We start from the raw sequence: 72,089 nt of genomic DNA on the forward strand, positions 1-72,089 counted from the left end.
TATCTTTATACCTGAACACTATACATATATTAAATAACACATTACCAAAGTCTTTATTTTGATATGGAAGAATATCTTATGGATATTATATATACTGTTAACTTAATCTACACTGCATAGATTACAAAACAATACAATACAATACAATTCCATTTTTCTAAATGAATCAGTACCTATCTATCATCTATCTTTATCTATCTTTATACTTGCCTACTTATCTAGAAAGCATACACACCCAGAGACGTTAACAGTGACTATAGCTAAATGTGTGAACTTAAATGGATGTTTTTTCTTGTCTCAGTTTTTCTTGCAATATTTCCTAGACATTTTTGTAATGAGTACATGTGGCTCTTTTATTGGTGAAAATATAATAAAAGGGAAACTTCAAATTTAATATGCCATAAAAAACTCTTTGCCAGTAAGACTTGAGGAGTGTTCACCCTCACCACACCCCTTTATATAGCAGAGGGCCATGCTCAAGAAATACTGAATAGTCGCTGTCCTCACGTGGCACGTGGTCTGGCAGGTGAGCAGCAGGGGCCAGAGAGGAGGAGTCCATGGTGGACGGTATTATGCAGAACCACATGGGAGCACACAGAGCCCTGGGAGATCTGCTCACTAATAGGAGTGACTTAAGTTGGATTTCTTCTCTTAAAATTTCTATTTTGATGTAATTTCATATACATAGAAATGTTGCAAGGGAAGTATAATTTCCCAGTGCCCTCCGCCCAGATTCCCATTTGTTAACATTCTACAACTTTTTCTTCCCACTGTGTTTCAAGAAGATTCAGACACACAGAAAGAGTGAGTCTGTTGAGGTATTTTGTTTTCCAAATTCTCCTAACGATGTTCCCCTGTATTACAACCCCTCTGGCATGAACCTTCCTGAACAGAGGCTATCGATGCCCTCCCCTTCCTGGCCCCACCCCCTCCCTTTGCCAAGAGCGCTGAACAGGAACAAGTGTTTGGGATACTGCCGACACAGAGGGACTGTGAGGAAGGAAGCTGGGGGCCTGAGCAGGACGGTAATCTCAGGAGAAGGGCCCACCCACCACACCAAGCAAGAGGCCCAGGAAGACCCCACTCAAACCACGCCAGCCTTACGGGGAGAACAGGTGAGTCTGTCTGTCTGTCCCCTCTGCACAGATTGTTGGCCTTTTCCCAGTGCCAAGAGCTTCAGGGACACCTGTCCTGTCTGGCAGAGTCCTGACAGTCTTTAAAGACTGCGACTTCTGACAGATGAAGTCAGGGTGGCCAAGAGTACCAATGAAGGTCCTAGGGAGCAAGGGTCATTTCAAGGCTGAGGTCTCTCAAAGTTCAGGAGAGGATGTATTTCATGAGCTCAGCAGACCATAAATGGAGACAGGGCTGGGGCCTAGAGCTAGGGGTGGGTGAGGGAGAGGCAGCAGGCTAAGTTCAAAGGCTCCTGATCAGCACAAGATCCTATCCATCTGCTGTGCATGTGTTGGGTCTCTTCCTGATATCTGTCAATGGCAGGCCTGCCTTCTGAGCCCACCAGGGGTGCTCTGAGAAAGAGGCACGTGTATGTCCTGCTGCACAGACTGGTCCCCAGATTCTAACAGTGGTACTGTGCTCTAATCCCCACAGGCCTCATCTTCATCATGAACTGGCACATGCTAATCTCTGGGCTTTTCATAGTGGTGCTTAAAATTGTTGGGATGACCTTATTTCTGCTTTATTGTGAGTATTTGAGCAACCTCTTACCCCAATGCTGTATTGCCTTGTTCTCTGTCTTCTCTCAGAATGCAAGGTTCAATGCAAAGGTTAAATGTCCCAGTCTTTCCACCTGATGGCACCTGACCCAGTCTGAGGGCAATTGACAATGCCCTTCTCCTTCCCCTGCACACTGCGGGCCAGGTTCCTCAGTCTGCCCTGGAGCTGCAGCATCAGCCTCTGTCTGATGGTGAACAGCCCACACGGAGCTTTTGCCATGGGACAGTTAGTTGGGTAATCTGAGCTGAAATCCTGGGCAGCGCTTGTTACTCTAGCTAAAATGTGAAATACAGCTCCGGTTCGATGCAATGATAAGGCTGAGGTAGGAGCTTCTTTACAGGGTAATGGGATTTTACTGAGGAAGAAATTTCCCTATACGTACACAGAAACTTTTTCATCCAAATGCTTAGAAAAAGAGGACTTATGTCAAAGGGTTTTATTGCACTAAGAAAAACCCTCTCCAGCTCCAGAAGCCAGTAGGGAAAAGAAATAAGGAAGGAAATGTGATCAGGGGGCAGCATTTGGGTAAGAGGTGTCTTCCTCACGACCCGATCTAAAGGCACAGTTCCTATCATGTAAGAGCAGGAAGGAAAGATGAATATGAATAGATGAACATATTCACAAAAACATATACACATCTTCACTGGCCCGAGTAAGAGAGTTCAACGTTTCAGAGTCATGGTCACGGGGCTCAGCAGCCCCTGCAGTGATTTTTGTGGTGTTCATCCTGCAGCCACTTTTGGGGCTGCATCAATAGCCAGATTTTTATTTGTTTCTTTCTTTGTTTTTTTTTTAATTTGTTTTTGCAGTCCCACAGATTTTGGGTGAAAATAAAGCCAGCTTCACTTCCACAGAGAGGTATGGAACAGGTAATGTGCACAAAAATAATTTCCTCTCCATTCTCCAATTCTTATGTCCTAAATTCTTAACAACCTTTCTCAAGGACTCCTTTCCCAATAAACTCTTTTGCAGGAAGGATAAGAAAAGACCTGCTGATTGTTATAAGATGAATACGTTTTGGGGATCTAACGTATAGCATGTGATTATAATTAATTGTACTGTATTATATACTTGAAAGTTGCTAAGAGTAAATCTTAAATGTTCTTGCTACAAAAAAATTGTACTTACATGAGGTGGTAGAGGCATTAACTAATCTTGTGTGGTAATAATTTTGCAATATACAGATGTATCAAATCATCACAATCAGTCTTACACCTTACATATTGTATAAACTTACACAATGTTCCATGTCCATTGCATCTCAATAAAGCTAGAAAAATAAATGCAGCACACCCAGAAAAAAAAAGTGTTCTAATTAATTCTCCTTTTATAGAAGGGAAACCATATAGAAGACTAATGAAATTTCTGACCCTCAGTTTTCCTCCGAGGTTGATTTATATGTAATCACTGTAATGTAATGTGAAAGGACTTTATACACTCTGACATGTACAGCTAAAGGAAATATTACAAAGAAACCCACGTCCCACAAAAAAATCAAAGTTTGTATTCAGCGCCTTTCTGTGTGCCAAGCACTATGCTAGATCAACCACAAAAGACAAATAAAAACAGGAGGTATCAGTCATCTATCATCCCTAAAGCACTAGGCCCAATGCTAGAAGCTCCGGGGCATGAGGCGGTGACTGGGGCCTGGCTCTTCCAGATAAACACACCTTCACTTTGAACCTTTCCCCAGGACCTCCTCTTAAGGACCTCTTAAGACACCTATTACCATATACATCTTTAGGAGGAAGATAAAGTCTTGTTTATCTTTGTGTCTGAGGCACCCAGTACAGTAAGCTAGATGGTGGAAATGCTCATGAAGTTCTGTTCAGTTATAATCCCAACGTAAATCAGGTTATTATATATTACAAAGAGCCTTTGAATTGGGGACTGAAATAAAAAGTGAATGCTAACTTGTTATGCTTCACTAATATAATTATAAATGGTTACTTGGTCGTCTGGGTCAACTGAAGCGATCTTCAGCCACAACAGAGGAAAAACTGGGCCACTGGGGAGAGGTTTGACCAGCTTCTGAAGCCACTGCTCAGCCAGCCAGTGTTCCCAGGAAAAATGAGTCCTCATGGAGACCTACTAATCCCCTTGTTTGTACTTAAAGAAATAAATGGACTCTTCATTGCCCTTAGGAAATCTCTAGAATGTTCACCTGCTGCATGTCTGTCAATATCTCTACTGATCTTAAAACCAGTTTGTTAGTCACAATCCTTAGAGCTGCCAAGTGCTAGTAAGAGTCAAGAGCTTCCTGTCAGGATTATGCATTTTCATGTAGAGTTTGGGTACCTGAAATGGGGAGAAAGCAGAGATGCTGGGTGGAGCCTGGAAGGGCACCTCCCACAGCTCTGTGGGGTTAATACTGCCAATGGAAGAGATGAGCAAGGAGAGAGGTTTCCCTTCTGGCACTAAACTCACCAGTTTCTCTTCCTATCTCCCTGCTTTTTCTTGGTCTTTCAGACCTACTGCCACACCAAAAAAAAGACATGAAACAGGACTTGGGGTATTGGGCATGACAAATAATGGTAGTAGTTAGTTAGATGGAAGATTCAAAGAAAGAAAATACCTGAAAAATTCCAGCACAGAGTGGCCAAGAATCCCCTGTCATCTGCACTGTCCGGAGGAAATAGTCACAGAGCCTGAACAGCTTCTCTGATGTTTGTGTGTTATGTTTACCATGAAGCTACTTTTAGATTTTCCTTTCATTTCAGCTCCACAGATTTTCGGGAGCAGCTCTGCTCCCACAGAAAGCTACGGAGCAGGTAAAGTGCATGGAAATAATCCCTTCTCCAGCCCCTGGTCCTTAAGTACTGAATTCTTAGAGATTTTTCCCATTGTCTCCTTTCTTATGGATTTTTTTCCTCAAAGGGGCCAAAAAGACCTTCTAATTCAATCCCTTCATGTTACAGACAGGAAAACTGAGACTAGACTAGTCAAATTTCTTCCTGGATTGAGGATGATTTGTATCAACATAATTGTTATAAAGAGACCCATGTCCCACTATCTCATGACTCGGTTCCAGGATTGACACTCAAAACCACTAATCTCGTACTCTCTTTTCTTGATTTCTTTAGTCTGCCCCAGAGGGTGGGATCTTCATGAAGGAAGATGTTTTTTCCTGTCCACCTCTGAATTGTCTTGGAACAAAAGCAGGGACTTCTGTGAAGCGGAAGGATCCAGTTTGGCTCTTGTCAACACGCCAGCGAAACTGGTGAGGGCACTGAAATGGTGCAGGGAAGCGGGCGGCCTGCTGCAGCCGCCGTGGGCGGAGATGGGGCAATCTGAGCGGCAGGGCAGGGTGGGGCAGGCCTGAGAGATGCGGAGGCGGCTGGCAGGGGGGCTCAAGCTCCTTGCTGTGAATCTGGAGGGGGAGACTCTTCTCAGCAGTGGTGGGGAGTGTTCCTCGGGTCCATCTAAGCTAGAGAAAGCCATGCTCCATAGTCTCCCCGTGGGACACAGCAGTGGACTAGTGACCCGGGGGTGAGCCAGGGCATTTGAAGTGCAGGGAACGGCCAAAGGAGCTGATGTGCACAAAGGTTGTTTAAAAACAGAGCACTTCATGGATGTCAGCTGTTCATATATCATCCTAATCAGCCTCATGAATAAGGAAAATACAAATTAACAAAATAAGCAATATGAACAACAAAGAATCAGATCATAGAAGTGGGACTGCAGTGTACAATTAGGATAATAAACATAGGTAGTGCTATGTAAAAACCTTTTATTATCTCCTTTTATCCTCCTAACAAGTCTGATGAGGTAGTGTTATCCATGCTTCATATATAAGAAGACAAGGGCACACACACAAAAAAAATTTGGCCAAGGTCATACACCTAAAGAATTGAGCTGAAATCCTAACTCCAAAACCCACACTTCAATCAATTTTTAAATCATAGTTATTTTTGGTTGCCTCTCCTTGAAATCCTAAGCATTTGCGGGGTGCTAGGCGTTGCGCTACAACAGTATTCCGCTTCCCTCCGCTCGACCCATTTACTCCTCCTCTAAAACATCCTCCTATAAAGGAGAAGAATTTGTAAGAGAGTCTTCCCTGAATATTGGCAATAGGTGCCCAACAAAGAGCTGCGGTCAGAACACCTCAGTCCTCTAGGTCTAAGTACCCAGGCGGGAAGGAAAAATGTCTTAAGGTAGAAAACCAGGAGCAAGACAGCAGGAAGAAAAGAGACAAGAAAAGAAGGGGAGAGGGGCTCGGGAAGTGGAACCAGAAGCTGACAGCCTCTTGTCCACCACTCAGCCCTTAAGTCTCAGTGCGTCTCCATTGCCGTCCGTGGCATTTTCTACCACGCATGCTTCACGCTCTCCCAGAAAAAGCTCTCCACACCGGTGGTTTGCTGATGACTCTCAAATCTGCGTCTCCAGCTCGGCCCTCTCCAGCTGGCCTTCTCTAGACCAGACAGTATATCAAATTCCACTTCAACATTTCCAGAGCACCATAAATCATGTTTAAAACTGAATCAATTATATTTTACCTCAGCTGCTCCCCCTCTTGTGTTCCAAGTACTAGTGACTAGTCATGTCACCCAAGACCGCATGCTGACAGCTTTCTGGGACTTTTCTCTCTACTCCCAAAGCAAACCATTCAGCTCTCAGCTGGATTTCTTCAGAATTCCTCTTTCTCCTCTCCCTTCTTCTGCCCCTTCTTACCTATCCTCCACAGACCGAACATAAGAACATCTCTAAGGCTTTAAACTCTCTGTGCCACTTTCCAAACTAAAATGGGTTAAAGTCTAGTTTCCTAAGCATGGCATGTAAGGCCTCATGTAGTCCAGCCCCTGCCTTCTCTCCAGTTTTGTCCTTCAACCTACCCTCCTTCTATCTCTGAACCAAGCACACTGAACATGTAGCTCCTCAAATGCCCCAGGGTGCCCTGCAGTCAGCCTGTGATCTGATCCTCCCTCTTCCAGGAAGTCTTATACTGACACCCACCAACCACAAGCACTTGACTGACAAACAGCTATCTTCCCAAATCCATGTAGAACGGATCACTCCTTTCTGCCTCTGCCACACCTAGTACAGATTTTCTAGCACTGCACTGGGGGCACCTCACTATGCTGGGTAACACATCTATCTTCTCTTATTAGGCCTGTGGATCTTCAGCATGTTGGGATCACTGACATTGAGAAGTGGTGGTGAAATCTATGCACCTCTTCCCAGAAACATGACATAAGCACAATAGTTTGAATAAAACTCCAAGAGCTTCACAGATCCCCTTGGAAACCAACCATGACTTCCAGCAAGAAAGAACAGGGTTAAGAACCCTTGTTTTAGACCATGGGTCAGCCAACATTTCCTTAAAGGGCCAGATAGTATGTAGTTTGCACTTTTCAGGTCATAAGGTCTCTGTCAAAACTACTTACCACCACCACTGCAGCTCAAAAGCAGCCAGACACAATATGTAAACATGGGAATGGGTGTGTCCCATTAAAACCTTATTTACAAAAACAGGCTACAATCTTGACTTGACCCACTGGCTATAATTTGCCAACCTTCTTTTAGATCATAAAGGAGAAACCAATTTGTTTCCACATCCCCAGCACTAAACAATGGCTGGCACACAAAGGACACGCCAAAACTGTTAAATGAGTAAATACGGTAACTAATTTTAAAAAATAATGAAGTGAGATATTTCAAGGTATTTCACTAGGAAAGGAGGAATAAAGGCCATGGCCATGGGGATGGAGAGAACATCCAAATGGACTTGGATATCCACTAATTGTTGGAGGTGTGTGAAGAGTACAGGGAAGAGTCCAGGGACTCCCAGATTTCTGGCTGGAGTGATTTGTGATTCATTCATTTAATAAAGAAACAAAGATGTCATGGGTTACTGTCAATTTAGCAAGTACTCAACGCACACTGATGATTTCTCATGGAATTACCTGCTTTATCCACACACTTTTAAATCTCCTTGCTAAGTATTCAAGGAATTCACTTGATGCAAGCTCATTTCGAGTGTAAAATTTCTGGCAATGAAACAATCCTACATGAAGAGGCATGTGAAATAAAGCAGCATTTGAACTATTTTCGGTGGTACAGTGCCCCCCTCCCTTCATCTTCCAGTCTGGCCCCCAGAGAGCAGCATCAGCATTGCTGGAATTTCTTAGGAATGTAAATTCTTGGTCCCCTGCACCAGACCTACTGAACCAGAAGCCCAGCAATTTGTGTTTCAACAAGCCCTCCAGGGGATCCTGAAGCTCTGTGCAGATGGGGAACTAGTTCTCTCGGGTTAACGCTGGGTACCAGTGGCGGCTGGCCTCAGAGTCCCCTGTCAGCCCTCCGTGTTCCCAGAATCAGCTACAGTCATGGGCCCACTGGCATAAGGGAGGCAGAAGGAAAGAACTTTTTGTTGAGCTGTTTATTTTTTTCTTTAATTTCTAGGAGTTTCTCCAGGACAGAACTGGAGCTGAGAAATATTTTATTGGCTTATTATACCAGCATGCAGAGGAAGGGTGGTATTGGATTGACAACTCCATGTTCAATGGCAAGTACGTGAATATTCCACATTTTTCTAAGGATCTTGGTTTGCCTCGAGAGACCAGCCCTGAGATTCAGTGGGTTTTTCTTGGAAAGAACAAAGACTGAAACTTGGCTCTTTGTTCTGTTCCTCTCCTTTCCTCCATTTATTCCCAGAGACACAATTTTTGTAAACTTTTATTTTGGAAAATACCCAACATTTCTAAGCAGAGAGAGGAGTGTTCATACAACAAATTATTCTCTTCAAATCAAGATCCAAACAAATCCACATAAATGCCATTTGTTTGATATACCTTGTAAGTCTCTTTTAACCCATAGGTCACATGGAATTACTGTATTCTTAGAAGTTCTCTAGATGTGGCTTCTTTAGGTCACTATGAGCAACTGTCTATGCTTTAAAACTATGAACTTTAATACGCAAGAGCTATCTGCTATGTATCATTCCGTGGACTCAAGTGTTGACAGAGAACAGGACATTCCCAGTGTACATTAAGAGGTTTGAGTCAGACATGGAAGCAAGTCAGTTCCCCAGCCTGAAACCGGTCTTCCCACAGCAGAGAGGAAGTTAATATTCACTCAGTGTCTACTAAATGCCAGGCACGGAGCACTTCCCATGTCCTTTCCTGCAGTATTCACAACAATGCCACAGTACAAGCTTTTATTAACCCCCATTTAATAGACAGTTGAATCAAGGATGAGAGATTTAGAAATGTGTCGACTATCACCAAGCTGCGAAGTGGTAGGACCACAGTTTGTTCCCACATCTACTTGACTCCAAAACTTGTGACCTTTCCATGAAACCAGACTCTTTCCAGATAGACTGAAAGGAACTTAAGGACAGAAAAAAAAAAAGTGGGAGGAGGCCAGTGAATTCACTGCTCTCCAGCTGGTGCCTAGCAAAGGAAGAGAACTTTCTTTCCTCCACCTCTCAGTCCTTCAGCTGTGAACATGCTACATACAATACTAAACCAGCACTTCTGGGAGAAAGAGGCACAGGTGACCCAGGAGATGTTTCTGACCAAGCACAGTGACTTAAGTTCATCCAAGACTGTAGGTCCATAACAGGAGAATTGACAGGAAAGGGTGAGTTCAGAGCTGGATTTGGGGATAGAAGAGGGGCTGGGATGAGTAAAAGCTAGGGCTGAGACCAGGGGTCCTCACCATACTTTCTGTTCCTGCTTAGCATTGTCAATCAGCGTCTGCATTTCAACTGTGTGACCATAGGCCTGACAAAGACATACGATGCTGCCTCATGTGATGTCAACTACCGCTGGATCTGCGAGAAGAGGGCCACATGACTGTAGTTCTTGGTGGCCTCTGATGATTACAACAGATATGCTTATGGAGAAAGCAAAGAGAATATTTATAACTGCAACTGGTCCAGAAAAGACGGAACATCAAATTACTGTGTAAATCCCCCATAGGTGACTAACACAGCTCCCCAGTGAATCCTCAGGGCTCACGTACCAGCCTCCACACAAACAGGCTTGCAGACACACAACTGAGACGAACTCCCCATGCGGAGGCAGCTATTCCCCCAGGGCCCCATCTCCTGTGAGAGTCACATGTGTGGCCCTTTTTGTATATGCACAGGGTGTCTAACCAATGATAGCTTCATCCACCTGTCTACTAGGAGAGGTCCTTGCCCATAGCTTTGGGGGACTGGAAGCTAGCCACCTCCAGGAAACAGGGCTGGTTTTATGGAGGCCTTTCAGCTGTATAGTGGTGAGGTCTGTTTCTACAGAACTGAGCATTTAGGACTGCTCAGTAGGGTTTGGCTTGTTGCCAGGGTCTGCTTTATCCTCAGAGCACATGCCATACCACCAGGGGAAAATCTTTGGGCCAAACAAGGGTGGATATTATTTAGGGAGCAGCAAGGATAGAAGATGGATGAACTCAGCTTCTGTGGCCTCACATCTGTTCCCAAAAGAGCCCTGTTCACATGCTCCTCACACCCACCCTGGTAGGACAGCAGAGGGGCCCTACTCAGTCTTAAGTGAGGCCAGGCCTGGGGCAGGGCTCCTGCAGCCAGCCTTGGAAGAGAGACAGCAGTATTCCTGGGAATGCAGAAGGGTCTGGCCAGGGCAGGAATCTGCTAAGAACCCCGTTGGACACAAGCAGACAGCCACAATGGCCAAGCCAACTGAGTGTCTGTTCTTCAACAAAGCCCTGAAGAGACAGACACTCAGGCTTCTTGGTCTGGGTTTAAATCTCCATTTTTGTGGATTTCAATGACCTGGTCATATTTTTTTAGTATATTTTACAATTTGGAATAGTCTCTTGGGCTCCAGCAGTCACAGCACACTCCTGCCTTCAGCTCCAGAGAGACCCTGCTACCAGGCACAGCCTACTGGCCCACAGCCTTGCACGGGGCGGCATCACACTGCCCAGGACTGGTCCAGCTGCCCCAGGAGTAGAAAAAAAGGAGGACCACTCAAGGAAATATTGGGCATGGACAAGGAGTGGGCATACAGCAGAAAGGGAACACCAAGGACAAGCGGAAATCATATGTGGGAAGAAATGGAGCCATACCGGCCGTAATGGCAGAAGGGCAAGAAGGTAGACAGACCTGGGGCAATGCTGGCTACCCTGGCTGTTCCCTGCACTTGCCAGAAAACATGAGCTACATGCCCTCCCTCAGTCCATAAAAGAGAAAAGAGATGCCTGTGTGTTTTGAATAACAAGAATTAAACTGTAAGGAAATATAATATAAAACAAATAGAAATCACAGTCACCTAAGTAAACTGCTCACCATTTATGTATAAAAATGTACCTCAGTGACTGTGTATATCATTAGATGTATGTCAAAGTAAATTATTGCTTTATTTTTATTACAATACAGAGCTCTGTTCCTAGATCCCTAGCCTTCATAATTTTTGGTTAATTAGCTGGGCCACTTACTGTTGCACAGAAGCTGAATTTAAAACCTGAGATAATATATATTAAGTGTTAGAACTTGCTTGAAGGAGGTTACCAGAAGTAACCTGTGTCTGGGGAGGACTGGATGTTGGAATTATATCAGTACTCTGTGGGGATGTAAGTTCTTTGATGGTGTTAGCCAAGAATAAAGGCTGCAGTTGAGGAGTGGGGAGAGGCTGAGTGTGTGGAACATAAAGGAATAAACAGAATTCCACACCAAAGGCAAGCCCCAGAATTTAGGCAACAGAAAGGAAACCACAATCCTTCTGTTTTGAGAAAGGAGAACTGTGGTTGCAACACTTCCTCTTTGACAACAGAATAGATTGCAGACCTTCACAGTCAGGAAATGCAGACATCTAGTAGACATCCCAAATTTTCCCCAAGATGATGGGACACTTCTGTAAAAGTTCTGAAAGAGGCCCCACGGGCTGGGGTGGGGGTGGAAGCAGGTAGAGAACAGGTGCACTGTGGTTTAAGTTCATTATAGGGGGGAGTCCAGGTTGCTGGATCCTTGGAAGGGCAGAGAAACATGGCCCTATGGGGCAGCTGCGGTTTGTTTTTTTTTAAAGCAATGGAAATTTAGTAAACCACTGGATTAGTTTTGACTTTACTTCCAATACGCTTTGCAAATCTGTACAGATTTCTTACTCTTTCTGTACCTTAATTTCTTTGCCTATAGAATGGGGCAGTACTATCCCTCTCACAAAATTCTTGTACATAATAAATAAGGTCCCCACTATGTATTTCAGTGGCAATAAACGATAGGGGAAGCATTCTGTGGACAATTTGAAGTTGAGACTTTCATCCAAAAAATGGCTTTTCAATTGGCTGAATGAAACTGAATGTAGGCAAGCCATTTAATTTCTCAGAACCTGTTTATTGATTTATAATGTGTGAATGAATATAGGCTCAAGCTGGGGAGAGATGCCTCAAATTTTCTGTGGCCAAGGCATATGACATCAAAACTGCACTTTCCTTGGCTCTGGCTTACTTACAAATCCCCATCCTCTCTCTGTGAGGGAAGTGGTCCCATGGCCAAAGTCACTGACCCCTGGCCCCTCAGATGTCCACAGATCAGCACCGATGCTTGACTGAAAATACCAGGCATAGGGAGCCTTTCCCCAGTTCCCTGCGGTTACCACCCTCTGCCCTGAGAAGCTGTGTCCTTTGGTGGCCTTGGCCTCTGGCTAGTCCTACTTCACTTGGAGTCACCCCCAACAAAGGCTGAGTAAGAATGGAGTGAGCACCTCACCCTTCACTTTTACTCTAGGTGCTCAAGGAGACTATCACTTATGATTCAGCAGCCCAAGTATCCTGCAGAGGGTCCCCGTGATTCCCTCAGACATCTTCACCACCAGCCAGTGAGTCTGAGAGAGCAGATATTTGATTATCTATCAAGCCACAGTCCATGTTCAATTTCCTATTTCAGGGACAAATAACCGAATGAATCAAAATCTTTCATTCATAAGACACTCTCGTAACTGGTACATAAATGGTCCTCTTTTATGTATTTGCTTTATTATTTATTTATTTATATATAAAAATGTAATAACACCCAGGAAATTAACCAACATGAAAACCTTTGTAATAGCTTGTATTTACCTATGCAGTCTTCTATTCTGTCCTTCTGTCTCCCCAACATAGGAAATCACCACGCTGATTCCTGTGTTCATCAATCCAATGGGGTTTTTCAAACACATTTCCATCTCGTTTTTATGTGCATATTATTATTAGCTTTACAAAAAGTCATTATGATGTAAGGAATCGTTTAGACTTCTTTTTTGTTTCATATTTTATGACTCAACAATATTGTTGAGGTTCATTAATTTTAACCACTGTATGATATTTCATTATGTGCTGTATACAACATGACTGTTCCTGCAGTTGTGCAATTGGATTGTTGACAGGTTTTTGCTAATGGGAACATTGTGAACCTTGCTATCATGAACATTCTTCTGGTGTTCACATGCAAGAATTTCTCTTGAGTATATCCTGAGAGAAACTGCTGTGTTACAGGGTATGTAAATTTTCCACTTTATCAGATAATGCAGAATAGTGTTCAGAGATACTATGCCAATTTTCAGTGTCATCATAAACATAAAACAAAATATATGAGATTATATTGATTCACATGTGATCTTAATCTTCTTTTCCCTAATTATTAATGTATTATTTAGAGTAGTGCTAGCTTTTATAAGAAACTCCGAATGTTCAATGGTTTACCAAAATAACTTTATTTTTGACTAATGTACATTCCCATATTACCCATGATAGGTGGCAAAGAATCTGCTGCACAGGGTCATAAAGGGACCCACACCGATGGGAGGTTTTCTATCTCCCACATGTGGCCTCAAGAACACAAGTGTAAGAGAGGATTATGTATGAAGGAGTTCTTGGAACCAGGTTTGGAAGTTGTGTACACCCTCATTCCTTTGGCTAGAACTCACTCATATGTTCACTCCTATCTACAGGAAATACTGGAAATTTTATTTTAGCAATGTGTACAGAAAGAAGCGGAAATGTGTTTGGTGATCACCCAGTGGTCTCTGGCCCCACTAATGTATTTGAATACCTCTTTTCAATGTTTATTGTCATATACAGACATTCCCCTTCCATTTGTAATATTTGCCCATTTTTCTGAGTTGTTTTTACTTTTCTTAATGATTTGTATTAGTTCTTTATATAATATTTTGCCTGCTGTATTCATTGAAAATCTCTTCTCCAAGTTCGTAACTTGTTATTTCACTTTCTTTGGGGTGTCTTTTGATGACCGCAAGTTCCCAATTTTAATAAAGTCAGGTGTACCTCTTTTCTATTAGGTCTTTTTGAATATTGTTTAAGGGCCCCTTCTCTATGCCAAAATATGAAAAATATTCACAAAATTTTCTTCTAAGAGGTTTATAGTTTAAATACTGACATTTGATTTCGATTCATTCTGAACTGATTTTTGCATATGGCATGACATAGGAATCCAATTTTATTTTTTACCACATGGACAACTTTTGCCCAGCTCCATGTATTGTTCTTCTTTTCCTCATGTTTGTTATACCAGTGATGCACATAATGTGTGGGTCTCTTTGGGGGCGCTCTATTCCATTCCATTGATTGATATATTTTGAGTTTCATACTGTCTTAATTACTACAGCTTCAAAATATATCTTGCTTTATTTTGGGTAAATCCCACCCCGTACTTTTCTTTAGAAAATAATGAAAATTTTGAATATTCTTGGCCATTCACACTTCCCAACAAAGTATAAAATCAGGTTACCAATTTCCATGAAAGCCCTGTTGGAATTTTCATTGTTATAGTATTGAATCAGATTAATTTGGAGACAATTTACATCCTTATGGTATTAAACTTCTCTATCCTTGGATTTCACATGTAACTTAATTTATTTAGGTCTTCTTTAATGTTTTTTACAAAGTTTCATAAATATAACTACAAAGACATTGAATCCTTTTTTCATAGATATTAATAGATATTTTGTGTGCTGATACTATTATAATTCCATCTAATTACATTTTGTAGCTGTTTGTTGCTAGTGTATAGAAATGCAGCTACCTTGACCAACTTTTCTATTGTTTCAAATTCACCATCTGTAAATAATTATTTATGACGCCATTATGTTTCCTTCCTGAGCTGTGCTGATTAATATGTCAGGTAAAATGTTGAATTAAAGTTGCAATGTAAGGTATCATTGTCTTGTCCATGGTTTTAAAGAAGATGCTTTTTATTTCTCCATATTTATGATGTTTAGTATAGGTATTTTATATCAGGGCTTTCATAGATTCAAAGTTCCTTTCAATTAATAAGTATCGAATTTTTTGAATCAAGAATTTATGATGAATTGGATACTTTTTCTACACCAATTAAATAATTATTTTTTCTCTTTGAATCTTTTAATGTGGTAAATTGCACATATATGTTTTCTGATATGAAATCTCATGGCCTGCCAGTCATAAACTCAAATTATTCATAGTTTATTATCTGTTTTTATTTGTTTAATTTGTTTTGCTAGTATTTTTTGTTTTATTCCAACTTAGGAGCAAAATAGTCCTGTTGTTTTTTTTCTCCTAATATCTTTGTCTGGTTTCAGTGTTCTACAAATGTTCAACTATTTCCAGCAAACTATTCCTTATGACAAAAGGAAGTGAATACCTAAGTCAGATCTCCAGGTCACAAAACTAAAGGGCATCATCGTCAAAAAGGAAAACTGCTCTGAAGACCTCTAGTTATCTTTATAAAAATCAAGATTTTTTACGTTATATTCAAAAGTATCCATGTTTGTTTTCATGTGCACAATGTTTAACTACTTACCATCACTAAAATTAACACCCCTGGGTAACGTGCCATAATTTATCTTATGGTTTTAGGTACTCCAAGCAGGCCATCAGTTGCGTCTCCTAATGTGTCACTCACTTGCTCTAGAATAATTCACTCTTACCCTTATCTCTTTTAGCCACTTCTTGCCTGGAACTTTGCTCCTTTGTCCCAACGCCCTAAAGCTATAGATGGATGATGTTCAACACCTTCCTCTCACTCTGGCAAGCTGGACTCTGATTAATACTGCATCATTTACCTACTAACTGGTCTTGCATCACCATGATACAGCCAAAACAATGTAGAGTGTACTAGTTAAAGAGATACATTTTTAATTGAACATTTGTAGATAGAATCTTTATTCTGTTAATTTACTTTTGGAAGACTTTAGAGAAGTTACTTAATCTCTCAAAAACTTTATGCCAAGCACTGTTTTAGGTACTGTGAATACAGGAGGAAAGAAGACGCAGTGTCTGCCCTCGGGAAGCTTAGATTCTAATGGGATGATACCAACAACGAACAAATAAATAATTTTATACACATTAGATGGTAATAAGTACTATGAAGAATGTTCATTGAAGACAAGGACTGTCAGAGTCAAGGTGGAGACTTCTTATTTGTCATTAGGTATTCAGAGGAAGCTTTCTTGAGGTGACTTTGAAGAAGTAATTTCTGAGAAGTGAGTAAGTGTAATATGTTCATGCAAGTATCTTGGGTAACTCCAACGAGTGGAAAGAGCATGTAAGGTCCTGAGACTAGACTATACTTGGTGTGTTCAAGAAATATCAAGGATACTAGTATGTTCCTAACAGACTGAACAAGAGAGAGAGCGACAGGTCTTAGGCTACAATGGCCTGAGGGTTCATAGCAGGAAAAATGGTTGGTAGAGCAACAGCTTCAAAGATGGGCTAAATTTAAGGAAGGAAGATGCACAATGGTTACAAATAGGTAACAATGAACAAGAAAGATACCTAACCCATATTCAGTCTCACAGGAGTGGGAAAAAATATTAAGGATATGAGAGGAGCTGTAGGTGTACAGGGACCTTAGAGGAAATATGCTTCAAGGAGAGCATGAATAGCAGTGAAGCACTCCGAGCAGAAGCTGAGGATATAGATTTTGAAGATGCTTCCTGAGTTCTAGAATGATCAAGAAAGTATTTCAAAAGAACTCCTTTGAGGTCATCAGAGAGTCATCAATAACCTCCAAATAGCTAAATCCAATGGTTAATTCTCCATCTTCACCTTACTTGACCTCTCAGGACCATGTGACACAGACTATCAACATCTTGAAAAACTTCCTCCCCTGGTCTTCCAGGACATGACTGTTTAGTTTACCTCCAGTTGGGCTGGCCACTACCTCCCAGTCTCCTTTGTCAATTCCCGTTTATTCACTGATCTCTAAATAATGAAAAATTAGGGTCTAGTCATTCGCATTATCTTTTTCTTTCTTATCTGTACTCTTTCCTTGGTCATCCAACTATTCTCACAGCTTTAAATACCACCTACCCTCACTTGACTCTCACATGTATATGTCTAGCCTGAACTGCCTTGAACTCCAGGATTTTATATCTAACTGCCTCCTCAACAGATTCTCTTAGATATTTAATATTAATCACTCAAACTTAATTTGTTCATAACTGGGCTCCACATTCTCCCAAAACTGGCTCATTTCATGGTGCTGCCTCAGTTAATAGAATTTTATCCTTCCACTTAAAAGTATTTACAAAAAATATATTCATTAATTCATTTTTTTCCCTTATCAGACAAATCCTGTTGTTTCTAGAGAGATAAAGATGATGATGATAGATAAACAGTCAGAAGGAAAATACACTTAGAAACAGACCACTCTTCACCTTCATCACCCTGATGCACATCTTTATCACCTTTAGCCTAGATTATTGTAACAGCCTCTGTAGTGAATGAAACTATAGTTCAAAATATTCACTCTCTTCACCTCTGTCAAGGCAAAGTTAAACAGGCAAGGGGGACACTATTCAAGGTTATTGCCATAGGAGAGGGAGGCCAGAACTCAGCATGAACTCAACTCCACTGAAACAAAAGTTGGGAGATTTTTAAGCATTGAGACAAGAAGCTACAGGGATAAGTATTCAAGTTGCTTAGTGGGATAGGCCGACCACTAGGAGGGGCGTTTGAGCCTGTAACAAAGTCTCTTTCTTTCCCTTACTAGGCCACCTGTGTGCTAACGGGTGCTCCTCAAAGCTAGGCTCCTATCCCCCAGAGACACTGGGGATAAGGTCACAATTTTCTTTGATGATTACATTTCAAAAGGACAGCCCCCAGGTCCTGGAGAAAGACCTCCCTGGGTTGAAACTAGCAAGAGCTTTTTATTTATTTATTTTTTATTTATTTATTTTTTTTTTATTAAGGTATGATTGATATACACTCTTTAGATGGTTTCACATGAAAAAACAATGTGGTTGCTACATTTACCCATATTACAAGCTTTCTTGAGGTGACTTTGAAGAAGTAATTTCTGGGAAGTGAAAAAGTGTGGTATGTTCACGCAAGTATCTTGGGTAACTCCAACGAGTGGAAAGAGCATGTAAGGTCCTGAGACTAGACTATACTTGGTGTGTTCAAGAAATATCAAGGATACTAGTATGTTCCTAACAGACTGAACAAGAGAGAGAGTGACAGGTCTCTCTCAGCCATACCCCGATGCAGTCACTGTCCATCAGTGTAGCAAGTTGCCACAGATCCATTATGTCCCTCCTCTGTGCTACACTGTTCTCCCCGTGATCCCCCACACCATGTACACTAAACATAATACCCCTCAGTCCCCTTCTCCCTCTCTCCCCACCTGTCGTCCCACACCCCTCCGCTTTGGTAACCACTAGTCCCTTCTTGGAGTCTCTGAGTCTGCTGCCATTTTGTTCCTTCAGTTTTAGCAAGAGCTTTTTTAAAGATTTACCTCTCAAAGGGGCATGAAAAAGAATTTACAAGTGTTTTAAAGCAAATGATTTAAGAAAAGGATGTCATAGGCCTGAAGTCAGGGAGAAACCTGCCTAAAATTTCATCAAGCAAGGAAAATATTACGGCTGTCTTGGTAAACCTCTTCCTGCCCTGATTTTCTCCAGTGGCACACTTCTCCATATGCTGATTCTGGACTGCTCACTGCAACTGGCACTGGACAATAGAATGAGACTGAAGTCTCAGTGCAGTCCTTTCTGAGCCTAGGCCTTAGGAGGACATTTTTTCTTGTATTCTTCCACTATCATCAGAAGCACTACCCAGGCAAGCCTGCTGTCTCAGGAAGAAGAGGAGAGATACCCCAATTAAGACACCAATGTGGGTGCAGCCTAGGTCAGCCAACTGCCCTCTGATCCTTAAACTCATAAACAAACCCACCTGAGGTCAACAGAACCACCAGCTGAGCCTAGCATAGATAAGTGTAAACCCTAAAGCATAAAATAAAAATGTATTTTTCTTTGCCACTGGAGTTTTGTGGTTGTCTCTTACATAGCAAAAGCTGACTAATGGGTCTCCCTCCTCCTCTCCTACTGTCCTTTAATCAGTTATTTGTCTGAAAGTCAGAATAATCTTGTTAAAACATCAGACAGATTCTGATTCTAGAAAAAAGTTGGTGGAGTAAGAAAGCAAGGCAGAGACCTCCTCCCAAAATCACATAGGACACGAAAATACAGCAAATACAACTAAACGTGAAAATGACCTGAAGACAGCAGAACTGACTCCCTACATCTGGGGAAGAAGAGAAGACCTCACAGAAAAGGGTAAAGTGGCACAGCTGAGATCTGGAGGGAACCAAGCTCTTTCCCACTCCCAGCCCCAGGTGGGAGGAAGAAGAACAGAGCGGGAGGTAGTAGGAGCCTAGGACCACTGAACATCTGGCCTGGAGATCTGCTCCAGGAACACAAACCCATGTTACATGGTGCTCTGGTGATTAGTGGGGCTGGACAACAAAGATGGGCAGAACACCTGAGGAGGCTGAGATTCCAGCCACTTGTAGAGAACAAGCATACTCTACTGGCCCCACTGAGACAAAAGCAAAATGGGCAGTTTGAAAGACTTCCCAGAAGTGAGAGAGAAGCAAGGATTACACAGAGCTCTCTGCTCAGGAGAAAGGCCAGATGGACAATACATCCCCAGCCACCCTCAGCCCAACAGGACAGGAGCTCTCAGGAGCTCCAAATGCTCCATCCCCCTCACTGGCAATGCATCTCCAAGGCTCCTCCCTGTAGCACATGGCCTGCTGCCACCAGTGGAGTCAGACTTTCCTCCTGGGTAAGCAGAGGGAGACCCAGCTTTCCTGTCTTGGCCCAGCCAGGGAAGTACTGCAGGAGCCAGCCCCAGGAGCTCCTTCCTCCCAGCAGGCACTGATCCAGCTTGCCTACAGCCACCGCCATTGCTGGAGGTTGGATTGAGAGTGGCTCTGCCCATAGCAACCCCAGTGGCACAGCCCCAAATTTTCTCCCAGCACATGCAATCAGCTGATGGCCCACACAGCCCACCTGAAATAAGATTACTACAAGCAAGACAGAAAGGCACCCCACCCACTGCATGCCAACAGCTGGGGCTCTTGCACTGGAAAGTGAAATGTATTGAGCTCTGGGCACTAGATGGCACTTCATCCATAAAGCTTTATTCCACAGGAAACACTAAAAATATGAAGAGGCAGACAAATTTGATCCAAACAAAACTACAAGACAAAACACCAGAAACAGGGCTGAGTGAGACTAAAATCACCAATCTTCTTGAAAAAGACTTCAAAGTAAAAGTCATAAACAAAGTGAAAGCATCAAAGTAAAAGTCATAAACAAAGTAAAAGCATAAAAGTATGCTCATGGATGTAAAGAAAAATATTCAAGATCTCAGGGAGGACCCCCCAAAAAAGACAGATGACCTGCAAAAGAGTCACTCAGCTGAAGAACACAGTATCTGAAATGAAAAATACAAGGGAGGGAATTAATAGTAGGCTTACACAGGTTGAAGAAGTTGTAAGTGATCTGGAAATTAGGGAGCAAGAAAACAATGAAGCCAAAAACAGAGTAAAAAGAATCTTAAGGAATGATAGAATAATAAGAGAGCTCTGTAATCAATCCAAACAGAACAATATTCACATAATAGGGGTACCAGGAGAAGAAGGAGAAAAAGGGACAGAAACTCTCTTTGAGGATATAATTGTTGAAAACTTCCCCAAACTGGGAAAGGAAATAGACACTCAGATCATGGAAGTGCAGAGATCTCCCAACACGAGGAACCCTAGGAAGATAATACCAAGACATATAATAATCAAAATGTCAAAGATCAAGGACAAAGAGAATATTGAAAGCATCCAGAGAGAGAAAAAAGATTACTTATAAAGGAAATCCTATCAGGCTTTCAGCAAACTTCTCAGAAGAAAGTTTACAGGCCAGAAGGGACTGACATGATATATTTAATATACTGAAAATGAAGGACCTCAAACTAAGAATACTCCACCCAGCATAAATACTGCTTAAATTAGAAGCAGGGATTAAACAATTTTCAGATAAATAAAAGTGGAAGGAATTCACCACCACTAAGCTTGCCTTATAGGATATGTTAAAAGGACTGCTCTAGATGGAAATGTTCCTAAAGCTAAATAGCTGTCACCAGCAAAAATAAACCCACAGTAAAAGTAGTAGACCAATTAATTAACAAGCAAGTATGAAAGAAATCAACCACTCACAAAATCAGTAAAGGGATCCACAAAAAGTGCAGAATATATGTGTGGAGGAGGAAGAAGAAGAAGGAGAAGGGGAAAAAGTATATCTAGACTGTGTTGAAATAGAGTAATCAGCAACTTAAGAGAGACTGTTAAATAGTAAGGAAGATGTCCTTGAACCTTTGGTAACCACGAATCTAAAGCCTGCAATGGCAATAAGTACATATCTATCAATAATCACTTCAAATGTAAATGAAATGAATGTAGCAATCAAAAGACATAGAGTTACAAAATGGATTTAAAAAATCCATCTATATACAGCCTACATGAGACTCACTTCAAATCCAAAGACATACACAGACTAAAAGTGAAGGGATGAAAAAAGATATTTCATGCAAATAATAGGGAGAAAAAGCAGAAGTAGCCATACTTGTATCAGAAAAAATAGACTTCAAAACAAAGAAAGTAACAAGAAACAAAAAAGGACATAACATAATGATAAAAGGATCAGTCCAGCAAGTATAATTTATAATTATAACCATTATAAATACCTATGCACCCAACACAGGAGCACCTAAATATGTGAAACAAATACTAACAGAAATAAAGGGGGAATGCAATGCATTCATTTTAGGAGACTTCAACACTCCACTCACTTAAATAGACAGATAAACCATTCAGAAAATAAATAAGGAGACAGAGGCACTGAACAACACATTAGAACAGATGGACCTAACAAACATCTACAGAACACTCCACCCAAAAGCATTAGGATACACATTCTTCTCAAGTGTACATGGAATGCTTTCCAGAATAGATCATGTACTAGTGTACTAGGCCACAAAAAGAGCCTCAGCAAATTTTAAAAGATTGAAATTGTACCAACCAGCTTCTCAGGTCACAAAGGTATGAAACTAGAAATAAATTATGCAAAGAAAACAAAAAAGCCCACAAACACATGGAGGCTTAACAACATGCTCCTAAATAGTCAATGGCTCAATGACCAAAAAAAAACAGAGATCAAGCAATATATGGAGACAAATGAAAACAACAACTCAACACCCCAAAACCTGTGGGATGCAGCAAAGGTAGTTTTAAGAGTAAAGGGACTGCAATACAAGCTTACCTCAAGAAAGAAGAACAATCCCAAATGAATGGTCTAAACTCACAATTAACAAAACCAGAAAAAAAAATGAGGCCCAAAGTCAGGAAAAGGAGGAACATAGTAAAGATCAGAGCAAAAATAAATAAAATTGAAAAGAATAAAACAGTAAAAGAAACAATGAAACCAGAAGCTGGTTCTTCAAGAAAATAAACAAAATAAATAACCCCCTAGTCAGACTTATCAAGAAAAAAAGAGAGTATACATGCATGAACAGAAACAGAAATGAGAAAGGAAGTCACAACAGACACCATGGAAATACAAAGAATTATTAGAAAATACTATGAAAAATTACATGCTAACAAACTGGGTAACCTAGAAGAAATGGAAAACTTTCTAGAAAAATACAACCCTTCAAGGGTGACACAGGAAGAAAGAGAAAATCTGAACAGACCAATTACCAGCAATGAAATTGGATTGGTGATCAAAAAACTACCTCAGAACAAAACTCCTGTACCAGATGGCTTCATCACTAAATTTTATCAAACATTTAGAGAAGACCTAATACCCATCATCCTTAAAGTTTTCCAAAAAGCAGAAGAGGAGGGAATACTTCTAAACTCATTCTTTAAGGCCAGCATCACTTTAATAACAAAACCAGGCAAAGACACGACAAAAAAAGAAAATTACAGACCAATAACCCTGATGAACATAGATGCAAAAGTCCTCAACAAAATATTAGCAAACCTAATTCAAAAACATATCAAAAAGAGTGGCCATCATGATCAAGTAGTGGAATTTATTCCAGGCATGCAAGGATGGTACAATATTTGAAAATCCATCAACATCATACACCACATCAACAAAAAGAAGGACAAAAATCACATGATTGTGTCAATAGATGCTGAAAAAGCATTTGACAAAATTCAACATCCATTCATGATAAAACCCTCAACAAAATGGGTATAGAGGGCAAGTACCTCAACATAATAAAGGCCATATACAACAAACCCACAGCCAAGATCAGACTTAACAGCAAAAAGGTGAAAACTTTTCCTCTAAGTTCAGGAACAAGACAAGGATGCCCACTCTCCACACTTTCATTCAACATAGTACTGGAGGTCCTACCCATGGCAATCAGACAACACAAAGAAATAAAAGGCATCCAGAATGGTAAGGTAGAAGTTAAACTCACAATTTTCAGATGACATGATATTGTACATAAAAACCCTAAAAATCCACCAAAAAACTACTAGAACTAATAACTGAATTTAGCAACATTGTAGGATACAAAATTAATACACAGAAATCTGTTGCATTCCTATACACTAATGAAGAACTACCAGAAAGAGAAATCAGGAAAACAATTCCATTCGCAATTGCATCAAAAAGAATAAAATACCTAGGAATAAACCTAACCAGGGAAGTGAAATACTTATACCATGAAAACTACAAGACACTCATAAGAGAAATTAAAGACACCAATAAATGGAAATACATCCTGTGCTCATGGGTAGGAAGAATTAATATTGTCAAAATGGCCATCCTGCCTAAAGCAATCTACAGATTCAATGCAATCCTTGTCAAAATACCAACAGCTTTCTTCAACAAACTAGAACAAATAGTTCTGAAATTAATATGGAGCCACAAAAGACCCTAAATAGCCAAAGCAATCCTGAGAAGGAAGAACAAAGCTGGGCAAATTACGCTCCCTAACTTCAAGCTCTACTACAAAGCCACAGTAACCAAAACAATTTGGTACTGGCACAGGAACAAACCCATAGATCAATGGAACAGAACAGAGAGCCCAGATATAAACCCACACATATAAGGCCAATTAATATACAGTAAAGGAGCCATGGATATACAATGGGGAAATGACAGCCTCTTCAACAAATGGTGTTGGCAAAAGTGGACAGCTACATGTAAGAGAATGAAACTGGATTATTGTCTAACTCCATACACAAAAGTAAACTCAAAATGGATCAAAGTCCAGAATGTAAGTCATGAAACCATAAAACTCTTAGAAGAAGTCACAGGCAAAAATGTCCAGAATATAAACATGAGCAACTTATTCCTGAATGCATCTCCTCGGGCAAGGGAAACAAAAGCAAAAATGAACAAATGGGACTACATCAAACTAAAAAGCTTCTGTATAGCAAAGGACATTATCAGCAGAACAAAAAGGCATCCTACAGTATGGCAGAATATATTCATAAATGACATATCCGATAAGAGGTTAACATCCAAAATGTATAGAGCTCAGATGCCTCAACACCCAAAAAACAAATAACCCAGTTGAAAAATGGGTAGAGATTCTGGACAGACACTTCTCCGATGAAGAAATTCAGATGACCAACAGGCACATGAAAAGATGCTTCACGTCACTAATCATCAGAAAAATGCAAATTAAAATCATAATGAGATATCATTTCACACCAGTTAGGATGGCCACTATCCAAAAGACAAGAAACAACAAATGCTGATGAGGATGCAGAGTAAGGGAAACCCTCCTACACTGTTGGTGGGAATGTAAGTTGGTGCAGTCATTGTGGAAAGCAAAATGGAAGTTCTTCAAAAAACTAAAAATAGAAATATCACTTGACCCAGCATTTCCACTCCTAAGAATTTACCCAAAGAAAACAAGATTCCTGACTCAACAAGACATGCACCCTTATGTTTATCTCAGCACTATTTACAATAGCCAAGATATGGAAGCGACCTAAGTGTACATGAACAGATGAACAGATAAAGAAGAGGTAGTACATATACAAAGTGGAATATTATTCAGCCATAAAAATCTTGCCATTTGCAACATGTATGCATCTAGAGGGTATTATGCTCAGTGAAATAAGCCAGGCAAAGAAAGACAAATACCAGAATATTTCACTCATTTTCTGGAGTATAAAAACAAAGCAATTCCACTTCTAGGAATTTACCTTAAGAATGTAGCAGCCCAATTTGAAAAAGACAGATGCACCCCTATGTTTATCGCAGCACTATTTACAATAGGCAAGAAATGGAAGCAACCTAAGTGTCCATCGGTAGATGAATGGATAAAGAAGAGGTGGTACATATACACAATGGAATATTATTCAGCCATAAGAAAAAAAAAGATCCTACCATTTGCAACAACATGGATGGAGCTAGAGGGTATTAAAATCAGTGAAATAAGCCAGGCGGAGAAAGACAAGTACCAAATGATTTCACTCATTTGTGGAGTATAAGAACAAAGAAAAACTGAAGGAACAAAACAGCAGCAGAATCACAGAACCCAAGAATGGACTAACAGCTACCAAAGGGAAAGGGACTGGGGAGGATGGGTGGGAAGGGAGGGATAAGGGCAGGGAAGAAGAAAGGCAGCATTATGATTAGCATGTATAATGTGGGGGGGCATGGGGAGGGCTGTACAACACAGAGAAGACAAGTAGTGATTCTACAGCATCTTACTACACTGATGGACAGTGACTGTAATGGGGATTGTAGGGGGGGGTACTTGGTGAAGGAGGGAGCCTAGTAAACATAATGTTCTGCATATAATTTTATATTAATGATAACAAAATAAAAATAAAAACAAAGCAAAACAAGGAACAAATAGCAGTAGACTATCACAGACATCGAGAAGGAACTAGTGGTTACCAAAGGGGAGGGTTTGGGGAAGATGCAGGGGAGGGAGAAGGGGATTAAGGGGCACAATAATTGGCAATCACAATATAGGCAGGTCACAGGGACAGTAGTACAGCACAGAGAAAACAATTAATGACTCTATAACATCTACATTGATAGACAGTGACTGCAGTGGAGGGGGTGAGGTCTTGACAATATGGGTGAATGTTGATCCACTGTGTTGTGTATCTGAAACCATCATAAGATTGAATATCAATCATACTTTAATTTTAAAAATTAGATTCTGTCACTCTTCTTCAACATTCTGCAATGTTTTCCAAGGCTCTGTGATCAAAGTCAAATTACCTGTCTGTTTTCTTTCTCTCTTACACTCCCCTTTGCTCACTCCATCCCAGCATCTTTACCTATGCCTTCCTGAGGGCCTGTCCACTCATTGTTCACTAGGCTTGGAATGTTCTCCAACAGATATCCAGATGGCTCACTACTTCACCTCTCCAAGCTTTCCCTGACAAATCTATTTAAAATGTCAAGGCTCCCCCAACAGATAGTTCACTTTTCCTCACAGAACTTTTTCACCATATCATACTATTTCTTAACAAATTTTTTGTTATAACTCACATACAATAAAATTCACCCATTTAAGGGGTACAATTCAATGTGGTTTTTTGTATACTAACAGGTACTTGCAACCATCACCTCAAAAAAATACCTGCAGCCAGTAGGTATTACCACCCTACCCTGCCTTCCCCCAGTCATAGGCAATCACTAATACACTTCCTGTCTCTATATACTTCCCTATTCTGGACTTTTGTATGAATCATGTAACATGTGGCCTTTGTGACTGACTTCTTTCACATAGCACAATGTGCTCAATGTTCATCCATATTGTTGTACATACCAGTATTCCTTTTGTGGTTGTATAATATTCCATTGTTTATTCATGCATCAGTTAATGGACATTTAAGTTGTTGTTTTCTTTTAGCTATTATGAATAATGCTATTATAAACATAAATGAATGAGGTTTTGTGTGGATTTATGTTTTCACTTCTTTTAGGTATATACCTAGGAAGTAAGTACTTTTAAGATCATTCTAGAATGTGTTTTCCCCTCTAATATGCCTTAAGGCAAGGCTAGTTCCTGAATAGTTGACAGCATCGTTTCACTCCATCCTGAAGGGCCTCTATGACTTTGTCATTTCGGAGAGTGAAGATGAAGGGGTTGAGGAAAGGAGTAACTACTGAAACCATCAGGGAAACTACCCTGTTGTAATCAGCTGCCTGCGTCTGCTTGGGTTTCACATAGAGGAACAGGCAGCTGCCATAGCCGATGATGACACAAGTGAAGTGGGAGGCACACGTAGAGAAGGCCTTCCTCCGGCCAGAGGCAGAGGGGATCCTAAGGATGGTGGAGATGATGTAGGTGTAGGAGACAATTGTAGGGATCAAAGAACCAAAAAGAACAAAAACAGCCATTAAGAAGAGGATAAACTCTATGAAGAGAGTATTATTGCATGATAGTTTGAGCAATTGCCCTCGGTCACAAAAAAAATTGTTCACCACATTTGATTTGCAGTAGGAAAACTGAAACGTGGCATAAACTGGCCAAATCTGAAAAAGGAACCCAAACACCCATGACACAATTACCACAAAGTTGCACGTGCGGCTGCTCATGATGATGTTGTATCTCAAGGGGTGACAGACAGCCACGTAACGGTCCACGGCCATCGCTCCCAGTAATGCAAACTCTGTGGTCCCCACAGCAAGGTACAGGAAGAGCTGGGCGACACACGCAGTCAGAGGTATTGTCTGCATCCCAGGGAGCAGCAGCCCCCAGAGCATCCCCGGGACGATGATGGTTGTGACCAGGATCTCCAAGGCAGAGAGATGACCGAGGAAGAAATACATGGGGGACTGCAGGCGTTTATCAACACAGACAATCAGAATGATGACCGTATTTCCCACTAATGTCACTAAGTAGAAGAAGAAGAAGGTGGCAAAGAGAATACGGTGTAGTTCTTTGGAGCCAGGGAATCCAAGGAGATAAAATTCAGTGGCGCTAGAGTAATTCCCCAACATTTACTTCTGAGCTCTTGTTCCTTATGAAATCTAGAGAGCAAAAGAGAGATCACACTGCTTCTGAACTCAAAAATGTTAAATCCGTTTACAATTTGATGAAGTAAATCTTTCTCCTAAGCTTCACAACATAACACTACTATTTTCTATACAAGGTTGATGCTAAATGTTTCAGGAAGGATATGTTTAATACATGAAGATTAATGTGTGTGCCCAAGAAGACGAGCAATAGTCACCAGCACCACACCCTGGGCGTGAAAATCCACCCACCCCTGTATACACCCTTGTCTCTCCACTCACTGGACATCCTGCCTACAACCCTGCCGACCCGCCCCCCAGGCCCACCCACTTCCCTCTCTGCAACATGGTAACCTTACACCACTACCCCTCCCACCCGCAATGCCCCAAACCGACTTCTCTGCCTCTTACGTTCGTGTCCAGCAAAATTCTGCTATATTCAACAGTCACCATAAAGTGATCCTAACTAATCCCACCCAGACATAGTGACTAATTTGTATCCTCTTTACATAGGTTCTCCTTGCATTATATTCATTTTAAAGTTTTTGCCTCAGTTATCGTTACCACTTAGGGGTGTTGTTAGGAAGTGGGGTCTACCCAGGACATTGTCAAAAGATAAGATCTATTTTGAGATAAAGTACTGAGCCTTTCTCTGGCTCCTGGAGAGGTTATCTACTTCTTCCTCTTTATTCTTATGATGAAAGCCGTCCTCTATCTCTCATTTCTCCAAGCAGGAGGAGCCTTCCCAGCTCCCAACTGGCGATTGCTAGCTCTGAGATTTCGATTCAGCTGGTCACCAGATAACCATAGGGAGGTGCGAATGCTGCAGAAATTCCCATCTATATTGCACAGTTCCCACCCTGGGCCAGGAGACAAGAAAACAGCTGTGATGCTGAAGCAAAATCCTCTATATTTCTAGGTCTCAAATCTCTAGTTGCACAGGGAGTCACAAACTCTGAATGGGCACTCTGTCCTTCTAAACAAACTGCCATCGTCTCAGTCCTATAGGATCACTTGGCAATTTCCAAAGAGCATTATCTGCTTGTTTATGACCTTCCATTTTCTTCAGAGCCCTAGGATAAGGAAAAATGTTAGAAGACACCAAAACAGATCACACTGAGTCCCTTCGAATGTCTGAGCTGCTTCCCTTACCACATGCAAGTCTTTGCTCAAATGTCTCCTCTTTGTCGGCCCTCTCCCAGTCATCCCCTAAAATGATACAGGCACAACTTCACTCTCTAAACTGTTTAGGCTGTATTTTTCTTTCCATTGGTCCTCATCAATATCTCAAATCACATACACTTTTACTTGTTTATTAATTTATCATCAAAATTCCCATTAGAATTAAATACCTTGAAGGCAAGATCTTTATCTATCTTGTATCACCAGCTGCAACAAGAACAGAGTTCTGACCAAATATGTACTCTACAAATATTTTTGAATGAATATATAAATAAGTAGATTGAAGAACAAGTCAGTGAATTAACAGAGAGTACCCGACCTGACTATCACCCCCTCCATTCACTCTTCCCTAAAGCACCGGCCAGTCCCCCTGCAGTCTCTCCTCCCGGAGATCCCCTACAAAAGGGAAGCAGATAGAAGGATAAGATGAAGAGAAATGAGAGAGTGAAGTCTTAGGCAATGGCAGAGGTGGCGCCATCCCCAGTAGGAGGCTTGGTGGAGAGTCAGCTACTCCGTGGCTCCTGTAGTCCCCAGTTGGGGCTCCAGAAGACCTTGTTCCAGGCAGCTGAGCCTACGCTTTCCCATGATGATGCTCTTCTACTTTCTCCTTTACTGAGGGGAAGCAGACACTCACCTCCAGAGAAGGGACCTGGACCGGAGAGTTCTATTGCTCTGCAGGCAGCAACCCAGGCCCCTCGTGTCTGGCTAGTACAAAGCCACGCTTGGGAGACAGGGGCAACCTCTGCTGTCTCCACTCATGGTGAAGCCCACTGTCCACATTCAGGAACTTAGGAAGTAAGTCTGGAAGTTACAGGCTGAGAGGAATGTAGCAAGCTCCCTGTCTCTCATTTTCTCTGCCTCCTTCTGTCTCTCCCGTATGTCCCCAAGGAGAGTTTATACGCTAAGGTTCAGAGGCACACTAGGGATCTAGTCAAGGAAAGCTGAAGAAACTTCCACTCTTCCCTCCTGAGGCTAATCAGGTTTTAGAACATGGAAAAGTTTTGAGCAATGGGCAAACTTGGCAGCTCCCAGCTAGGAGTTTCTGAGCAGCAGGCTGCCTTCTCCCCAGGCTCTCACTTATCACTACAATCCAGGCTGCGAATAGTCAGCCCTCCGATCTGCTCTGTGCTTCTCCAGAACTCTGTCTAGCTCTACAGAGCCTAAGCTACCCCTACACTGATGAATTCACTAAGGGCTCCAAGGCACACATCAAAAACCTAGAGGCCACCAAATGGACTTCCATCAAAATATACTTTTCATCATGAAACCAAAGTTTCATGAAGCCCATCTTTTCCAGATGATCTCAGCACTCTCCCTACCACATACCCTCTGACCGTAGTTACGGGAACCTCATAAGCATGAGCAATAGAGACGATCTGCCTCCTGCTCCGGCTTCTGCTTCGTTGATCCACAGCGCCTTCCAGTCTCTCCAGCTGTGGTTGTTCAGACACACATTTCCCGTCTAGATCGTCAACTGCTACTGTGTCACCTCCCTGAGCTGCTCGAACTGAAGGGTAAAGGTTGAAGAAACATACTCAGGATTGGCCAAAAAGAAAAAAAAAATACTACATAAACATGAGGATGGCTGGGATCCTGAATTAAGTCACAAAATTACATTTAAAATATTCATTAGTACACTTTGGAAACCAACTCTCATTTTTTAAAAACTTAGTGCAGGTCATAATTTTAAGACAAAATGTAAAACCCTCTCTCTCCATCTGCCTAACTCTCCTGCTCCATCTCCTAAAGCTAAAGATTATTATAAATTTCTAGTGCATTCATACAGAAGTTTTCTGTGTGTATACCTGAATGTCTCTATATATTCTTTTAAAGTAATGACATTTTAATAAATATACTGCCCTGCTACCTTCTTAATATATATATGAAATGTTTATATATGTATGTATGCATACTTGTGTATGTATTAAACCTCTCCATATTAGTAATTATGTATCAATCAAGTTTTAAGTGAGTACTTAATATTCACTTTATGAATATACTGATAATTTGCTTAATGTGTGTGCTCATGAACATGTCATTTTTTCCAGTATTTTTCTTCTATAAATGCTGTTGCAATAAATCTTCTCACAGGTTTCTAAATTTGCTGCACATCTTTCTAACTGTGTTAAATTATTAGCTGTTATCAAATCACCCTCAAAAAGATTGTATCAGTTAAAGAAACTCAACAATGATTGCCTCAGTGCTGGGGAGAAACTGGGAAAGATTATGAGGGAATTCCAAGACATGTTACCCCTTTTTAAATTACTGAATTACATTGTTCACTTTTTATTTAGGACTTTGGCCTCTCTGTTAGTGAAAGATATTGGCCTATAGTTTTCTTTTATGTAAGGTCCTTGTCAAGTTTTGGCATCAAGGTAATTTTGGTTATAATAAAATGAATTGGGAAATACGTCCCCCTTTCCTATTTTATGGAAAAAGTGTGTATTAGTTCCTCATAAATTGTCTGGAAAATCCATCAGTGAGGATGTTTATGCCGGGAGTTTTCTTTGTGAGAAAGTATTTAGTCACAAGTTCAATGTCTTTAATAACTATATGACTATTCAGAATTTCTACTTCAGTTTGTGTCCATTTTAATAAACTGTGTTTTTCGGGTGAATTGCTCATCTAAATTGCCAATTTATTGACATAAAGTTGTTCACGATTCCACTTTTATACTTTTAAAGTTTATTATAGCTATTGTGATTTCCTTGTTTCCATTTCTGACATTTGTCATTTAGGTTCTTTACCTTTTCCTTGCTTATTCTGCTGGGGATTTATCAGTTTTATTATTCTCTTCCAGAACATTACATTTGGCTTTATGAATTCTTCCCTATTGCTTATCTGGTTTGTAGTTCATGTTCACAAGGCATTCTCCCTGGGTGCCTCTCTCTTCACATGGTGCTCTATTTATGAGAACACTGGTCATTAGAATTAGGCACCCACCCTACTTCAGTATGACTTCATTTTAACTAATTACATCTACAATGACCTTATATCCAATCAAGCTAACATTCATATATTGAAGTTAGAACTTCAATATATGAATTTGGGAGGACACAGTTCAACCCACAACAGACATCTTGGTTGCTTCCAGTTTGGGGCAATTATGAATATAGCTACAATAAATTTTCATGTTCAGGATTTTGTGTAGATATGAGTTTTCAACTCATTTGGGTATATATAATGAGTCGCACAAATGCTGGGTTGTAGAGTAAGAGTATATTTGGTTTTGTAAGAAACTGCCAAGTTGTCTTCCCAAGTGGCTGTACCGTTCTGCATTCCACCAGCAATGATGGAAACTTCCTGTTGCTCCGTATCCTCATCAGCATTTGGTGTTTGGGATTTTAGCCATTCTAATAGATATGTGGTGGCTTCTCATTGTTGTTTTAATTTGCAGTTTCCTGATGGCACAATGTTGAGCATCTTCTCATACACTTACTTATCAGCTGCATATGTTCTTTAGTGAGGTGTCTGTTCAGCTCTTTTGTACATTTTGTAATTATTTGTTTTCTGGTTGTTGAATTTTTCATGGCCTTTGTATATTTTGGATGTCTTTGTATATTTTACATGTCCAACATTTCATATGTGCTTTGCAAGTATTTTCTCCCAAACTGTGGTTTTTCTTTTCATTCTCTTGCCAGTCCTTCCCTGAGCAGAAGTTTTTAGTTTTAACCAAGTCCACTTTACAATTTTTTTCTTTCATGGCTTATGTTTTTGATGTTATGTCTAAAAAAAATTACCAAACCCCAAAGCACCTATTTTTCTTCTATATTATACTCAAAAGTTTCATAGTTTTACATTTTATATTTAGGACTATGATCCAATTTGAGTTTATTTTTGGAGGGAGGCCTAAGGTCTGCTGTCCAGGTTTGCTCTGGTTTGGTTTTGGTTTTTTTGCATGTTGATATCCAGTCGTTCCAGCACCTTCTATTGAAAAAAATGTCTGTTCTCCACTGATTTACCTTTGTTCTTTGTCAGAATCAGTTGATGATATGTGTGTGGATCTATTTCTGGGTTTTCTATTCTGTTCCATTGAAATATTTCTCTATTATTTCACCAATAACACTGTCTTGATAACCATACCTTTATAAATAGGTCTTGAAGTGGGGTAGCATCAGTACCTCACCTTCATTCTTCTTCAGGATCATGACGGCTATTCTGGGCTTTTCACCTTTCCATATAAACACTAGGATCACTTTGTTGTTATCCACAAAATATCTTACTGGGATTTTGCTTGAGATTGCATCACATCTGTAGATCAAGTTAGGAAGAATTGACACCTTAATAATACTAAGTTTTCCTATCCAGGAATATGAGGTATTTTTCCATTTATTTAGATCTTCTTTTATTTCTTTCAAAGTTTTGTAGTTTTTCTCATATAGATCTTGTACAAATTGTGTTAGGTTTATACCTAATTATATTTTTGGTGCTAATGTAGTAGTGTTGTGTATTTCATTTCAAATTCCAATTTTTCATTCTGGTATAGAAGAAACAGAGTATTTGGAAAGCAATGGACTTTTCTCCATTAGCCTTGGATTATGTGACCTCACTAAAATCACTTTAAATAACACTATATTACTTCATAGGTAGCACAGGTGTCTTATAACAATCTATTTCCAATTCCTCCCTCACATCCCTTACAACTTGCTGTCATACATTTCACTTATTCATAAACTGTAGTCATCCAATATATCATTGCAGTGTTATTTTGACACTGTTATCTGTAAGATCAGGTTAGAAAAAGAAAAATACAGAATTTTATTTCACCTTCATTTTATTCCTTCTCTAGGGTTCAACCTTTCTTTCTGTAGATTCAATTTCTGAGCTACATAATTTTCCTTCTCTCTGAGCAACTTCTTTTAACATTTCTTGCAAGGCAGGTCTACTGGTGACAAATTCCCTCAAATTTTGTTTGTCTGAGAAAGTCTTTCCTCACTTTTTAATTTCACTGGATACAGAATTATAGGTTGGTGGTTTTTTTCTTTTCTTTCAACACTTTAAATGTTTTCCTCTGCTTCCCTTTTGGCTTAGATGGTTTGTGAAGACAAGCCTAATGTAATTTTTATTCTTGTTCCTCTATCAGTTGTATGTTTTCTCCCGCTCTTGCTTCTTTCAATATTTTCTCTTTGTCTTTGATTTTCTGCACTTTGCTTATGATATGGTTATATCACAGTAAGTTGTTTGGTATTTATCCTGCTTGGTATTCTCCTGGATTCTCTCTTAGCTTCCTGGATCTGTGATTGGATGTCTGTCATTAACTTTGGAAAGTTCTGTCATTATTACTTGATATATTTGGTCTGTTCCCTTCTCTTTCTTCTTCTGGTATTCCCATTACACATATGATATACCTCTTCTATTGTTCCAAAGGTTTTGGATATTCTATCTTTAACATTCATTTCTTACTTTCCATCTCAGCTCTAGAAATTTCTAAAGACATATCTTCAAGATCACTGTTTCTTTCCTTGACTATGTCCAGTCCTTTGCTGAGCCCATTAAAGACATTCTTCATTTTTGTTTACATTGAGTTTTTTTCTAACATTTCCTTTTTATTCTTGGAGTTTCCATTTCTCTGCTTATATTACCCATCCACTCTTGTATGTTGTCTACCTTTCCACTAGAACCCTTAGCATATTAACCATACTTATTTTAAAATCCCAGTCTGATAATTCCAACATTTCTGCCATATCCGAATCTGGTTTTGAGGCTTGCTCTGTCTCTTTAAACTGTGATTGTGTTTTTATGTCTTGTAATATTTTGTTGGTAGTTGAACATTATGTAATGAGTAAAAGGAACTAAGGTAAACAGGTCTTTTTTGTCAGGTTTTATGTTTGCCTGGCCAGGATTTAGGCTGAGTTTGCTGTTTACTGTAGTTGCAGGTGTCAGAGGCTAAAATTCATCTCTGGTCCTTGTTTTAGTCTCATCTGCTGTCTCTGTGTTTCCCTGGCATCTCCTTTTTAAACAAGACTCAGAGTTCTTTCAGTTGCAATCCCCTCTCATTATACAGGAGCCCTATTGGTGTAGTGGTAGGGAGTGGAGGGGGTGAAGCATTCCACAGTCTTGTCATTTCAGTGAGCCTGTGCCCAGGGTTGTGATTGACAGCTTCCTGCACCATTAATGACACAGGAAGGGCAGAGGGGCTGGAGATGGGTATTTCTCTTCCTCCAGACTGGTTAGACTCTGGTAAAATCTAAGGTTTTTAAGCCTCCCCTGCTGTTCTTCCATTTTCTTCATTTAGCTAAACTGAAACTTTGCAGACTGTATGTAAACCTGGTATCATCTGCTAAAAATAATAATATCTGCATAAACAATCAAACATAGGATGAGATAGTTGTATAAACAATCAAACCTTCCTGGCAATTAAAAATAAGAACTTAACTAATATATCCCTAATATACTGGAAAAACACAGGACAGTTTAAGTTCTCTTATTTTTAAATCGACAATACAGAATTTCATTAATAATACATATTAATGAAATACACACCAAAACAATATTAAAAAACTATACAATAAAATGTTCTCCTCCCACTCTTACATCTAACAGCCCCACATGTCATCAGTTTCTCATGTTGCCTTCCAGACGTTTCTTCATGTAATTATGCAAATAGGAATAATTTGGTAGACATGAATATTGTGAAATGATTGACCACAAAAAGGCTAGTTAATACAGCCAAAACCTCACATAGTCCCTTTTTCTCTTGCAGTAAGAACATCTAAGATCTACCCTATTAGTAACTTTCATGAGCACAATACAGTGTCGTTAATTACAGTCACCATGCTGTACATTAGAGCTCCAGGATTTATTCATCTTGTAACAGGAAGTTTGTACCCTTCAACCAACATCTCCAAATTTCCCCCACTTCCCAGCCCCTGGCAACCATCAATATACTTTCTGTTCCTACATTTATATGTGAAATCTAAAAAAGCCTGAGTTTGGCTTTTTTAGATTACACATACATGTGAGACTGTACAATATGCATCTTTCTCTGTCTGACTTACTTTATTTGGCATGATGCCTCAAGGTCCATCCATGCTGTTGTGAATGACAGGGTTTCCTTCTTTTTATGGCTGAATAATATTTCATTATTCATTAACGGATTAATGGATTAGATTAATTTACTGACTGACTTCAGAAGAGAAATACCTTCCATCAGCTCTGCTAATGAGTCTGATTGATTCTAGTGATTCGGTGGCTTTCTCAGACCTTCTAAAGATACACCTGCTTCCACACTTCTTTCACCCTCTTGTGGCCAAACTTTTTCATTTGTCTGTCCTCTCTGTACGGCCACACACCAGGCCGCACACCAGGCCGCACACCAGGCCGCACACCAGGCCACACTCTGCTGACATCCTCCCTTTTCCTTTCCCAAGGAATGAGCTTCTGTTCAAGTTTGTATTCTCTCCCTCGCCTGCAAGTTCAGGCTGGGTTCCTGTGCATGCTCACCAGCCTTATGCCAATGTTCACTCAAGCTGCAATCGGGAATGTGCACAGGAAGCCAGGACAGGATGGGGGCTGGTATGGGAGAGGCACACTGGGTGCTGGGGGTGCCCATGGGGCAGCGGGGGGCATCCACAGGCAAAGCATCCCAGCGACTGGTGTGCAGGCCTTATTATCTGGCCAAAGTACCAGTGATGCTGGAATAAAAATACCCAAGTTTCAGCAAGCTTACCTCATAGGAGTTCTCTCTTAGAAGGATGTTGGAAAGTTGGCCCCATCAAAACCTGGAAGCAAACCAAGAAAGAAGGCCTACAGAGCACAAAGCACAAGGAAAAAAATGTATCATTGGGTTTAGGACATCTGTAGGTGCATATGAGCAGGAAAAAAAGGGTGACTGTTCAAGCAAAATTTTAGAATGAGGCAATTATTAACTAAAAGAAAACAGGTTGATAAATGAAGAAATCCCTGTATAAGTATATTGCTTATAGATATATACTAGTAGCAATAGTTGAACATGGTCACCTCTAAATAGTATTGTGGATCAGAAGGGAAAAGGCCACAATCTGATGATTCACTCTATAAACCATTTAGAGTTATTTGAAATTTTTTCCTTTTTATTGTGGTAAAAAACATGTAACATAAGATTTACCATTTTAACCATTTTTAAGTCTACAATTCAGTGGCATTAATTACAGTCACATTTTTGCATTACCAGCACCACCACCCACCATCAGAACATTTTTATCATCCCAAGTTGAAACTGTGTACCTGTTAATTAATTACACCCACTGTTTACTTCCCCAAGCTCCTGCTACTCATCATTCTACTTTCTGTCTCTACAAACATTCTTATGTTAGTGAAATCATACAATATTTGTGCTATTGTATGTGGTTTATTCACTTAGAGTAAATATTTTCAGGATTTTTCCATGTTGTAGCATGTATCAGAATTTCATTGCTTTTTAAGTCTCAATAATATTCTGTTGTATGTATATGCCACATTTGGTTATACATATATCTGTCAGTAGGTTTTTGGATTATTTCCACGACTTGACAATCGTGAATAATGCTGCGTTGATTAGAATGATGCTGATGTTTCCTATTATTTGGATTCTTAAGAGGTCCTCATGCAAATTATATGAATGAAGAGTAAGAGTACCTTTTCAGGCACAGCAAGTGAATGTGAAAATCCCCATTGAGCTCGGGTTGGGTTGAGCCCTTTGCTTCTGAGTCTTTAATAAGCAGCACATAGCTGCTGATCACTGGTACAGCTGAGTGGGTCAGATGACATCAGGTATAGTGTTTGAAAACAACATCGGCTCTCTGGCCTGGAGAGGTGAGGGGTACAGGTAAAGTGGATGAGGATTCTAATAGACTAGAATGACCTGACAAAGGTACCCAGCTCCTGAGGAGTTGAAAAGCCTGCTGGATGGTTTTGTACAAGGGTATCACGACAACAGAAGTGCAGGCTGATGGAAGGGAGGCTCGGGATCAAGCCTAACATCACAGAGAAATGACAAACATGCTTCATTTAAAATGAGATGTAGAGAACTAGTATGACACACAGAGGAGAGATGAGGGATTGGCCTCCCACCATCAAAGAACCCTACTCAACCCCATAGTCAGGCAGAAAGTGTGCAATCATACATAGAGAGAGTCTTATGCCTGTGGCTTTAACAATTTAACTATAGATTCAATGCAGTCCTGATCAATATCCCAGCAAGCTTCTTTGTAGATTTATATCTACAAAGATATAGATATCTATATCCAAAATTTATATGAAAAGAGAAGGTAATAGAGCAGCCAAAATAATTCTGAACAAGTCATTTCTTTATATCATATCAATCTCTCCACATGCATCCATCTAAGTGCGAGTGCACACTGACGCGCTAACCCGGCACCGGACGCCTTACTCTAACCCTCTCACTTTGCTCATGTGTAACTTACCTACTGACAGTGAGAACCTGGCTCCCACCACTTGCCACCCTTTCTTTACTTGTTCAACTGTAGCATATACGCACAGCAATTTCAAGAATACAGTTAATTTCAAACCTGCGAACTCATTCCCCATAAGAAACAACTTTACTAACAAGAGTCCTATGATTGCACACAGTTCTTTTCTTAGCCTTACAGGTTCCAGTAAGAATATTATTTTCAGTTATATGGGTCAGCTCCCTTTTTCCCCAATCCCTTCAGGGAGCTCACGTCAGACATTCATCACATTGGGAAGGCAGACTTGTGGGCAGTCTTTTGACCACTGCCTGACTGTATAAGAAATATTATTTGAGAATAGTGGAGTGGAAGGAACAGGAGCTGGGATGGGACAACATTGGAAATAAGGCATATGGGTGATGATTAAGGACAGAGCTAGAAGAGAGCTTCGTAAACCGGGTCCCTGTGAAAACGGGAATGGGGGAAAGGGACACAGAAATGAAGCTGACAGTCACAGAGAGAGACGTGACAAAGAATCAGAGAAGAAATGGGGCGAGATGGGACGGAGTAGCCAAGAGGGAAGGGAGATGGAGGCTCCAGGGCAGGCTGAGCAGCATGACAATCACAGGCAGGCGTGACCAGGGTGGCCTCCTTTTCTGCCCTCTTGGCATTCCCCCTCTGCCCAGGGACACAGCAAGCTCAGCTCTCCCTTGTCCCTTTAGGCCCCAGAAGACAGCCCATGGCCCTCCCACATCTGGAGCTGGCATGACCACGTGAGTGACACCAGCTTTGTAGATGCCTCTTCCCAAAACCTCCCCTCCGCCCCTCCACACCCTGACAGAGCCCACCAACTGGAGACCTGTCTGTACGGACCCACATCCAGCCCTCAGGTTGCTATGGACTCTCACTACTGCCAGTCAAGAAAACCTACAGGGAGGTACCGTCACCGTGACCTTGGGGCAGGAACCTCGAAAAATGGCTGAAGCCTGACGCTGGACTTGGGATCACTCAGGGAATAAATGCAGGGTAATATAGTCAGAAAGTCATGAAAACACAGGACACTTTCTGAGAAGATGACCACACCTCCCAGAATCAAACATGTAGATCAGCTGTCGGAGAATGAATTACACTTTTCCTTGCTTTTCCCATTCTAAGAGCTGCACGTTCCAAAAGAAGCACATATTTTGTATGACTACTTTGCTAATTTATATTGTAAGACATACTAAAACTACTGTATTAATGTATGTATACTGTTAAGAAATAATAAAGTGATCTCCCCAAGTAGGGATCATCTGGTTATAAATTAGAGCACTGTCAGCATTTTAAAGTTACCTTGCAGATCAGAAACTATTTGGTTATGACAATGATTATTTCAGATTTGAATCAGTGCTTTCAGATCACGCAGGTCCTTGATGGTGTGTCCATGATGGTCCTTAAGACAGAACTAGTCCTTGAGGAGTTGAGAGCAGCGTTTCATGACATCTCGAAAGGCCTCTATGAATTTGTCATTCCGGAGGGTGAAGATAAAAGGGTTCAGGAAAGGGGTCACCACTAAAACCATCAGGGACGCCACCCTGTTGTACTCGACTGCCTGCGTCTGCTTGGGTTTCATGTAGAGGAACAGGCAGCTGCCATAGCCGATCACAACAAAGGTGAAGTGGGAGGCACACGTGGAGAAGGCCTTCCTCCTGCCAGAGGCGGTGGGCATCCTAAGGATGGTGAAGATGATGTAGGTGTAGGAGACAATTGTTGGGGCCAGAGAACCGACAATAATGAAAACAGCCATTAAAAACAGAACAAACTCTGTGAAAAGAGTGTCATCACAGGATAGTTTGAGCAGTTGCCCTCGGTCACAGTAAAAATGGTCTAACACATTTGATTTGCAGAAAGTAAACTGAAATGTGGCATAGAGGGGGCAGATTTGAAAAAGGAACCCAAACACCCATGAGGCAATTACCACAAAGCAGCACGTGCGGCTGTTCATAATGATGTTGTATCTCAGGGGGTGACAGACAGCCACGTAACGGTCCACAGCCATCGCTCCCATTAATACCAACTCTGATGTACCCAAAGAAAGGTACATATACAGTTGTGCACCACATGCCGTCAGGGATATTGCCTGCATCCCTGGAAGCAGCAATCCCCGGAGCATCAAGGGGACAGCAACAGAGGTGATCAGGATCTCAAGGACAGAGAGGTGGCCAAGGAAGAAATACATGGGGGACTGCAGCTGCTTATTACCACAGACCATCATGATAACTATGTTTCCCATTAATGTCACTGAATAGAGGATGAAGAAGGCGGCAAAAAAAATGACGTGTAGTCCTTTGGAGCCATGGAAGCCAAAGAGATAAAATTTAAGGGCACTAGAGTAATTCTTCAACATCTAGTCCTGTGCTCTTGCTCTTTCTGAAATCTAGAGAGAAAAGGAAAGATCAAATGCTTCTAATTTCAAAATGACTAAGGCTATTTCCAGTCTGAGGAAATACCTCCTCTGCCTTTGAGCTCCAGAACATGACCAGGTGGGTTCATTTTCCACTGTTCTCTGTACAGGCTAGATGTAAAATGTTTTATGAAGAAAATATATGAAGATAACTATATATTTATCTAAGAAGATGAACAACAGTCACCAACACCACACCCTGGGCATGAAAACCCACCCACCCTCAGGTCTCTTAATTCCATGGACATCCTGCCTCCAGCCCTGCTCCGACCTGCCCCAGGTCGAATTCCCTGCTCACAACATGCTGGTGTATACCACTGCCTTCCAAACTGAACACCCTAAACCTTCCTCCGTGCCTGGTATCCCACCCACATCCAAGTGCTACTTCTCAACAGGTACCAGAATGTATTCCTAGCCAATCGCACCTACCTAGGGTTCCTTCTCCCCTTTCTTTCCCTTTAAATTCCCTACATATAGGCTCCATTAACCTTATGTTCCTTAAGGTTTTCATCCCAGTTATCTTCACAATCATTTTTGCCTGCTGCTGGAGCTAGCTGGCAGGGAGGTGGGGTCTACTCAGGACCTTGTCCTAGGATTAGAGATATTTTGGGATAAAATACTGAGCTTTTCCTCCTGCAGAGCTGGCTCCCTGCAGTGGGTTGTCCACATCTTCCTCCATATTCTTAGATGAAAGCCATCCTCTATCTCTCCTGTCTGTGACTATTCCTCCTCAAGCAAGTAGAGCCTTGCCAGCTCCCTACTGGTGACCACCAGCTCTGAGATCATGACTCCTGTGTTATCAGAAGGATTGAAGAAGAGGCTCGGCCCTTCATCCCCAATGCCCATCTGTCCTGTACTGTCTCTGCCCTTGGGCCCAGGGGACAGGAAAACAGCTATGTCTAGAGGCAACATCCTCTGTCTTCCCCAGGTCTCACCTCTCCAGTTCCAGCAGGGAGATGCGGCCTCTGAATGGGCCGCCATGCCCAGTTCACACAGCCATGGTCTGAGTCACTGAGAAAAGCCTGGAAAAGCCCCCAGGCTTTCCAGCTCATCTCTGGCCTCCTACTTGCTCCAGATCCTCCAAGTAAGGAGAAGTGTCAGAAAACACCAAAATGGACCGCACTGACCTCCTGAGGCCACTGGGACTCCTTCCTTTACAACCTGCAGGGCACCACACAGGTGTCTCCCGGCCACGGCCCCCCACACAGCCTCTCTCGGAGAACATAAGCCCTTCTTCACCCTGTCCTCTCTTAGGCTGTATCTTCTCCTTACTGGTTCTTACTGAGGGTGAAATTGAAGTGCCTCGGAGTAGTTTCTTTCTTCTTTGGATTTCTTGTTTACTGCTACATCTCCACTGCCAAGAAGAGTCTGACACAGAGTTTATACTCTTTGAATATTTATTCAGTAAATAAATCGATGAATGAATCACAAATAAGTCAAAGAATGACCAAGAGGACCTAACCTGAGCTGCCTTTTCTCCTGTTATAAGACAGGACCCTCTTGTCACTCTTCCCTGAGGCATTGTCTGGTCAATCAGTGGTCTCTCTCCCCGCAGACCCCCTTAAAATGGCAAGCACATGTAAGGAAGAAATGGGGAGAACTGAGTGCACAGGTCCTGGGTGAGAGCAGAGAGCGGACTCAGCTCTCTGCTGCGGAGGAGGGATTTGGGTGGAGCCCACCCGCTCTGCAGCCCCACTAGCCCACTCTTTAGGCTCTAGGTGTCCCGTTCTGGACAGCAGAGAGGCCCACAGCTCCCCATCCCGCTCCTCTCTTACTCTGTCCTTCACAGAGGGGAACCCTGGCAGAGACCCTCACCTCCAAAGAAGGGAACTAAACTGGAACGTTCTGTGGCCCTCCAGGGATCAGTCCAGGCTTTCTCCTGCTGGAGTGGTGCTGGGGAGGCTCTTCAGCCTCAGTGAAAGAGGAAAATGTCTTCACACTGGCACTTCGGGACAAGGCCGGTGACACTAGAGCTCTGCGCAGCCCCACTGCCTCCCTCTGTCTCGCACCTTCTTTCCTTCTCTCTGTCCCCAAGGACAAGTATTCACTGAGGAACTAAATTTGCCAAGTTCACAGAAACAGACAGAGTCAAGGGAAAGCCAGAGATGCTTTCACTCCTCCCTCTTGAGGCTAATCAGGTTTCACAGTGTGGAAAAGTTTTCTGTAATGGGCAAACTTGAAATCACCTAGTCAGGAGTTTCTCAGCACCCAGGCTGGCTTCCTCCCAGACCCCAGTCCTGGTTCTCACCCAACAGTCCAGGCTGCAAACAGCCCGCCCCCTGCTCTCTTCTGCACCTCACCCTGGTCCAGTGAGCCCTGACAGCCTAAGACACCCACAAGCAGAGGACACCACAAACGGCCCCAGAACACATATCAAACCCCCAGTGGTGACCAACAGTCTCTGTCAGGACATTTGTCTTCACCTCAGGGCCCTTAGAACCCCGTATTCTCCACAGGATCTCTTCACACCATCTACCAGATACCCTCGGACCACAGCTATGGAGCCCTGGTAAGACGGAGATAGAGAGGACGTGCCCTCAAACCGACCTCATAATCTGCTGATTCTGCAGCCCATTCCTGTCTCTTCAACGTGACTGAGCTCCAGCTGTGGCTATTCAGCCACATTCTCATCCCAGGTCTTCAAATACCACCAGGGCACCTTCCTGAGCTGCTTGATGTGTGAGGTAAAGGCTGAGGAACCAACGTGTAGAACTGACCAAAAAAAGAGTTTATAAAAGCAGGGATGACATGGGGGCTGAATAAATTAGCAAGATCACATTTAAAATATTTACATTTCTTAAAACTTCCATGAGTCATAAAATTAGCACAACTCATGATAAAGAAAGAAACGTATAGAGGGAGATAAAACAAATGCAAACATCCCTCTCACCAATGCCTGACTTTCCTGGTCCATCTCCTGGAGGTAAACACTAGAATTAGTTTCCATTGTGTCCATGCAGAATTATCTATGCATATACAAGCATAGCTGGTCTTCACTTGCTATCTTCGTAAACATATTGTTCTGCTGCTCTCTTTTGCTCTGTGTGTACGAGTGTGTGCATTAAACCTTTCCATACCACCGCTCATAAATCTCTCACATTTTCTGTGATTGCCAAATACTCACCTTACAAATAAAACATCATGAAAGTAGTGAGTACCCTGCTGATGAACTTTGTGTTTTTTCCAGTTTTTCACCAGTATAAAGGATGCTGCAATAAATATCTTCATATGTAAGCGAGCACATCTGTACAGTTTTATCTTCTTAAATCACTGTATTAAATTTCCTTCAAAAAGTTGTATCAGTTTATAATCTTCAAAGGAGATTATGTTGGACCTATCCCCAGAGCCTCTGGGCAGGATACTTCTATTTCAGTGCTACCTTTACGCAGACCCTGTAATGACACTAACGTATCAGAAGTCAGGATCATACTGTGAAGGAAGCACCCATCCCCATGGGAGCTGCGCTGACAGCTGCCCAGGACACCTCTGTCCTGCCAGCTGCCTGTTGGCCTCTGAGCAGCTGTGTTGAGCCATGTGTAACCGTTAAAGAAAAGTGAAGGAAGGTCGCTGGCAAGGGAGGGAATCGAGGAGGATGGCCTCTCTTCTCTCTCGGAACCCTGACTGCAGAGCCGACTTCCCTAGCTCCGTTGTTCTGGATACCCTGCAGTGCAGTTTAAGGCCACAGTAGTTCAGTAGACAATTCAGATGGAGGAAGGAGAATCAACTAGTAAAACCCGCTGGAAAGAAATGTTGCCAGTTTACTCAAAGCTGAGTACAGACCTGCCTATGATCCAGCAATTCTACTCCTAGGTCATGCCTAAAATTCATGAGGTCATAGGTTCTCACAAGGATTTCTATTAGCAGGTGACACTGACACAAAACAAATATCCATACAACAAGAAATGTAACAGTCGATCCTCATCATTGATGGATTCCATATTTGCAAATTCATCTACCACCTTAAACTTCCTTGTAACTCCAAAATCAGTATTTGCAGTGCTTTCAAGGTCATGCGTGAATATGCACACTTATGCTCAGAGCACGGAAAATGTTCAGTCACGTGTTTCCAACGGAGGTTGATGCGGGCAGAGCCCGGCCTTGTTGTTGGAGTTCTCATTCTGTCAACAAGCATTCTTTCAGCTGTCCAACTAGGACCATGTGTTTCCCATCTTCGTGTCTTTTCTTGGTGATTTTGCCATTTGAGACAGCCCCCAAGCATAGTGTTGAAGTGCTATCTAGTGTGCTTCAGTGCAAGAAAGCTGCCATGTGCCTTATGGAGAAAATAAATAAGTGTTAGGTAAACTTCACCATCTAGAAAGGTTAGATGAGCTTCATTCATGCATGAGCTACAGAGCTGTTGGCTCTGAGTTCAATGTTAATGAATCAGCAACATATATTCAGTACGGTGTCTTGGCCAGAAACACAAATACTGAACAATGTTACGTATTGATCAGCTGGTAACAATGCTGTGACAGAGGCTCACAGGAACCTATTCCAGCATTTCTCCTATAAGCAATGATGCAGTAGTCTCTAATGAAGTGTCCTCAGCAACTTTATCAGAAATAACTACCATGAGTAAGGAGAACCAACTGTCTGTTCGTATGAGGAAATAACTACTCAGCAAAGAAAAGTAACCACTACCGAAACATACAGTGGGGACAAAGCTGTAGGGCACTCTGCCCTTGTCTGTGGATTTCCCTTCTGCACCTCCAGTTGCTGGTGCTGAACCTCGGCCTGCAAGCAGGTGATCCTCCTTCTGAGGCAGACAGGTTAGCGGTAGCCTAGTGTGGTACCACTACGCAGATGCCATTCACATCACTTCATATTGTCATGTGAGCACCTTATCATCTCATACCATCTCAACAAGAAGGGTGAGTACAGTACAGCAAGATATTTTGAGAGAGAACACACCATGCACATAACTTTTATTACAGTACATGCTATCATTGTCCTATTTTGCTGTTAGTTGTTGCTAATCTGTTACTGCACCTAATTTATTAACTAAACTTTACCACAGGTGTATATGCAGAGGAAAAACATCTTATACATAGGGTTTGGTGACTATCCCAGGTTTCAGAGATCCACTGGGCGTCTCAGAATGTAACCCCTGTAGATAAGGTGGGCCACTGTACATTACTCTGAATGAAAAAAGGCACATAGCAAAGAACACATACTTCATGACTCAATCATATAAAGCTCAAGGTAGGCAAAAATAATCATAATCTATGTGTAAAGAAATCCCAAAAGTGATTACCTTGATGCTGGGGGAAAACTGACTGGGGAAGATTATGGGGGAATTCTGTACTAAATGATCCCCTTTATATATCTAGCTGACTTCTTCCCATTACCTTTTTATTCAGGATTTTAACCTCAATGTATATGAAAGATACTGGCTTATGGCTTTCTTTTTTTACAAGATCTTTGTCAGGTTTTGGTATCAAGGTAATTTGGGTTATCATAAAATGAATTGGGGAATATGTCCTCTTTTGCCACTTTATGGAAAAATTTGGTATCATTTCCTCCCAAAGCATTTGGAAGTTTTCATCAGTGAGAACATGTAGGCCAGGAGTTTTCTTTGGCAGAAGTTGTTTAATTACAGGTTTAGTAGCTGCATAATATCACATGGCCACCAAAGAAAACGCACATCCTAGTTCCCAAACCTGCGAATGTTACCTTATAAGGCAAAACGGACTATAAAGATGTGATTAAGTTGAGGCTCCAGAGATGGGGAGATTATCCTGGAGAATGTCTCTTGACATCAGTGACATTTCTTGCCTTAAGTCTACCATTGCTAATATTGCAGGACACCTCCAGCTTTCTTAAACTTATTGTCTGCATGTTATAACATGTCTCTATAATCTTAATTTCAACATCTTTATATTTCAAGGCTATCACATGTAGACATCATAAAGTTGGCTGACAATCTCTGACTTTTACCTATTCTGACAATCTCTGCCTTTTAATGGGAATGTTTATCCATTTACATAGAATATGAGTGTTGATATTCTTTATTTAGGTGTACCATTTCCCTGCCTTCTGATTTTGTCCTATTTACATTTCTGTTCATTTATTCTCACTTCCCTAGCTTTTTCTGAATTTTTAACTTTCCACTATAATCCCTTTATTGCCATTTTAGATTTTTCGATTATTTTAGTGCTTGTAATTGGAATTACCATATGCACTCTGGAATTCATAGCCTACTAAGAGTTGATATTATAGCACTACATGAAATGTGAGACATTTGGAAAGGACAATGACATCTAGGCCCCTGTATGTTATGATAATGCTACCATACATATTAAATCTACCGATGTTATAATCCCCACAGTATGGGATCATAATTTTTGCATTAACGATTTATATATCTTTTAAAGGAATTATGAGAAGAAAACAGATATTTTACTCCTGGTGTAAGAGATCTACATTTATATTCCTAAATTCTACCTTACTGATTGTGTGAGGACTTCTTATTCTTGGCTTTGGTCCATCTGTACTGAGACGTGTGTCAGAGAAACATCTAGGATGACTCTCTCAAATGTGAGAGTAATGTGACTGAGTCAAAGAGTCACAGATTAGAAGGTACTGGGAGGCCACCTCTTGCAGGAATCTGCTTTATGCCATCATTAATTGGTGGCGTTGAAACTTGGCTTGACCATTTCTAGGGATGGTGGACACGCGGCTTTGGAAGGGAGTTCTTAGGCTGTTGTTCAACTTCACGTCAAGCCTTAAACTAACAATGGAACTTCCACCCACTGGCCAGTCTCTGCCTTTCTGAGTTACATGGACTGGCTTTGAATGTCTTTCTTCCTGCTTAGATCTTCAATTTTCTATAGAAAATATTATTAATACCAAGAACTATGCCATGGAATCTTGACCTTCCAATGACTGGACTGCCCACCTTTGGGCGCCAAGTGTCTTGGTCTGCGTTTTCTTTTGTATGTTCATGGTGCTGCTCACGCAGTGTGTTCCTTAAACTGCAGGAGTGAATCATTCAGTTCTGGGGGATATTACTGTATTTTCTTTTATAATATACCCATTTCTGATTCCCTTGCTTTCTCTTTATGGAGATCATATATTCAAAAATGGAACCCCTGTGTTAATCCTTTAAATTTTTAACATTCCCTCTCAGTTTCCACTTTTTTGCCTATTTTTTATCTTTTTTGTTCTTCAATTTTTTCTCCAACTTACTTAGGGATTTCATTTGCTCACCCTAATACTACAGTCAAGCAGATCTTTCTTTTCTTCCGATGGTGTCTCACACAGCATCCTCTTCTCTTTTTAGGACATATTCTGCTCTAATTTTTAAAGGATATGTATTATAGGTTGGTGGGCATCTTTTTATTTCTTTCACTCCCCATACCTAAAGTTATCCTCAAAATTCTTTTGTTCTGTTTTATTTCTCCCATAGCGAAAGTTCTTCTCAATGATATCTCTCCTTGCCTATCCTTTAACACTTTTCTTCTCTCTTACTCTTTTTATATTTAAATTTAAATTTACCCTATAACTTTGGTATCTGTAGTCCAGAAATTGACAGCTTTCCCAATATCATGTGTTTCAGTGAGAACAGTATTGTCTCTCCAAGCTGTGTGGTGGCTGAGCGAGCACACATAAACAACTGTCCTGACTTGAAGGATACAGAGGGGGCTTCTGGGACGTAGGACTTGCTGTTTAAAACTGGGACACTCCTTGGCAAAGTGAAATGAGCAGTCAACATACTTTTGGAAAAGCTATTTCCTCAGCTATAGAGAAAATGGAAGGCACTCCTGCTGCCTAACTGCTCTGTATACAAATTTAGCCGATAATCCTGCTTCTAATGCCAGGAATCCACTTTACCTCCCATAGTAGCTCGAGCCTCCAAGTGCCGAGTCTCCTGGTGGTTCTGCTGTGTGAATGGAGTTGCTGCTTTTTGGTTTTCCCCTTTGCAGAAACCTAGTTCGAATTTCATAGGCTTATCACCTTGGAAACAGTTCTCTCTGCTTTCCCGTTTCAAAAATAATTTGCAAACTATCATCCATTACACCTTTTTTCCCATTCTCTTCGCCCTTGTTGACTTCTTTTTTATTCCTGTAGTGTCTGTTAGTAGGGCAGGGGGATAAATAGAAATGCATGGACAACTGGTCATTTTAATCAGGAAGTCAGGCTACTTATTTCTTCTTTTTGCTGGAACTTAACTGTAGCATCCTGGGGAAAGTGTCAGCTCTCTCTTTTTCAGGAATCTTGATCCTCCTTGATACTTTATCCCCTATCTTCTGGCCCTTGACTTACTAGGACACTGAAAAAGAGAATGTGCTCCATTGCAGGCCAGGAGAGAATTAACTAGAGCTGTGTATTGGTGGGGAAGGCTGGGGAAGGGCTCAAGAAAGGACAGCTTAAAGACCTGTGCCTCCTCTGAGCTCTCTCTGATGCTTAGAGAGTCATGGAGAAAGGATGCGTGTATGAGCAGCTCAGATCACAGAGCCTTGGAAAGCATCCTATTTTCTTGGTCTAGACTGAGCCTGGCAAAAGGGTAAGGATTAGGAAAGCAAAAAGGATGGACATAGGAACAAGGAACATAGGACAAGGAACCAAGTTAGGTCATGTCCAATAGACAAGGAACTGACCTAGGACACTGTGACTGAAGAAGAGGCATCTCTCACAATTTGTAACACAGATGCCACAGTGCAGGGTTACCCTCTGACCTAAGGCTCCTGAAGGGTGCACACTTGCATGCATTCATACACAAGGACACCACCGGATGTGATGTCACATATGAATGTCAAGCTTAGATAACAAGCAGTTGTTTAATCCTAATTAAGGGTCTTTTCTAAATGCCACTGGACACTAGGTAGGAACTTTGCCATCTTTGAGTATCTGTGAGTGTTGGGAGGTGGAAAAATATTTTTCTACACTCAAAGTTTCTCTGTACTGACTCACAAGGGACAAATTAATTATTTCTTCACTTTGAAAACTTTGTAAGGCATTAAAGCAATTATCTCCTTCTTAGATGGCATACACCTTCAATCAGCTTCTATTAATATATCAGCACCCAAAATCACTCTGAATTTTCTCTTGAGAGACTTTCTGCTGCAACCCTCTCACCTCTGAGTCCCGAATCTCTCCCCATTGCAAATGCACAAAAACATCTTTCTTCTCACTCTCTTCTTCTGAAGGGCTGGGGTTCTTGACTTCCAGGTTTTGTGAACGTGGTTTAGGATAAACTAATTACCCCATCATCCCTAGCACCACACAGGTACAGTTCCATCTCAGATGTAGATTAATGTAGAATAAAATTTATCAGGGAACTACCAGGCAGACATTTTCTTAATTTGGGGGCCTGAAGGGCCCTGATAAAGGAATATTTTATGAAGTATTTACCATTAATTTTCTATACACCTTTTTCCTGGATGACTACTCTTGCAGATCCTATTTCTGGAGATAAGAGTCTGAGGGTTGGAACCACATAAATCTTTTTTTTCCCCTCCCTTCTTTTTGTTCTTCCTCCTGCACTCTTTATATATTAGGTGTCATATTCTGTACTCTCTGTGTATTCCTTGACAAACATTGTGAGTAGTTCATTTAATTATTAATTTTCTTAGTAGTTAATTGGTCTATTATCTTTACTGTGGGTTTATTTTTTCCAGCGACAGCTATCTAGCCTGAGGAGCATTTCCATCCAGACCAGTCCCTTTACAATACCTTGTAGAAATGGTTTGGTGGTGATGAATTCCCTCAACTTTTGCTTATCTGGAAATTGTTTAATCCCTGCTTCAAATTCAAATGATAATCTTTCTGGGTATAGTATTCTTGGTTAGAGGCCCTTCTGTTTCATTACAGTAACTCTATCATGCCACTCCCTTCTGGCCTGTAAGGTTTCTGCTGAAAACTGCTGATAGCCTGATGGGGTTTCCTTTGTAAGTGATCTTTTTTCTCTCTCTGGCTGCTTTCAACACTCTCTCCTTGCCCTTGATCTTTGCCATTTTAATGATTATATGTCTTGGTGTTGTCTTCCTCGGGTTCCTTCTGTTGGGAGATCTCTAAAATTCCATGACCTGAATGACTATTTCCTTCACCAGACAGAGGAAGTTTTTCAACATTTATTTCCTCAAAGAGACTTTCTAACCCTTTGTCTCCCTCTCTCCTTTTGGAACCTCTGTAATGTGACTATTACTCTGTTTGGATTGGTTGCAAGCTCTCTTATTCTTCTTTCATTCCTAGAGATCCTTTTTTCTCTCTGTTCCTCAGCTTCTTGGTTTTCCTGTTCTCTAACTTCTATTTCATTTACTGTCTCCTCTACCTCATCTCATCTACTTTTAAATCGCTCCATTGTATGTTCACTTCAGATACTGTATTTTTCAAAATGTCCATCTCTATGTTAATGTCCTCCCTGAGATCTTGACTGTTTTTCTGTAGCTCTGTGGGCATGTTTGTGACTTTTATTTTGAAAACTTTATCAAGAAGATTGGTGATTAGAGTTTCACTAAGCCCTCTTTCTGGTACTTTTTTCTTGAATTTTTGTTTGGACCAAATTCCTCTTGCTCTTCATTCTTTTTTTAGTGTTTCTAATGGGGTAATAGGTTTGTGTAGGAGGCGCCCTCTTGTGCCCAGAAGCTCAATTTCCTGTGCCAGAGCCCCAGCTGTTGGCATGCAGTGGGTGTGTCACCTGTCTGCTTTGATCATGGTGTTCTGATTTCAAGTGGGCAGTGTGAACGGTCAGCTGATCATGCGAGTGGGGAGAATACACTGTGGAGCTGCCAATGGGTAGGGCTGCCTTTCCTCTGGCCTGTCATAATGGTGGGGGCACAGGCAAATGGGACCAGTGCTTGTCTGGAGGAAAGAGCTCCCAGGACTGGGCTACACGTGCACACTGGGCTGTGGGGCTGCCTCTGCCCTCTGGCAGACCTCAGGAACCATAACTTGTGCTTTCTATTAACTTGTTAGGTAAACTAGACCAAAGCATTCAGCTTCCATAATCTCATTAGAGTTGGAAGAAAGGATGTCTTGAAAATTGAAATAAATCCTGTCATGGTGAGATTGATCCTTAGATTGTTTTTTCCTCCTTACATTTTCTCTTGATTTGTCAGGGACCACGGTGTATGTAACATCATGTGAGAACCACTGGGATGGTGTTTGCATGTAAGACAAAATGAGAAATGGTATGCCAGCCCACTAGATGGAATACTTGGATTAGTTTCATAGTGTGTCTCTTAAAATCCAGAGATCAGAGTTGACCTTTCAATTCCTACCTGACTGACTGCTGCTGAACATAGCACAACTTCTGTGGTTTATTCATTATTCTGCAAAAGTATCCTAAAACGGCTTTCAGGGATTTAGTTTCTGGATCACCATGCTTCCCAAATTCTTAAGGCATCTGCATCCTAACAAAGGGAGGTATAGAGTATCTGCTATGTTCTTGGTACTGAGAAGACACTTTATGTTGAATGAGGGTATTTTCCAAATAACAGAAAGCCATTAACACACCTGAGAGAATTAATATTACTTCAGTAATATAAAATGTATAGTACATATGAAATTTTTCCTGAATTTTTCCCAAATACATACATAGATTTTTTTTTAAATCAAAGATCCTATCAAGGCTCACACAAGCATTTGATTAGTTTGTCTTTTCAATTTGTTTTAATGGAACATATTTCCTTTGATCATTTATAGCTTTTTATTTATTGGTGATGGAAGCTGTTTTCAATCCTCTTCTCAATACTGTTTATCATATTTTCACAAAACATAATCTCCTTTAGTAACTATAATTTCATCTTTGCTTCAGAGATGCTTTCAAATGTTTATTTCCATTTCTTGAATTTATATAACATTGTTTCACAATTTACTGTGTTTTTGTTTTGCGTGCGGTTCTATTGAGGTTTCTTTTTCTTTCAATTTTCTGATTTCCAGTGTTGCTTCATATTTGTAAATGTGTCTTAATTGTGGTTGGAGATTTGTTTCACCAAAATAACTTCACCAATTAGAGTACAGTGATTATGTATTTATATATTTCTATCATTTTTCCAATACCACACTGTCTGGATCAATGTAACTTTATGGAAGTTCTTGAAATCAGGTAAGGTGAGTCCTCTGAGTTCTCTTTCAAAATTGTTTTGACTCTTCTATTACCTTTGCATTTCTAAGTCTTAGAATCACTTTATCACTATTTACATAAAACTTTACTAGAATCTGGTTGGGATTACAATGAATCTATAGAATGAAAATGGAGAGAATGAACATCATAATGATACTGAGTCTTCCAATCCATGAGCATGGTGTTCCTCTTCATTTATTTGGAGCGTTTATGATTTCTTTCTTTGGTGATTTGTAGTTTTCCACTACAGTTCGTAAACATATTTTATTAACTTTATACCTAAGTCCCTCACTTTTTTAGTGCTATCCAAAATGGTGCCATTTTAGAAATTTCAACTCTAATGGTTTCATTGCTAATATACAGGAAAGCAGCTGACTTTTGCACACAGACCGCATATCCTGCAACCTTGCTAAAGTCACTACTTCCAGGAGGGTCTTGTTTGTTTTTGTAGATTCTTAGGGGATTTATACATAGATAATCATAACATCTGTGAATAAAGATATTTCTTCTTCCTTAACATCCCATGTATCTTTGATTTTATTATCTGACCTAATTGCACCAAACCTTCCAGTACAATCAATATTAAACAGGACTAGTGAGAGAGGGTACTTACCTTGCTCCCAGTCTTAGTAGGGCAAAAGCATTCGGTCTGCCACAATTACATAAGACAACAGCTGTAGGGCTTTTATTTTAATACCCAATTCAGTTAAGGAAGTTTCCTTCTATTTTTGAAAGTTTTATAATGAATGAATGTTGAATTTTGTCAAATATTCCTTGCTTATTAATTAATTTAATCATATAGATTTTCTTATTTAATTCATTTAAATGAAGAATAACATTAATTAATTTTTTAATGTTGAAATAGTCTTGCATTCTTGGAATGAACCCTACTTGTTTGTAATGTATTATCCTTTTTATGTATCACTGGTGTGATTTGTTAATATTGTATTGAGGTTTTCGGTGCCTATGTTCATAAGAGAGAATGTTCTGTATGTTCCCTTTCTTGTCTCTGTTTGGCTTTTATATTAGTGTAATGCTGGCCTCATAGAATGATTTAAGAGGTGGCAATGAAATTTTAATTAAATTCCTTAGAACATTCATTCATAACACTTGCAAAATAATTATTTTAAAATCATATGTAAGAGTTTAGAGATAGTCAAGAATAACCAAATTAGATCTAATAAAAAAGGAGGCTGTACATGTCCTACTAATATTAACATTTATTGCAAACTTGTATGGGATTAGTACCGTCAGTATAAAATAATACATCACATAAATAGGATTAGAGAGGCTAAAAACAGAGCCATTAAGTAAAAATATTTGTTATATAATAGTATGACATTTCAAAAAATGTGAAAAGGCCTGATTTTCTGTAAATTGTTTTGTAACAATCTCTGTGGGGAAAAATCATTAGAATTCTAATGCTTTCTTGTAAGTCTCTTCAGGTTCTCTCAATTGCACTTGTTTTCTCAATCTCTTGCTCAGCCTTAACTATCACCTCCTTGGGCAAACCAGCCCCACTCCCAGAATTCCCAGCTCCTCCGGTCACTTAAACATTTAGATAAACACAATTTGGGGTCCTACTGAAAGGGGAGAGAACAGGAGCATGGAAGAAGCAGGCAAACCACTTCCCTCTCCCATCCATACGTCAAAAGACTCTTCAGAACACAGTTCCCCATGAAGCCTGACCAGAGTAACCCTACACGGCCAGAGAGGGTAGCTCATCAGAAAACAGTGGTCAGCAGGGTATCTCATCACACCGCACTGTTTCCCATGCCTTCGGCGCCAAATTCCTTTACTTTTGCTCTACTAGGATTACAGCCTCCTAAATAAATCTTTGGTATTTAATCCCTGCCTAAAGTGCATGATTTCAAGAGAATGCATAATGATCATTTCTTTAAAAACATACCTAAATAAAAAAATTAAAACTGTTGGAAGACTATATAGATGACTTTTTAATCACTTGATTTTAAAATAAAACATGAATATAAAATGCTGCAATATATGCATAGCTTAATAAATTATTATGAGGTGAACATCCTTACAAACCACCACCCAGATCAAGAAGTAGAACTTTGATAGCAAACCCAGAAGCCTGCCTATGTGTCTCATTTTAATTACAATCCTAATATCCCCAAATAACTGCAACCCAGACCTTCATACTAATTGCTCCATGCATTTCTTTTAATGATATTACCCTGCCAGTCTGAATTGTCATCTACTACAGCTTAATCATCTACATTTTTTTCATTTGGTATGTGTTTAAGTCTATTGTAAGCTACAGATTCTTTCTATGGCCCATTCATTTCCTTCCACTCTATTCGTTGAAGAACCCAGGTTTTTCCACTAGAGAGTTTCTCATGGTCTGGATTGTGGTGAGTCCATCCTCATCACATAAACATGTCCTTCTCTTCTCTGCATATTTTTCTGTAACTTGGCACCTGATTTCAGAGGCTTGATGGGACTTATGTGTCTAATGATTAATGAATATGACCTTTTGAAGGTGACTGCTTTTTCAAAAATCATAGGATTTAAATACATGAACCCTAGGATTTAAATACATTTGACAGATTTCAATGGTTGCAACTATTATATTGTTTGAAGCACAACTTCTCTCATCTTTGGCCAGTACAAGTCTCCTCCAGTTGGCTCCTGAATCCTTTGAACATGACCCTCATAATCTTTGATATCAGATAAAATACCATAGCCTGAGCTCCCCTTGTAGATTTCCTGCCCCAGACCTGGAAACAGCTTCTTCTCCAAGAAGCCCTTATTTCTCATATTGGGAAACAGTATTGCAAGACCACAATCTGCGCCTAGTGATACATATGTGCAATTTAAATACAAGACTCTAGAGACCTTACCTAACCTGTATTTTTGAACTAGACTATTCCATAATTATTCCCCTGCTTTATTTTACATTACACACACAACAGTCCCAGAATAATACTACTAATATTATCTCCAGCAATATGATTACTGAAGACTGGCAAAAATTTTGTATATGCTCCTCCCATTATTCTCCTATTTAAAAAATAATAATATATGTACATTAACAGAGTATATAGCTATTATAAGAGCCTGTAGGTAAGTCCTTTGAGTGGAAAAGGACTATTTAAATAATATACACAAATACAAGTCATAGAAGAAAAATTAAATTTGACAATAAAATTAATACTTCTGCACCACAGATTTCAAAACTCAGACTTATAAAAGATATTTCCAACACACACATCATATAATATAAAATAGGTATCTACAACATTAAAGATTAGCTCTATATCCTTACAAAAGTAGCCAAAGACTCAGGATTTAAAAAGTCTGAGGCTCCATCTCTCTTCCCCTATTATTCTCCCATTTTTTTCTACTCAGCTCTACAGAAACTTTACTAAGTATCTAGACTTAGGAAGACTCTTCTGCCAATCTCCCTTGCTACAGAAAGATGTTTGCAGAAATAAGCAGGCATCTTTTGGCAATTAGAAATGGGATAATTTCTTTTATTTTTGAATCAGTAAAGCATTGTTATGAAGTAGAATTGGAAACACTGTGAAGTCCTACACAATGAAGAGTCTTTCTCCCAGCACTATTCTGATCAGTCCCATACTGACCTGCCCATTCCCAAGACGACCACTTTTACCTGAGTTCCCCTCCCAAACCTTTATTCATGTAAACATATCCAAATTTCAAATAAATTAATTTTCACTTCTTTCTTATGAAAGGTAACAAACTAAGCAAAATTTTTTATTATTTGCTTTTTTACTCAACAGCATATCTGGAGAGCTTTCTTTAATGACATTAAATACTTCAATGTTCTTATACCTGCCTAATATCTGACTGAAAGGAATGTCCACAAATTATTTAAGTAGTCACCTTTTGATATGCATTTGGGTTGCTAAACCAAACTTGTGTATTTACAAATAATGATGCTGAAGAAATCTGCAAAGCAGTGTCACACAATTCAGAAATACTGAGAATAGCGGAGTGGCAGGAACAGGGGCTGGGATGGGACAACACTGAAACTCAGGCATGTGGGTGACGAACTCAGGGCAGGGCTGGAAGACAGCCTGGTAAACCAGGTCCCTGTGAGAAAGGGGACGGGGGAAAGGAACACAGAAATGAAGCTGACAGTCACAGAGAGAGACGTGACAAAGAATCAGAGAAGAAATGGGGCGAGATGGGACGGAGTAGCCAAGAGGGAAGGGAGATGGAGGCTCCAGGGCAGGCTGAGCAGCATGACAATCACAGGCAGGCGTGACCAGGGTGGCCTCCTTTTCTGCCCTCTTGGCATTCCCCCTCTGCCCAGGGACACAGCAAGCTCAGCTCTCCCTTGTCCCTTTAGGCCCCAGAAGACAGCCCATGGCCCTCCCACATCTGGAGCTGGCATGACCACGTGAGTGACACCAGCTTTGTAGATGCCTCTTCCCAAAACCTCCCCTCCGCCCCTCCACACCCTGACAGAGCCCACCAACTGGAGACCTGTCTGTACGGACCCACATCCAGCCCTCAGGTTGCTATGGACTCTCACTACTGCCAGTCAGGAAAACCTACAGGGAGGTACCGTCACCGTGACCTTGGGGCAGGAACCTCGAAAAATGGCTGAAGCCTGACGCTGGACTTGGGATCACTCAGGGAATAAATGCAGGGTAATATAGTCAGAAAATCATGAAAACACAGGACACTTTCTGAGAAGATGACCACACCTCCCAGAATCAAACATGGAGATCAGCTGTCGGAGAATGAATTACACTTTTCCTTGCTTTTCCCATTCTAAGAGCTGCACGTTCCAAAAGAAGCACATATTTTGTATGACTACTTTGCTAATTTATATTGTAAGACATACTAAAACTACTGTATTAATGTATGTATACTGTTAAGAAATAATAAAGTGATCTCCCCAAGTAGGAATCATCTGGTTATAAATTAGAGCACTGTCAGCATTTTCAAGTTACCTTGCAGATCAGAAACTATTTGGTTATGACAATGATCATTTCAGATTTGAATCAGTGCTTTCAGATCACGCAGGTCCTTGATGGTGTGTCCATGATGGTCCTTAAGACAGAACTAGTCCTTGAGGAGTTGAGAGCAGCGTTTCATGACATCTCGAAAGGCCTCTATGAATTTGTCATTCCGGAGGGTGAAGATAAAAGGGTTCAGGAAAGGGGTCACCACTAAAACCATCAGGGACGCTAACCTGTTGTACTCAGCTGCCTGCGTTTGCTTGGGTTTCACGTAGAGGAACAGGCAGCTGCCACAGCCGATCACAACAAAGGTGAAGTGGGAGGCACACGTGGAGAAGGCCTTCCTCCTGCCAGAGACTGAGGGGATCTTGACGATGGTGGAGATGATATAGGTGTAGGAGACGATCGTGGGGATCAAAGCACCAATGATAACAAAAACAGCCATTAAAAATAGAATAAACTGTGTGAAATGGCTGTCATCACAGGATAGTTTGAATAGTTGTCCTCGGTCACAGTAAAAATGGTCTATCACATTTGACTTGCAGAAGGTAAGCTGAATTGTGGCATAGATGGGCCAGATTTGAAAAAGGAACCCAAACACCCATGAGGCAATTACCACAAAACAGCACGTGCGGCTGTTCATGATGATGTTGTATCTCAGGGGGTGACAGACAGCCACGTAACGGTCCACAGCCATTGCTCCCATTAATATAAACTCCGATGTACCCAAAGAAAGGTATAAATACAATTGTGCACCACATGCCGTCAGGGATATTGCCTGCATCCCTGGAAGCAGCAATCCCCGGAGCATCAAGGGGACAGCAACAGAGGTGATCAGGATCTCAAGGACAGAGAGGTGGCCAAGGAAGAAATACATGGGGGACTGCAGATGTTTACCAACACAGACCATCACAATTATAAGCATATTTCCGATTATTGTAACTGAGTAGAAGAGGAAGAAAGTAGCAAATAAGGTATGATGTAATTCTGGGGAGCCAGGGAAGCCTAAGAGATAAAATTCAGTGGTGCTAGAATAATTCCTCAACATTTAGTTCTGAGCGCGTGTTCCTTGTGAAATCTAGAGAGCAAAAGAGAGATCACACTGCTTCTAATCTCAAAAGGAGTGAAATTGTTTTAGGTTGAGAAAATATTCCCCTTATATTCATAGGCTCCACAACATGACTGGAAGGGTCATGCCCTACTGTTCCATTTATAAGGTCAGTGCTAATTTTTTAAAGTATATGAATGACATGTGAAGAACACTGAATCTGGCCAAGTCCAGTCCCCAGAGCCACACCACGGGCAAGACAGCCTCCTTCCCAGCATGTGCCACCAGCACCTCTCAATTCACATCTTTCATCCTGCTTCCACCTGCTCCTTTTTACCACTAACTCTCTTCCACTTGCAATGCCCTAACCTTCCTGGTCCACCAAATGTGTTCCGGCCTATGAGTCCTGCTGCAGTATCACATCCTATAGAAAAGTTTTCCAACCTAATCCTACCCAGGGCTGATAATGTGTTTCCTTTGTTTCTTTGTGACGAAGGGTTCATTTGCATAAATTCACCTTAAAGCTTTTCCTTTACCTCTGTCATCACTAGTATCACTGGTGGGCATGGGTTTGGGGAACGCTTTGAAGATTTTCTTTTAAGATCCTGAAGGCAGGGGTTGAATATTTCTCGGTTTACTGTCAGCTAGTTGCCTGAGTGAATTACCACTTTCTTCCTCCCTATTCTTGGAAGGGGAAATCTGCCTTGCTTTTCTCCCCAGTGAATGTATCTTCTCATAGGAGACAACTAACCAGCACCTGGGCTGTCAATCAGGAGCCTCTCTCCCCCAGAGTCTAGTACCCATAACCACCTGACGGACAGGAGGAGGGTGTGCAGGAGGGTATGTGAGGAGCTTCCATCCTCAACCTCCATCTGCCCTGCATCAGCTTCATGCTAGGACTGGCAGACAAGTGGCTAAAGGTGTAATTTTAATATCCCCTGCCTTCGCAAGAGCTCAAAACCCAAGATGCAGCAGGGAGGCAAAGCCATCAAATGTGAAGGAGGTCCAGCCCAGACCCAAGGTGCAAGTGGCCACAGTCTTAGTCTAACAGAAAATGAAGAGTCTCCCCAGAGCCAATGTTTCTTCTACAAGGTTTTCCTCCAAAATCATATGAGAAATTTAAAGATGGGAGTGGGAAAAAAAAGTTCAGCTCTCACTAACATAAAATAGACCCAAGGACTTGAACCCCATAGGATTTCTGGGTTCTATCCTACTTTGCCTTCAGATATTTCTCCAATGCCCAAGCTCTGAGAGCCTTTTCCCATCATCCTTTCTAAGAGAACACATTCCACCCTTTACTCTCAATCACCTCACCAGAATCTATTTATCTTTGCTCTCCTCACCTAAAACCATATTTTCACATTTTGTTTATTTTCTGTCTCCTATTTTATAGTGTAAACTTTGTCACACTTGCTTACTGATAGCCAATGAATATTTTTGAGTGAATCAATCAGTCAGTCAATTAAAAGATTAATCTATGAACAAAGCTTTTCCTGGCTGTGGCCAATTTTGAGGTAAACTCTGCCTTCTGTCCCTTCAGTCTTCACAGGAACACTGCCCTGTTGACATGCAGTCCTCTCACTGGAGATCCCTTATGAAATGGTAATTGGGTAACAAGGATCAAGGATAGAGTTGTCAGGAGAGCTCAGTAGCCTGCTGCCATGATTTCTGTTTATCCAGGATCAGATGAAAAGAAAGATGAAAGGAGGGTCCTGACAAGAGCAGGGAACTTGCCTGCGCCCAGCATTGTGTCAGAGACAAGCTGAATCTGCTCTCCTCTGTGCAGCGGCCCATCTGCTCTGCTCACTCTTCAGCCTGCTCACCAGCAGGGCCCAGAACTTACCATTCCTATCCCCTCTATCCTGTCCTTCACAGAGGGAAACTACTGAAAGACACTCACCTCCAGAGACAGAGACAGAACTAGAAAGTTCTATGGCTCTCCAGGTATCATCCCAGGCCACCTCTTTCCTGTCTAATGCTGGGCATGCTGTGCGGCCCAAAGGAGGCTGCTGCTATCTTCGCCCTCAGTGACAGAGAAAGCTGTCTTCATGCTAACACTATGGGAAAAGTCCAGTAATAATAGTGCTATGGGAAGTAAAATTGTCTCTGACTTTCTCCTCCTTTCTTTCTTTCCCCAGTGTGTCCCCAAAGAGACTTATACACTTAGGAACTTAATCTGTCCAAGTTCAGAGAAACCCTAGGGATACAGTCAAGGGAAAGCCAAAAGAACTTTCAGCTCTTCTCTCCTGAGGCTAATCAAATTTTAGAACTTGCTAAAGTTTTTTAATGGCCAAATTGAAATCTCCCTTTTCAGGAGTTTCTCAGTACCCAGGCTGCCTTCTTCCCAGGCCCCACATGCTGAATATACCACAAAAATATTCAAACCAGCCCCCAGCTCTCTTCTGTGTATCTTCCTAATTGCATTTACACCTACATAGCCTAAAATACCCAGATACCCTCAAGCAGAAAGACACCACAGGCAATTTCAAGATATACATCAAAACCCCATAAGCCAGGGATAGGCACCACCAAGCTCCTGTCTCTCCATAGAAACATCAAAAAACAAGCAGAAACTGTTAGAATTAACTGTTTCAGAACACTGGAAAATATTCAAAGATTTATAGCAACCACAGAAACACTGATTGAAGAAAAAGACAACTTAAAAATGTTAGGGAGATGCTCAGCAAGATGGCGCCATGAGTAGGAAAGTGGAAATCTCCTCCTAAAACCATATATATTTTTGAAAATACAACAAATACAACTATTCCTAAAAGAGAGACCAGACGATACAGTACAATAGCCAGGCTACATCTATACCTGCAAGAACCCAGCGCCTCGCGAAGGGGGTTAGATACAAGCCGTGGCCCAGCAGGACCCAAGCGCCCCTCACCCCAGCTCCCGGTGGGAGGAGAGGAGTCGGGGCGGGGAGGGAGAGGGAGCCCAGGACTGCTAAACACCCAACCCCAGCCATCTGCATCAGAAGCACAGACACACAGTGCTTGGTGTGCTGGACACTAGGGAAACAGGACAGTAAAACCTGTGAGCGGGTCCCTGCAGCCGATGCCCCTGGGGCAAAAGAAAAGCGAGTGCTTTTTGAAAGTCTTAAAGGGACAGGAGCCTCACAGCTGGACAGAAGCGTCCCAGCACACTCAGCCCAGCAGCTGGGAATCTCAGGGAACTCTGGGAGTCCTACCCCCTGAATGGCAGTGCAGCTCTGAGGCCCCTCACAGCAATAAACAGCCTCCCACCCTTTCCCCCTCTGGCACCGGCCTGCCATAGCGGAGCAGCAGCCTGAGGCTGGCCACGCCCACAGCAGCCATGCAGAGCCACCTCCGCCACTGCAGGGCCAGACTTAGAGGCCCCATCGGTGCACAGCTGCCCAGCACAAGCCGCTGGGATCGCTGTTCTCACAGGAAAGGAAGGCGACCGGCAAACAGGAACAGACTTTGTTTCCCAGCTGACACAGATGTCAACTACCCACAATGAACTCTATTGCCATGAAAAGGCAGAAGAATTTGATCTAAACCAAAATCACAGACACAGCCCCTGAGAAGGAGCCTGGGGAGATAGACTTAACCAATCTTCCTGAAAAAGAATTCAAAATAAAGGTCATAACCATGCTGATGGAGCTGCAGAAAAAAATGCAAGAGCTAACGGATAAAGTTGGGAGGGAAAATACACAAATAAAACAATCTCTGGAAGGACTTAAAAGCAGAATGGATGAGATGCAAGAGGCTGTTAATGGAATAGAAATCAGAGAACAGGAATGCATAGAAGCTGATGCAGAGAGAGATAAAAGGATCTCCAGGAATGAAACAATATTAAGAGAACACTGTGACCAATCAAAATGGAACAATATCCACATTATAGGGGTACCAGAAGAAGACAGAGAAAAAGGGATAGGAAGTGTATTTGAAGAAATAATTGCAGAAAACGTCCCCAAACTGGGGGAGGAAATAGTCAATCAGACCACAGAAGCCCACAGAACTCCCAACAGAAGGGACTCAAGGAGGACAACACCAAGATTCATAATAATTAAAATGGCAAAGATCAAGGACAAGGACAGAATATTAAAGGCAGCCAGAGAAAGAAAAAATGTCACCTACAAAGGAAAACCCATCAGGCTATCATCAGACTTCTCAGCAGAAACCTTACAGGCCAGAAGAGAATGGCATGATATATTTAATGCAATGAAACAGAAGGACCTTGAACCAAGGATACTGTATACAGCATGATTATCATTTAAATATGAAGGAGGGATTAAACAATTCCCAGACAAGCAAAAGTTGAGGGAATTTGCCTCCCATAAACCACCTCTACAGGGTATTTTAGAGGGACTGCTCTAGATGGGAGCACTCCTAAGGCTAAATAGATGTCACCAGAGAAAATAAAATCACAGCAAAGAAAGCAGACCAACCAAATACTAACTAAAAGCAAAAATAAAATCAACTACCCACAAAAGCAGTCAAAGGAAACACAAAAGAGCATAGAATAAAACACCCAACATATAAAGAATGGAGGAGGAGGAATAAGAAGGGAAAGAAATAAAGAATCATCAGACTGTGTTTATAAGAGCTCAACAAGTTAAGTTAGACAGTAAGATAGCAAAGAAGGTAATCTTGAACCTTTGGTAACCAGGAATCTAAAGCCTGCAATGGCAATAAGTACATATCTTTCAATAATCACCCTAAATGTAAATGGACTAAATGTACCAATCAAAAGACACAGAGTAACAGAATGGACAAAAAAGCAAGACCCATCTATATGCTGCTTACAAGAGACTCACCTCAAACCCAAAAACACCCACAGACTAAAAGTCAAGGGATGGAAAAAGATATTTCATGCAAACAACAGGGAGAAAAAAGCAGGTGTTGCAGTACTAATATCAGACAAAATAGATTTCAAAACAAAGAAAGTAACAAGAGATAAAGAAGGACATTACATAATGATAAAGGGCGCAGTCCAACAAGAGGATATAACCATTATAAATATATATGCACCCAATACAGGAGCACCAACATACGTGAAACAAATACTAACAGAATTAAAGGAGGAAATAGAATGCAATGCACTCATTTAAGAGATTTCAACACACCTCACTCCAAAGGACAGATCCACTGGACAGAAAATAAGTAAGGACATGGAAGCACTGAAGAACACAGTAGAGCAGATGGACCTAATAGACATCTACAGAACTCTACATCCAAAAGCAACAGGATACACATTCTTCTCAAGTGCACATGGAACACTCTCGAGAATAGACCACATACTAGCCCACAAAAAGAGCCTCAGCAAAATCCAAAATATTGAAATTCTACCAATCAACTTCTCAGACCACAAAGGTATAAAACTAGAAATAAATTATACAAAGAAAGCAAAAAGGCTCACAAACACATGGAGGCTTAACAACATGCTCCTAAATAATCAATGGATCAATGACCAAATTAAAATAGAGATCAAGCAATATATGGAAACAAATGACAACAACACCACAAAGCCCCAACTTCTGTGGGACGCAGTGAAAGCAGTCTTAAGAGGAAAGTATACAGCAATTCAGGCATATTTAAAGAAGAAAGAACAATCCCAAATGAATAGTCTAACATTACAATTATCGAAATTGGAAAAAGAAGAACAAATGAGGCCCAAAGTCAGCAGAAGGAGGGACATAATAAAGATCAGAGAAGAAATAAATAAAACTGAGAAGAATAAAACAATAGAAAAAAATCAATGAAACCAAGAGCTGGTTCTTTGAGAAAATAAACAAAATAGATAAGCCTCTAGCCAGACTTATTAAGAGAAAAAGAGAATCAACACACATCAAAAGAATCAGAAACGAGAAAGGAAAAATCGTGATGGATCCCACAGAAATACAAAGAATTATTAGAGAATACTATGAAAACCTATATGCCAACAAGCTGGAAAACCTAGAAGAAATGGACAACTTCCTAGAAAAATACAACCTTCCAAGACTGACCAAGGAAGAAACACAAAATCTAAACAGACCAATTACCGGCAAAGAAATTGAAGCAGTAATCAAAAAACTACCCAACAACAAAACCCCTGGCCAGACAGATTTACCGCGGAATTTTATCAGACATACAGAGAAGACATAATACCCCATCTCCTTAAAGTTTTCCAAAAAATAGAAGAGGAGGGAATACTCCCAACCTTGTTCTATGAAGCCAACATCACCCTAATACCAAAACCAGGCAAAGACCCCACCAAAAAAGAAAATTACAGACCAATATCCCTGATGAATGTAGATGCAAAAATACTGAACAAAATATTAGCAAACCGAATTCAAAAATACATCAAGAGGATCATACAACATGACCAAGTGGGATTCATCTCAGGAATGCAAGGATGGTACAACATTTGGAAATCCATCAACATCATCCACCACATAAACAAAAAGAAGGACAAAAACCACATGATCATCTCCATAGATGCTGAAAAAGCATTAGACAAAATTCAACATCCATTCATGATAAAAACTCTCAACAAAATGGGTATAGACGGCAAGTACCTCAACATAATAAAGGCCATATATGATAAACCCACAGCCAACATAATACTGAACAGCGAGAGGCTGAAAGCTTTTCCTCTGAGATCAGGAACAAGACAGGGATGCCCACTCTCCCCACTGTTATTCAACATAGTACTGGAGGTTCTAGCCACGGCAATTAGACAAAACAAAGAAATACAAGGAATCCAGATTGGTAAAGGCCTCCTCCTCATTCAGGACTTCTTTTTATTAAGAGTGGACTGCAGAGGGAAACTGATGGAATGTACCACGGATTAAACAGATTAAACACAGATCTCTGACAGATGATAAACGATCAGGGGTGGTTGGTGAGAAGGCACCCCGTACATCAAACAAGATCTGAATCCAAGCTCTGCCATCACCAAATCTGTGACCTTGGACTATTAGCTGATACCTTCAATTTTGGTTTCCTCATTTATAAGATATAAATCTTAATAAAACTTATCTATATGATGTATGATGGTGATTATAAAATATGTATAGGATGCTTAGTGCCTGGGATGTAAGTATTCAAAATGGTAATTATTGTTGTGTTAATTGATAAAAAATATCTCTCCCATTAAGTACAGGGAAAATGTGATTTTCATCAATTTGCAAATTAAGATTCAAAGAAGTTAAAGGATTTATCCATAACCTATAATGAATGGCAGAACCCTGAAACATAGATCTCTGCATCCTAGCCCCTGAAATATATGCCAATGTGATACATGTAATACCTTGATTTGGGATTCGATTCCCAAAGGCCTAAAGGAGATCACCTCTTCTACTCTAGAGAGCCAATACTGTTGCCCTGCCCCATTTCTAACTTTAAACATGTGTTTAGAAATCTGGTACTGGGCCTACAAGTTGATTCCTTCCCCTAATTCCTCAGAGATTCTGAAGATGTGAATATATCCAAGAACACAATTAACTCTTCTTTTTGACAGTCACTCACCAAGAAAGTCTTTATTCTCTAACCAGGTGTAAGTCAAGCAATCTTTAATTTCATTGTTCTTGTTAGTAGGTAATTGAAAAATCTCAGTGAAGAAGAAAGTGAGAGGTACGGACAACTTTATCAGCATAAGGTCATTTTTAGGAGAAGTGACAGTGAGGTTTGGATGAATGATGATCTTCTCATAAGGTAGAATCTTACCATTAAAGTTTTGAAAATTTGGGGAACCACCATGAAAGATGACCTGGAGATCTCTGGAAAATGAAGGAGAGAAAAAAGACTGATACTATCTCACATATCACAGGGCTAATTATATACACAATTTCCTTCTGTCATAACCCATTTAACCCACCCCTCTCATTGCTGCCCATTTGACCCTTTATAGCTGCCACATGTGGTCACACAGGTTGTGCACTACACAACTCAATGGGTTACCGTTCACATAGACCATTATGTGAATGGTGCCGCCAGGAGTTAAGCGGTACAATGGCTTGGGCTTTGCTTTTAGCACAATTCCAGGGAGTAGCTCCAATTCAAGACCTACAGACAGATGAAAGACATATGCAAATGGATAGTCAAGGCTTCTATAAAAATAGTAGACTCTGCCTGGGAGGCTCCCTCGAGAGCTGGGGAAGAACAGGAAGTAGGAGTTGTATAAAGAAAGTGAGTAACAGCTTAAAGAGTTGAAATATTTTAAAGCTAGGGAGGATGATCTGAATGTACTATGCTCTACTCATCTCTATCAAAACTTTGCTAGAATAACAGGGTTTTCTGGTGGTCCCTTAGGAGAACAGGAATAAAAATTCCTGGAGGTTCCACTGAGATCCATTCACAAGCATCGTTCAAGACCCTCAATTCAGAAGAGAGCACTCCCACTGTGGCGACCCTCCAACCACAACAGTGAGAGAAGTACACTCTGATGAACTCTGGACAAGAGCAAGATTGTTCATTTGAGAGATGCATCAGAACAAAAAGGGGAGAAACCCTCAGGATGAGACTCTTTCTTACTTGTCTGTCTAAATGAGAGATCAACTTAATAACTCCATTCCCATACCTTGGGGATTAATAAGGACTGGTGTTTTAATTATATAACTTGATGGAATTGTTAGGCCCAATTTATTGCTTAAATGAGCTACAATAACTCTCCTGTGTGTCTCTGTCTGTCACATTGGCTTTTTCTAAGATCAATCTCCTTTTTGCAAAGGGAGTCATTTGTGTTTACAGTGTTAAGTAACTATCTGAAACTAGTCCCCTCTTATATTTTCTTTTTTCCTTCCTCTATTTCTCTTTTTCCTTTCTTATAAAAAACTAGTTTAATTTATCACAAAATATGTTTATAAGTCAATAGAGAAGTTTATACTGAATAGAGTTCACGATAAATAGAAGACTCTCAGAAAAACATATGGTGAGTGAATCTTAGCTTAAAACAACCCTATGTCATGTAAAACTAGACTGGAAAAACAAGAGAATAGCAGTTGCCTCTTAGTAATATGAATGGAATATAACTAATAAGGGGCATAAAGAAGACATTAGAATATTGTTCAACTTCAGACTTTGTAACATTAAACATCCACATTAAAATTTATAAGGTAATGGCTAAAAGAATAGAAATACTGTGTGTTTATTTCACAACAAAACAGAAGGAAAAATTAAATTTAAAAATTATCTAAAATGTTAATCTAATCAAAGACAAAGCTCTTTTTAAGCAAGCATTAAGAAATAGTCAAAATTCAAAATATGGAACAAGTTCAAATATAGTGATAATCAAAATAAATACAAATGGCCTAACCCTTACCAGTTAAGAAATTGTAATACTGTAGTTTTAAAATCCTGCCATATGTAAATTAAGAGACATGCTTAAATCAAAAGGATACAGACACATGGAAAAGAAAAGATGTAAAATGATATACCAGGACACTACTAACCAAAACAAAACTAGGGTTGATATATTAATATCTAACAAAATAGGCTTTAAGACAAAAACTGTTACCTACATGAGAGAAAGTAATGCCACATAACAATAGGTTTGATTTATCAGGAATTTCAAAAGTACCTAAATTTATAAATGTACTTAAATTTGTGGATACCTAATAAAATAGAAAAAATATTTTAAAAATGAAAAGTAGTAAATTTATAGCTCTACTTTGACTAATCTAATATAGAATATTTCAACACAATTCTCTCAATTACTGATATCAAGCAAAAAAACACTTGAATTATACAATTTAAGATTTGTATTACAATGAAGATTTTAATTACACAATTTAAAAATTTGACATATTGAAATATACAGAACCTTCCATCCTAAAATTAGAGAGTACACATTCTTTCAAGCATACAAGATTTATAAAAATTGACTCCATATGGGTCCAAAAAGCAAGTCTCAATTATTTTAAAGGAATCAGTATCATATAGATCACATTCTCTGACCACAAAACCAATTAGAATTCAAAAGATTATTTTTAATTTAGGAAGTTAATCCCCAAAATTTACCCCCCAAAATTCTGAACTTATGAGTTAAAGATTTAATCATGTGGAAATGTTTTAAATTATTTAAAATTTAAAAAATAATAAAATTGTCAAATATAAAAGATGGTGGATAGAAAACCCGAAGGAACACATATACAGATTACTAGAAATAGTAAAAAAGTAAAGCAAAGCAACAAGCTATTAGATCAATTTATGAATACCAAAGGTACTTCCAACATCACCAATAAACAGAAAATGTAATTTTATGGAAGTACATCAATTAAAATGAAAGAAAAATATAAGGCACTTTAGGAATAAATATAGAAAGACATGTGCAGAACATGTATGCAGTTAATACAAAACTCTTGAAGTGCATCAAAGGGAAATCTAAATAAATGAAGAGATATCCCAGATCTATGGCTAGGGATAATATCAGAAAAATATCAATTCTTCCCAACGGATATAAACAATCAAAGCAATTCCAAATAAATCCCAACAGAATTTTTCATAGAACTTGAAAAATTAGTTTTAAAATTTATTTAAACGAATACCCTAGGTGTTCCTGATGAAGAATAAGATGGCTGGCCCAACCTATTAGACATCACAAGTTGTAATAAAGTCATAATTATTACGTGGTATTGGTCCACAATAAATAAACCAATGGAACAGCACAGAGAGCCCAGAAACAGACCTAGCCACAGATGGAACTTAGATATATGACAGAAGTGGTGCGGCAGATCATGGGAAAAAGGAAACCATTAGATAAATGACATTTGGATATTTAGCTTGCTATATTAAAAAAAGAAATTGAACTCCTACTTCACATCATTCACAAAAAATAAATTCCAAATGACATAAATATTTAAATGTGAAAAACAAACCTTTAACATTTGTAGAGGTAAATTTAAAGAAGTATCTTTCCAATCTTGAAGTCATAAAGGATATTTTCAACTAGACATAATACCCAACAACCATAAAAAAAATTTATAATTCAAGTGTTAAAATGAATTATGTTGGAGTGTTAAATTGAATTATGTTGAAGTAAAGAGCTCTTATTCATTAAAATATACCATAAAGACAAGATCAAGCCACAAGTTAGAAGATATTTTCAACATACATAACTGACAAAACAGTAACATCTAGAGTACTTACAGAAGTCCTAAAAAGCAATGTTTTAAAAAATTCAATAAGCAAAATGCTTACAAGACATGAAAGGGTATTTCCCAAAATAAGCATTATTGGCAGAAAGAGGAGGAGGAGGAAAACAGGTGCTAATTATACTACTAAAAAAGGTAATAAAATTAAGAGCATAGTAAGATATTTGACACTTAATCAGCAAAAAACTTCGACAATACCCACTGTCGGAAGAATACTTACAAATTGCTGGAGGATGTATAAAAGTGAACAGTTGCATCCTCTATGAACCAGCAATTGTACTCTTAATCATATACTCTAGAGTTATATACCAAGAAGTATACTTAGATATATACCAATATGTAACCCACAAATATATGCATACACCAACATATATAAATATTGCACATATATACACAAGAATACTTTCCAAGGTACAAGGTGCAAATATGTTTACAGTCACACTGTTCAAAACAGCACTAAGCTTGAAATAGTAAAACCTCAAATGTCTGTCAAAAAAATAAGCAAATTGTGTGATATTCACACTGAAAATATTATACAGCAATAAAACTGAAATGTCATCCTATACCTAATTCTACAGATGAATCTTAAAAACATTAAGAATGATTTGCAGGAATATATATATATATATATATCTGTAAAATATGTGTATGTATACATATATATATATATGTAAGATATATATAATATATAACATATCATATATGTATATTAAATATAATATATTTGATGTACAATATTATATCTTACACATATATATATATATATATTTATGTAAGATATAATATATATTATTTTTCCTTTCTGAACATAAACATAAGAACATGGAACATTCCTTAGTCAAGTTTTATCTGAGTAGCTGAGCTCCCCTTATTCATCATAGCTGAAGTGTTTCCTGACCAGCACAGCATTTTTAGGAGTGTTGAGTCCCAGCCGCGGAGCCTTGGAATAGAGTAGACGATCCGCATTACTTACGGTAAGAAGCAGTGTGCTGCTGTCATCACCCACTGAGGGGCAATCAGAATCCCCACACAGGACTTGTAACCGGAATTCAGGTATAAAAAGTAGGGAAGATGATCTAACTCTTCACTAACAAATGACACAACACCTGGAACACAGAGGAGAATCAGGGATATAACTCAGCTGTTTAAAGGGAACTCAAAATGGTTATGGAGATTTCAGGACAGTGACGTCAGATAAGATTAACATTTACCACTTATTCATCACTTTGCCCCTTCTCTGTACATACTGCACAAACACTGTTGCACAGTTTGCCATACTGTACAAACACTATCCTAAGCACTTCATGAACTTTAAATTTTTTTTTATTTTCACAGGAAAAACTTTGGGGTTGATATATTTTATATTATTTTACAGATTAAGAACATAACATTAGAAAACTGACTTAAGGCCATACAACTAGTGAATGATGATTAGTTCAAGGATTGAAACTTTACTCAATCTTACTCCAAATCCCATGTATGCACTCCTCACCCTGTCTGCTGCTTTTCAGAGTAGCATAGCTCGGTTCCAATCTCCCAAAGGCTTAGGGCTTCTTGGCTTTATCCTCAGTCACAGCAATACAGCCTTTTCTACCATCCCCTACTTTTTCTACTAGTTAACTGTAGGGATGTTGAGACCAGTCATCATGACTCCAACAGAAATAATTACATAAAATTAAAACTTAAGCTTTAATTCTGGCATGAGAATATAAGGAGCAATACTTTGATATGAACTCCAACAAATTATGCAAATATCTATATGTTAATTTCCTTATTCATACACTGAGATCAGAACTTAAGTTCTTTCCTGGGGTTATTGTGAGGATTAAATGTGTTAATACATGTAAATTACTTGGAAGAATGTTTGGTGTATATGTATATTCAACAAATTTTATTTTTTACTAGTGCAGTTTCGAGAACATTTTTATGTTGAGAAAGATAAAAAGTGAAAAACAATGTTCAG

At 40.3% G+C, this 72,089-nt stretch overlaps 4 protein-coding genes across 6 annotated transcripts; 1 reads left to right on the plus strand and 3 right to left on the minus strand.

Annotated features, from left to right (window-relative positions):
- Positions 1-976: 976 nt before the first annotated feature.
- On the plus strand, positions 977-15,987 carry CLEC5A (C-type lectin domain containing 5A). Of its 3 annotated transcripts, none has more exons than XM_073238319.1 (7): positions 977-1,115; positions 1,609-1,701; positions 2,544-2,603; positions 4,455-4,505; positions 4,818-4,954; positions 8,137-8,243; positions 15,612-15,987. In XM_073238319.1, exons 2-7 carry the CDS (start codon positions 1,623-1,625, stop codon positions 15,661-15,663), a joined length of 486 nt encoding a protein of 161 aa, XP_073094420.1. In that variant the 5' UTR covers positions 977-1,115; positions 1,609-1,622; the 3' UTR covers positions 15,664-15,987. The 3 variants fall into 3 exon arrangements, with proteins under 3 accessions (XP_073094420.1, XP_073094417.1, XP_073094418.1); XM_073238316.1 differs by lacking the exon at positions 15,612-15,987 and adding an exon at positions 9,416-15,120; XM_073238317.1 differs by lacking the exons at positions 4,455-4,505; positions 15,612-15,987 and adding an exon at positions 9,416-15,120.
- Positions 15,988-26,999: 11,012 nt separating this feature from the next.
- LOC140850061 (olfactory receptor 9A4) lies at positions 27,000-27,961 on the minus strand. The gene has a single exon (XM_073239865.1). The coding sequence runs from the start codon at positions 27,942-27,944 to the stop codon at positions 27,000-27,002; it is 945 nt and encodes a 314-aa protein (XP_073095966.1). The 5' UTR covers positions 27,945-27,961.
- Positions 27,962-39,953: 11,992 nt separating this feature from the next.
- Positions 39,954-40,895, minus strand: LOC108388670 (olfactory receptor 9A1-like). Its single transcript, XM_036994509.2, has one exon. It carries the CDS (start codon positions 40,893-40,895, stop codon positions 39,954-39,956), a length of 942 nt encoding a protein of 313 aa, XP_036850404.2.
- Positions 40,896-57,545: 16,650 nt separating this feature from the next.
- Positions 57,546-59,025, minus strand: LOC108388661 (olfactory receptor 9A1-like). The gene has a single exon (XM_017647170.3). The coding sequence runs from the start codon at positions 59,023-59,025 to the stop codon at positions 58,081-58,083; it is 945 nt and encodes a 314-aa protein (XP_017502659.2). The 3' UTR covers positions 57,546-58,080.
- Between the last annotated feature and the right edge of the window lie 13,064 nt (positions 59,026-72,089).

This window comes from Manis javanica, chromosome 6 (genome assembly GCF_040802235.1).
Source record: "Manis javanica isolate MJ-LG chromosome 6, MJ_LKY, whole genome shotgun sequence".
Classification (NCBI taxonomy): Eukaryota; Metazoa; Chordata; class Mammalia; order Pholidota; family Manidae; genus Manis; species Manis javanica.

Excerpts from the sequence above, each read along its gene's own strand:
- CLEC5A (XM_073238316.1), top strand. The coding sequence starts at position 1,623 with ATGAACTGGCACATGCTAATCTCTGGGCTTTTCATAGTGGTGCTTAAA. Across the intron at positions 1,702-2,543 it reads GACCTTATTTCTGCTTTATT|TCCCACAGATTTTGGGTGAA; the intron begins GTGAGTATTTGA and ends TTGTTTTTGCAG. Across the intron at positions 8,244-9,415 it reads AACTCCATGTTCAATGGCAA|CATTGTCAATCAGCGTCTGC; the intron begins GTACGTGAATAT and ends GTTCCTGCTTAG.
- LOC140850061 (XM_073239865.1), bottom strand. The coding sequence starts at position 27,944 with ATGTTGGGGAATTACTCTAGCGCCACTGAATTTTATCTCCTTGGATTC.
- LOC108388670 (XM_036994509.2), bottom strand. The coding sequence starts at position 40,895 with ATGTTGAAGAATTACTCTAGTGCCCTTAAATTTTATCTCTTTGGCTTC.
- LOC108388661 (XM_017647170.3), bottom strand. The coding sequence starts at position 59,025 with ATGTTGAGGAATTATTCTAGCACCACTGAATTTTATCTCTTAGGCTTC.